Genomic DNA, 66,223 nt, shown 5'->3' on the forward strand with positions numbered 1-66,223 from the left:
TTCAGCTTCTTTCCTAAGATGTTGCACAATTTTCAAAGACAGAACCACTGTACAGAGAATGCAGAAGTTGGGGCATGGGGCTGGGTTTCCAACACATACAGAACAGAGACCTGTAGCCAAGCATCTGAGGTCTGCGCCTGGACCAAGACGAGCAGAGAACTTTCTATTTAAAGTAACAGGCCTACAATTTTAACAATGTTCTCTTAGCATGCCCCATTTTTTTTGTTGTAAAGCATGCACTGTAGTTCTGAAAATAGCTGGAAAACACACAAACCAGAAAACAGCGATCCAACCTTGAAGCGACATCCCCCTGTACACACATGCACACGCTACTTTTCCCACGATAGAGAACACATGATTTCCTTAATTAATCCACAACGGATTTTCTATGCTTAAAAAACAAAACAAAGAAAAACATTGTTAACAATGAAGACCTACGAGATAAACAAAAAATTATGTCACATACCATACACATTCCAACAAACACACACAGATGCAATTCTCAAAGCTGATCTGAAACCATTTGTGTTGGTGGTGATATAACAAAGCACCCAGGAGACATGAGGCGTATTATGAGGGTCCTCTACATAGCTGGCTTGAAAACCACCCTGTTAGGAGCCTTTGTGCTTATACAGGCCTGGCATTGAGACCTTTCAGCTTCTTTGACCTTTCAACTTCACAGGTGAAAAAGCACAACTAAGTAGCTAAACCAGATATCTTTGCGTCACAAGAGTATCAAGTGATTGTCATAATAGGGTTAAATTCAGTAACTTCAATACATTCTCTGTAGTTTGGAACCAAGTCATCTCTTGGGGAGGGGGGGGGGGGGGGGGTTGTAATGTGCATCACTACGAAGCAAAGAAAAAAGGAAAACAGACAAATGCCAGGCCATTTTTACCAGACAATATAAAAAATGAAAGCAGGTACAATCTTAAACCAGGTTTCATAACCTTTGGGAAATAAAGAAAAAATACAATGGATCATGGAACTTACATTTCAGTGGAACTATCATTTCCAATTTCAGTTCAAAAACATGTTGTATTTCAAAATACCATCACTCAATCGGTATTCTCAAATACAAAAAATCATTAATGCCACATCTAAAACATGGGATGTGCAAAATGTTTCACCATACAAAATGTTGTATTGATACAAGACAATGCATACTTAGACTTATGCACAAATAAATCAACAGGCGATCAATATTCAATACAATTTATCAAGAGAAATACTGATTAGAAAATGTAAATGCCATGATGGGATATTAACAGTAAAATAACTCTTATTAGAAGCTATATTTGCGTTGCCAACTACCATTTTCCTTCTTGTGTAATCAAACTACGCTCAAATCCCACAACAAACATCACAACCTACCCTATTAAATAAAAGTATACAAAAATCAACTTGACCTTAAAACTCACAATAGCTCAGGTTTCACATATTTTTGTTTTGTCGCAACATCAGGGTACAATGTTGCATGTCATAAAAAGACTGAACTGTGAAGTGGAGGTCTGTGTTTGGGATGGTTTCTGTGTCACTTATGTTTGTTAACTTTTCTTTCCCCTGCTCTATTGACAAACGTATTATTATTATTATTGCTGGTCTTGTGTGCACAGCACTCTCACCTGACCGACCCAGCTGTTGAGGAGTGTCACCCCCCCCGCGTACCTCATGACTTCTGCAAGGTCAACAAACCTTGTAGCAAAACCTCTTCAACCCAAGTTTTGTGAATAAACCCAGAAGACCTCTACAAAGCATTAGTGCGAGGAAAGGGAACTTTTCAAAAGGGGTACAGGAAAAATGCAGAGAGAAGATGCTCGTCCAAAAACGTTTGTCCTATAACGACGCAAAGCAAAATGTCACATAAGCTGGTGTGGATCCTTCTTCCCTCATCTCTATTTACCAGGCACAGACCTGAGGAAGTATTTACAGCTGGGAACCTTGTACATTAGGCTAAAACTCAAACAAGGAATCAAACTGAGTCCAATTTAAACTAGAACATGAAGCATAGCTTCACAACCTGGTATAGTGTTAAATGTTCTCTGTGCAGAAGCAATCCTCCCTGCCCCTCACTCCTCCTGGTTGTCTTCCAGTCCGTAGAGAACCAGTCTGCTCCACCCTGCAGGTTCAGACAACCAGTCTTCCAGGTCACCTGTAGCTGGTGAGTGTCAGGAAACACAACAAAGCCTCCTTCAGTCCAGCCGTAAAAAAGACAGAGAACCAGTTTGTCGAGAGCAGTAGACTGGTCCATCTCCAGCCGCAGTCAAAAGTCGAACCACCCCCTCCTAGTCCCTCGTCTACCCCCTCCTAGTCCCTCGTCCATCCCCTCCTAGTCCCTCGTCCACCCCTCCCCTAGATAAAAGGACTCTTCTGCCCTGCAGCTGCATGGCGGGCCGGTCTGTCACCTCTCCGTCTGTCCAGCCCCACCCTCCCCCGCTCCTATACCACAGTGCTGAGGGAGGAGAGGCTGCTGCAGTCTGCAGGCCTGCAGTCAGGGGCGTGTCCATCGGTGGGTGTGTCCGGACCCACCAGGAGGGTGCTGCTGTCGATGGAGTCCTCCCGCACCTGGGAGGACGGCGCCGGGGACGCCTCGGGGACGGAGGGGTCGGGGACGTTTGTTTGGAGGACTTCCCCCATGGTGTTCATCTGGCCGGGCACCATGGGAACCACGGTACGGCCTGGGGGACAGACAACAACACTGAGGAGGCGGAGCCAATGAGGAGGTTATGTTCTGTGGGTGGGGGGGTTAATGTAATGAGGGGGAGGATACTAGGAGATGTTTCAACGTGAGACGGAGAAACCTAGCTGTATTATACCCTGAGGAGGCGGAGTCTGGGAGGGGTTATGGCCTGAGAGGGAGGGGCCTAAGAGGGATTATGCCAGAAAGGGAGGAGCCTGAGAGGGTTTCCACAAAAAGTTTCATGTAAAATATTAGTTTTGTACATTTGTTTTGTAGGACTGTTGCTCATTCTTTGTCCAAGTAAACTTTATTTGTATAGCACTTTTGATAATTGTGTAACAAAGTGTTTTGCAATAATCAAATGAACTAAAAGCCAACTGGGTAAAGTGAAGAGTGGTCTTACCCAAGTCCACATAGAGGATACGATCTGGGTTGATGGACGCTTCGTAGGGGGGCGGGGGGTCGTCCGGGTGTTGGATGTCGGGGTATTTGTAGGCTGCGTAGGGTGGGGGAGGCTCCTGGAAGTGAAAGGCCCCTCCTTCCCCATCGTCTGAGAGGTGCAGAGGGGTCAGGCCTGTGCCGAAGGCATCAGGACCGTAGTCAAACCCTGGGACTCTCCTGCCCAGGTTGAAATGATGCACTGTGGAGGAAGAGGGAGGCAGAGATGAGAAACTACAGCTAGAAGAGATGAGAAACTACAGCTAGAAACTTCAGCTATTCGCATAGCAATATCAAGTAAGACATCGCCATAAGAGGTACCATCATAAGAGATCACCACATGACAAGATATCCTGATCTGACAGGCCGAGGCAGAGCAGAGTGGATTTCCCAATAGATCTTCTCAAGTAATCAAATGACAATGCAATTCTTTTAACTCTTGTTATAAAGAGGCCCAAGGGTCAACACTGACATCCAACAGAACACCTTCCGAGGTGACCCCAGCCCCCCCCCCCCCCCCCCCCCCCCCTTCTCAGTCTACAGCGTTCAGGAGGGAGGGTGCACTCACGGTTCCCTCCGATCAGCGTCTCAATGCGTTCCCGGCGGCGCTGCCGCAGCCTGTGTACCATGAAGAGCAGGAGGGAGAGGATGAGGAAGGACGAGATGCAGCTGACTATGAGACGCATCCCACTGGCCATGGAGTCAAACAGACTGCTCCCATCTGCAGGGGGGAGGGAGGAAGGGAGAGAGGGGGGAGAGGAGAGGGGAGAGAGGGGGAGAGCGAGAGATGGCAGAGGGAGGAAAGAGAGAAAGGGAGAGGGAGGATACAGTGAGAAGGGAGGGAAAGGGGAGACAGGGGAAGGAAAAACAAACAAACACTAAGTACAACCATGGCAACATCCCAAGAGTAAATTCACACGGCATCCACCGTCCTCCATGAACCCTCCCGAGCCAGCTCCCTGTATGTGAGCCGTCAGGCCATACCTGGGTCCAGGCAGGTGAACTTGCAGCACTCCTTGGGGTCCTTGCGGAAGTGCTGACAGCCCTGTGGCCTCTCGCACAGCGCGGCCACGCACATCTCCGGCTCACCGTCGTGACACGTGCAGCTGAGGCAGGGGTCGTCCCCCTTAGGGGTGAAATAGTAGCCCTCGTTCACCACGTTGTCCTTGATGTCCACGCACGTCTGCCCTGCGTGGGTGCACGTCGGAGACGAGCACACGTGAAAGGAAGAAGTAACTCAGTATCAAATGTCACACTGGTGGCTGGTTTTTAATTTGCATTCAGACAAGACTGATTTCCCTAGTCCGTGAGTCTAGACTGGGGCTACATTTGTCACAGCTAGCTAGCTATGAGGATGCATTAGTCAGTGTTAGATAGCTAAGGGCCTGTATTTGTCAGAGACAGCTAGCTATGGCTCTACATTTGTTAAAGCTAGCAATCTATGGGGATGCATTTGACAGGGCTTGCCAGCTAGCTTGCTCTGGGGATGAATGTGTCTGAGAGGTGTGAGAGGGTGAGCACGTACTCCTTTTGCAGAGGAAGGGGAACTTCTTGTAGCAGTTCTCAGCGTGCCAGCTATGCAAGCCCCGCTCGTTCATGTTCTTGATCTGGAAGCGCTGAAGCTGGGCACAGAACACGTTGTCCTGAGTGGGGGACGCGTCCTCGAAGTTGGCCAGGCCCTCCGGAGGCAAGAACACTTGCATGGAGCCTGAGCAGGGGGCCAAAAGGAAACACAGCCATGAGCTTCACAACTAATGCAGATGCAGACACTGATAACAGGGGGCTAACAGGGGGTGAAGAGTTTCAACTCTTCAACACATACGATCACTATATAGATATTATCTATATAGATATATATATATATACACATTGAGTGGCCCCAGCAGCATACAATGACATATGTGATTAGAACCGGAGTCAGGTGGCTGAGCGGTGAGGGAGTCGGGCTAGTAATCTGAAGGTTGCCAGTTCGATTCCCGGCCGTGCAAAATGACGTTGTGTCCTTGGGCAAGGCACTTTACCCTACTTGCCGCGGGGGGGGGGGGGGGGGGGGGGGGGGGGGGGGATGTCCCTGTACTTACTGTAAGTCGCTCTGGATAAGAGCGTCTGCTAAATGACTAAATGTAAATGTAACCTAACGAATAGATGAAGACAAATCAAGTTCGCACCCACCTTTATATGCCACCTCCCATTTGCCCTCCAGAGAATGGTTCCGATTGGTGATTACGTACTGATAGCCCACCCAGAACCTGAACCACAAAGATAAAAAGTAAATAAGATTAAAACAGAACACACAAACATCTGGTGAGTCCAAACAGAGCTGCAGATGTAACCGAGTTGAATGGGTTTGAGTTTGAACCCCGGTATGGGCAAGAGAGGGAGGAAAAGATGCTCATGAGCAAAGCCATAAAACCTGTGACTCAGACAAAGCGGACGGGGCACTCACTTGCACTGGTCCCTTCGTTCGCACACGTTCTCGTCAAAGTCCACCTCGATCTTGAGGATGAACTGAAGTTCCTCGTTGGTGACGAAGGTAGCCAGCGAGCCGTTGACTTTATGGCAGGTGTCCACTGCCTGCCAGTAGTTCTCATTCTTCAGGTAGACCTTGTAGCAGCTTGCGGTCTTCTCATAGTGGTGCCAGCCACTCGGGCATTTCTCTGTGGAGCAAAAACAAGAGTTAAGTCTAGCTCAGATGTAGAGAACTTGACTGTAGATCAAGATGTTGCAGGTTCAAATACTCCCCTTTGTGTATCTTTGGATTATAGCGTCCGCTTTATGAAGATAGATTTCGAATGAAAGAACTAACAAAAAAGCACTCAAGAATACATTTTATCTTGTTTATCCACATGTGTAAGTGCTTGAAAAAAAACACCAGCTGCCGTTCTGATTGGACGGCATGTCTTATTATAGGTAAATGTGGTTTTACAGCTGGATGTCTCATAAAAGGAAGGGGCGTCTTACTGTTGAAGCGTACAGGCTGGGCCACACCAATGACATCTTCCACTTGGTCGAAGCCGTTTCCAAAACGGAATCTCTCCTCCTTTATGGCTGTCAGGGGAGACAGGGAAGGAAAGGGAGAGAGAAAGGAAAAAAGAAAAGTGAGTGTGGGGGGATGGGGGTGATGGTGGAGAGAAAAATAATAAGTCTGGAGGGGTTGTGTGAATAAGAGCCAGACAGAGTACTCCATTTGCTGAATAGAGCTTCAAAAAGAACTTAAGTTAACAGCATGCGATGAGAAATGAAAGCCAATCATGTCCCGCCCTGTGTTTGGGTGGCCGGCTTAGGGGCGAGGGCTGAGGCCACGCACGAAAGGTCAGGTAATTTGTGTTACTCACGGGGACAGTCCACCTCGTCACTCTTGTCCTCGCAGGCCGTCCAGCCGTCACACTGCCAAGCCATGGGGATACACTGCATCTTCCCACTCCGGCAGGCAAACTGGCCAGGGCTGCAGCGGAGCTCTGGAACACACACACACACACACACAGAGAGGCAGGTGAGACGTCTCGCACGCCCAACAGCCTGTCAAACAGACACACAGCAGTACGAATCTGTCCGTCGGTCTATCGATCCATCTATTTGTCCCTGTCCTTCCATCTATCCGTATGTCTATTTGTCCGTTCATTCATCTGTTTATCAGTCTGTCTACGTTTCCTGTCTATCTAGCTATACTGTTATCTAGCATTTCTGCTCCCCGATAGAAAAAGCCTTAGTTTACAGTTTACTTTACCAGCAAGTTACATGACAGAGATGCAGTGATTGTGTATCTAAATAATATATGATGATAACTGGCTAATAGGCTTGTAAAACAGTGCAGTAATAATGCTGTAATAAGTCAAGTCATTTTGATATTGTATTTTAAAATCTTTATCACACACAGAAAAAAAGAACATCCAGAATAGTAAGTTCTCTGATCCATGCAGGAGCTTTAAAAAGACCCGGACTCCAGAACAGTAAAACCCAAAATTTTACTCCAGCACAAGGCCAAGACCAGAACCTTCAGCCTGGCATTCTCATGTCGTCCTTGACGACATACAGTAACACAAGAGCAGTGCTAAGTGGGTCAGAGTCTCTATGCCATGTGTGATTAACATGAGCCCGGCCACAGGGATGGGATCACGCTCAGGGCTTTCACCTGCAGAGTGAGCGGGGCGGAGCTAGCAGAGGCGACCCTTCACATTCTCGCCTAAAAAAGTGGTCAAGGCCCAGAGGCATCAGAAGTGCCTGATTGAGGCTACCCTAAATATCACTGGAGAGGTTGTTCTCACACGAAGACTAACCCACGAGCAGACTTCTAACATCAAAGGCTCGTTGTACGGCTTACCTGACGATAATCTTGTTGCCAGAGCTAACCATGGACCTGAAACAAAATCGAAATAAATTTGAAAAGAAAAAGCAAGATGAAGTCATCTCAGCATGGCCCATTCCCTCTGTGAATGCCATGCTTGGGGTAACCCTAACCCTAATGGAAACATATGGTATGATGTTGACGTCTGTGATTTACACTCTGACAGTACCGTATACTTTAAAACAGGAAGGGATTTTGACTCCCAAGTGTTACAGAAGGGGGACCCTCCTCCTTGTGTAGAAGCTTCCCTCTGTTCACCAGTGGATAATGGTGCCTGGAGAATGAGTCTAGCTTGGGGGAGAGCCATCTGTCCAAGCAATGCAGCTGGTTGACTTAAACCAAATGGGGCTAGGACCACCCACTATTGTAGGTGCTTCTAAATGTAAAATCTATTCTATTTGGGTCTCCTATTTATGTTTGTCAACAGATGGCCTCTGGGAATGTTGACAGTAATTTATCAATACCGATAGACTTGTGAGCTTGTTGACATAATTGAAGGGTATGTCAACATTCCCGTTAATATACACACCATATTGTATATCAGCTGAATTTGCTTTTGTTGATAAGACCTGAGAAGATAGAACCTGATCTTTAACCTGTTGGTTTAGGACGAACATCCAATAGCAAAATGGCAGGTCTGCATCTAAGAATTTTTACCTTAGACGCCAGTGAAATGCCATCAAGTCTGACCCCTAATAGCTTGGGACTACTTGTCTAACTAAAGACGTTAAATCCCGCTTGGACATTAGAGCACCTGTTCAAACAAACAGCATTAATCTCTCGTACACGAACAGTGAAACAAGCACTTAGGTAAATTGTCTGGGTCCAAGAAATCTCTCCCACAACAAGTTAAAATTAGAATTGCCTTCTTGGCCTGATTGTTATTGTTGACTGACAGGCTAACTGGAGATTTCTAGTATTAGGATTCCACACAGGGTTGACGGGGATAGCAATTATGCAAAAGCTCAAATCCGTTCACTGCACTGTTATAGGTACCTAGTGCAGCCGTATAGCAAAATGATGAATACACTGACTGTCACTCATAATATGATGCCATAAAAAAAACTGGCAATGCATGCATACTTCCTTGTGCTAAATACACAAAGCTAAGTGTAATAGCCCGCGCATAGACAAGAATTACCAGCGGACGAAAAAAATGTGTACCGTGGATGCAGATGCCGAGAAGAGACAACAGAGCTAAGAAGCAGGCCTTGCAAACGCAGCTAGCATAGCTAATGGCTATGTAACTATTTAAACATATTTACATGCAATTGCATAATGACAATATTACCTGTCCGTGGTGGATCTGTTACAGTGAGGACGAAGAGGAGAGAGAGAATGACGAAACTACTGCTGTCCGCCTTTGGCAACATTTATCCTCCATTCATAATAACTCTCTACTCAGAAATAATTATACCCAAGGTTTGAACCAGAGTTGGCTTTCAACCCTAGCGGCGCTAAAAATAGTATCTAACCACTCACATTCATTACTGTAAGAGCGTTGGAAACACTCAACCAAATGACGTAATTAATGTAATCATCAGACACCAAACTCCATTCTTAATATTGACTCTATCCCCAGTCTTGTGGTTCGGCCTGTCCCCTAGTTCCACAGCGGATCTGAAACAAGATGGCTTCGTCCTCCCAGCTAAACCACAACAATCCCAAACACGCAACATAGCCTATGAACGGAGGGTTCGGGGGCGGGGTTTGTGCAAGGATACATTTTGGCAAGATTCGCTCTCATACAGTTAATATCATGCAGTCACAAACATGGGCCCGAATAAAAGTTATAGGACATTCGTAGAAGAAGATCGCCCGCATTTATTCATTATTTTCCTTTTTTTGTTTTGAAAAACTATGAACAGCAATAATAATAGGCTAATATTGATCTGAAAATAATAACCTGTGAATTAACTTGTAACTTGTAAAAAACTTGCATTTTTACATTGCATTGAGTAAGCTAATTCTAAAAGCATTGTAAGCAGGCCAAGTCTAATGGGATATATACATGTATATTATGCGCAGAACTTAATAAATAAAGACATGGGATGTCTGGTCAAAATATGGTAATCAAAATAACTAACTTTTAGAAACAAATAGGCTATGACACTATAGCCTACTACAATTGGATGACACTATTTCGCTTAAGGTAAACGTGTGTAATGGTGTGGTATCCATTCACTATGAGCATGATAATGCAATGGTAAAATAAAACGCCTTAGGTCAAAATTGATACATGCCTGCTATTTAATATGTGTTTCACTGTGACGCAATAAATATGTAAGAGAAAGCTCACGTCGTAATATGTCATAAATTACCATTAAGTGTAGAATGAACATTTGCTTGATCAACTTGCAACCTGCCAAGTTTGACATGGGGTCAAGCACAATGGTGAAGTAGAATCAATTGTCAACACAATTATTAATTCACAATGGACGATTCCTGGGTCCTGAGGAAAAGAGGATATACATTGGGCATCAGTCTGGGTGAGGGGTCATATGCAAAAGTCAAATCGGCTTATTCTGAGCGTTTGAAGACGAATGTTGCCATCAAAATTATCAACAAAAAGAAGGCTCCGTCTGATTTCTTGGCGAAATTCTTACCTCGGGAACTAGAGATCCTTGCGTCTCTGGACCACTGCAACATTGTCAAAACCTTCGAGATCTTTGATACTTGCCATGGGAAAGTGTACATGATTATGGAGCTTGGTGTGCAGGGGGACCTGTTGGAGTTAATCAAATTTAGAGGCAGTCTACCTGAAGATTTCTGCAAGAAACTATTCCGACAGCTGTCACAGGCGATCAAGTTCCTGCACGACCTAGATGTTGTCCACAGAGACCTGAAATGTGAAAACCTACTGTTGGACAAGAACTTCAACCTCAAAGTTTCTGACTTTGGTTTCAGCAGGAGGCTCGGTTACGACGGGGATGGACGAATGGTTCTGAGCGAAACTTTTTGCGGCTCTGCAGCATACGCTGCCCCGGAGGTACTAGAGGGAACCCCATACAACCCCAAGGTCTGTGACGTCTGGAGTATGGGAGTCGTTCTGTTCGTCATGGTCTGTGGGTCTATGCCCTTCGACGACTCTAACATGAAGAAGATGTTGAGGATTCAGAAGGAGCACCGCGTTGTAGTACCACGCAGCCAAACCGTCCCGGCAGAGTGCATAGACCTAATATCTCGGTTGCTTAACCCGGACGTGGCCAGGCGAATAGAGATCAATGACATCATTGAGCACCAATGGTTGCAGGACAAATGCAAAGCACAAGGAAGTAAGAAACCATCGGATTTACCCTCTACATCTAAAGGAGCCGTTTAGGCAGGTACGATACCTCAGCGGCTTCATGATGCAAAAATGACGACTAGGTCTAAACGTAAAATAAAGAAATTACATCTTTGTGAACATCGAGGACCAACATCTTGACAATGTTCTGTTCAAACTGGAAACTGGTTCAGGTGTTTGGATAGAGGGGTATAACTTGGCAACATTTAAAGACCATTTTAATGGAAAATGCATAGAACAATGAGAAAACCAATTTGATTAAGGGCTGTATTTACAAAACTAAATATTGTGCGAAATCCTCATCATAGTCGAAGGTTCTTACCAAATCAGTATATATACAGTTAAGGGATATTTCAAATCTTTACACTGAGAACTTACACATGATTTAAAATGTGAATAATTGAACAATGACCTTTAAACATATTCCTAATATGGGATCTTGGGACATTGCTTCAAATAAGTCCTTTTAGTGACAGTTTAACCCTAGAAGAAGTCTGAGGCTTTCCTTCTCTTTGGGAGCTGCAGCAGGTCGTCTGTGATGGAGGCGGGGTCCTGAGAGGCAGGGGTCCTTGCCTTGCCCGGTGTTGGAGTTCCAGAGGGGGTGGAGGGGTCACCCAGGGGGGTCTTGCAGCCTGTGCTGCTGTGGGAGGGTGATGGGGTGTAGCTTGCCCGGAGAGCTTTATCTGTGTATTTGCTTGAGGTCCGGTTTACCAGCCGCTGCAGGGCAGGGGTCAGAGCTGGGCTCAGACCTTTAGGTGTGAGACTGGGAGACAAAGTTGTGGTTGTTAGGTAACACTACAGCATATAACTACATATTTTCTCGAACAAAAGCTTAATTTTACAATGGCTAAAGGCCTTGTTGTGATGGTCATTTGAAAACATATCCAGATATATTTCCTACCTGGCCAGGTTCTCTGTGACCTTTCGTAACGCTTCCTGCTTCTTCGCTCTGTTTTTGGCCGCTGCCTCGTTCGCCATTTTCAAACCCAATCTCTCTCTTCTTCCTGGTTCAGGAATCTGTGTGCCCCCCAAAAAAGTTGCATCATGTTAAATCGTAGTTCCATTACATGTGAGCAACAGCAATAAAGAAAAGAAAGCGTAGGCAAGTAGGCCCACCTTGAAGCATGGCCCGTGGTTTCTCTCTGTAAACGGAGTGTCAGACCCGTCCAGGCGGAAGGGGGTGCTCTCGATCTCACCCCAGGTCATCAGAGGGGAGTCTGCTACACCTGAGTGCACCACACCAGATCATATTATTTTTTATTATATATTAGACACAGAGTGATAGATACACACAAATTACACTCATATTGGGTTATTATCAAGATGCAGATGAACACAAGTCAAGGCCAGCAGCCTGACATTCTTCGCTAGGAAATTAGGTGCTATACTGAGCTAAACAGGGAGTCAGGTGGCTGAGCGGTGAGGGAATCGGGCTAGTAATCCGAAGATTGCCAGTTCGATTCCCGGTCATGCCAACTGACGTTGTGTCCTTGGGCAAGGCACTTCAGCCTACTTGCCTCGGGGGAATGTCCCTGTACTTACTGTAAGTCGCTCTGGATAAGAGCGTCTGCTAAATGACTAAATGTAAACAACATGGATCCTCACCTGGTCCAGGGGAGGGAGAGCCTTCGTAGCCATACCCGTTCACCGTAGGGCCCTCGTGGGGGATGAGTTCTTTGCCATCCGGACCGACTTTACCCTGTTTGAACTGGAGAAGACATTTTTGGAAATGAGATACGTTTGACTTTAACCAGTTCAGCTGGCTTCTTTGAAAAACAGTAGTATAAATAATTACAATTAAACCATTAAAAACTAATCTTACCTGTGCATTGAGAGCGGCAGCCTGCTGAATCTGACACTTGTTGAGAGCTTTGCTGAAGGGGTCTCCAATGAAGCGCGTGTTCTTGTGCATTACTTCCCTCGGCTTCTTAAAGAGGTTGTCATCTTTAACACCTGATTAAGTAGATCATACACGTCAAAACTCACGAGTAGATTTCTGAAACCATCTTAATGCAACTTCTGTTTAATCCCATGTCTTTATTAATCTCTTATGTGTATATTTCAGTTGTGAGTTTGGCCTCGCCACACTTCTATCCAGCGATATATGACATTGAATAAATACTTATACACACACAGATATATATATATATATTTATCCGACGGGGAGAATCTCTTTGCTGTAAAATAAATCCTACTAACTCAGAAGTACTCACCCTCTGGGTAGTACATGAGAGCATTCTTGGCTTTGTATTCCCAGGTTTCCAGTCCAGCTTTAACACACTCCAAGGCCTGCTTCTCCGACGAGGGCAACGCCAGGTTCTCTTCACGCCTCTACATGCAGGAAGAATCAAGACATGGAGTCAGGTGGCTGAGCGGTTAGGGAAGCGGGCTAGTAATTTGAAGGTTGCCAGTTCGATTCCCGGCTGTGCAAAAATGACGTTGTGTCCTTGGGCAAGGCACTTTACCCTACTTGCCTTGGGGAGAATCTCCCTGTACTTACTGTAAGTCGCTCTGGATAAGAGCTTCTGCTAAATGACTAAATGTAAGACATGTCTACAAGATTAATCCACATACCGGAGGTGAATTATTTAAACCCAATCCTCAATATGAATACAGCCCGCTTGTACCACCTTTGGTAGCTAAAATTGAGTTTATGAGGGCTGTTGGGTTGTGTTTGAGATTCAGAGGACGTTACAAACCCTAGTCAAGCATGGGTGGAACCAGTGAGGTAAGTATACTGACACTTGTTACACTTGCAACAAGCTTTTCCAAGTGTTCTCTCACTGAAATTGAGATTATCCCAAGCAAGACACAGACAAAAAAACTGTAAAATAACCTACCTGTTTGTATTCAGCTTCAGCCTCATACAACCACGAGTGTCTCGCTTTCTCCTTGTCATCCGCAAGCTCCATGATCTGCTCGAACGATGCATTATCCTCGCTGGTGTTCTTGGCCAGGAAACGATCTAGGCAGGGAAGCTCCTTCTCCTCGCCTTCCTCCTTGTTCACTTCCATTCAAGAAAGCATACAAAGAAACGTTTCTTAAATCAAATCATACTACATATTAAGTTTACAATCGAAGGTTATATAATTCCACTGTAATTTGAGGGTAGACTCTTACCCCCATCTCCTCCTTTCGTTCCAGTCCTGTGTTTTGCAGATGGAGTTGCTGGTCGAATTTCTGGTGTCTCAAAGCTTGAGGGAGTAACGTCTGAAAAAGCAAGTTGTCTATCAGTTTTCTGGGACGGGGGGAAATGTAATGTTTAGCAAGCTAGTTTGGTTAACAGTCACTTGTAATAAGTAAACGTACAAGGCGCAGTGGAACGGGGTGTAGATTTGGCCATAGATGAACCATATCGGATGGATATTTCTCTCATCTTCTCGAGATCCCCGCATTCCTCCGCTTCAAGGTAGTCCTTTTGGGCTTGCAGTTTTGTCACGTCGGGGAAAAAGTCTCTCTGAATGATCTTTTCAAGGCTCTGTGCAATGATATAAACACAATTAGCAAGGGAGTAGTTAGCTCGATACTCGTAGCTACGTAGGTCGGTGACACCATATTGACTATCAACAACAATTGAACATGGATACGTTGCGGTCTGGTGGCGTTAAGTTACCTCTATGTAGCCTTCTTCATCGAGAACTTTTCGGTTTGACTTATTCTCTTGTTCGTCTTCGGCTTGCTGTCGAACAGCAACTGTTGTGACTGTATTTGATATAACAAGTGGTCCCGACATTAACGTCTTTCTCACACTCCCGTCCATTGTCGCAGTTGGCTAGGTTAGCTAGGTAGCTAGCTTACTAGCTAAGACTGAGAAAGGCTAGTCTTGATCTAGAGGCCTGGCTGCTATTAATCGTATTTTTAAATCCAAACTGAATTCGGAGTTCTCGTTTGTAAATTATATATCCCGTAAACGCGTGTAAGTGTAGCTAAATGACTTGGATCAAGTTACCGATCTACAATGGTGAGATGTCGATGTTTTTCTGGAACTCCTGCGAACAACGTAGACAAGACGACGACCTGACGTCACCGGACCTTGCAGTACGTGACAAAAAAAAAAAGGATACAGACCGACTTCACGTGCTCACTTCAAACATCATCGAGGATTGGTTGGATAAAAAACTGGAGATTGACATTTAAATAGCCTACCTTATGCTTTAAACGCAGTAATCGTTGATTTTCTCCGAACAAAATCGACTAACGTGTTGACTATATATGTCAATTAACACACCATCTTTTCGAATTCTCCATTTGTGTTGATATTTGGAAATCAAGAAGACTAATTTTCTATGTATTTCACATCAAATGTAAGTCTTTTTTGACGTCTCCACTTGGCTCTTCGGTTTTTAAACCACACCTAAAAGTGAGATAAATATCGTCAGTATTGTTTAGAATGATTGTGAGAGAAAGCTACAGGGACGTTCTTTACAAACATCATTACTTTTCATAAAAATACGCATTTGTCCTAGTTTGCTTATTTTCCTAGACATCAAGGGCTGGTTGCACAAAACACATTAAAATGTTTCTTAAATAAATTAAGCTTTAAGAGTAATATTTAAGGAACGTGTGTTGTGCAACCGGCCCCTGCGTCCTCTCTCGTGGGAAAACATCTACTAACGTGCCTGTTGCAAAATCCTCACCTCCACTCTCTCCTCGCGTAAATGAGTGCCCAAAGCTAGTTTTTCTCTTGCGTTGACATCTGGGTATTGGTTCTGAAGAAACAGCTCCTCCAGCGCATCCAATTGGTCCTCGGTGAATATGGTGCGGTGACGACGGGTCCGTCTCTGAATCTGACCGAAAGAATGCTCATCTCTGGAATTGTCTTCCATTCTGCCCGCGTCCGAAAACATTCTTCTGGACAACGCATACTGGCATGCTAAATTGAAGAAAAAATACCAAAGGTAGCCTATATGTCAAACTAAGAAAACTGGGTCAAACTAATATGCCAATCACACATTCAGTCTTACATGCAATCATTGTAAACAATAATTGTTTGAGTTTTAGGCTATAACTACATTTTCTGATCTTACTTTCAGGTAGAAAGTCAGGTTGAAACACCTCTCCACAGTGAGAACAGTAGCAGCAGTAGAGGCAACTATGACGACCAGCTTCCTGGCTTCCGGACGCAGCGCTATCACATTTGTCCGCCTCTCCACCTGGTCCTGTGTTGGAGAGGGTCACACCTGAATGTTCGTCGCCACTGTTTGGAAACGTGTTTAGAATGTTCTCAATGGTGAATGGAACCTTGTGTCTTTCCATCTTTGCCGATCAACCTTCAACTTTAAAAGTAAGCTATCTGATAAAAAAACATTCCAACGGTTTTCAGGATGGATGGACTTTTCTGTCCCTTTTCCTCTGTGCACATCACTATACTGAGTCTCTGGCTCCTATTTTATAAGTGAAATTAGCAGGAAAAAAGATCCACATCGTAATCCCCCATATATGGACCAGACACATAAAATGGCAGAAACTTAATTCTCAGCTAATCTGGGCAGTTTTGTGAGAGGGTTAGGAAGGATGGAGGGATTCGGCTAATCTTTCGTTGTTGCTTTCTCAAAAAGAAATCAGATTTCACTGCATTAAATGAGGGGTAGAGAGCTTCTAAGATCCTCATTGTTGTGGTTTTAGAGGAAAGGGGATTGCTTGGCATTAGAAACCTGGGCTTAAAGATGAACCCTTTGGTGTGACCAAGGACCTATTCGGTTTTCTTGAGGATTAGCCCCTAAAGGCGTTTCTTCACAGGACATAACTGTTCAAGTCAGGTTATATGCCAACAGAATAAGTTTCTTACTATTTGACAAAATCTGAAACCATGAAGGACCTCACAATACAAATAGGCTGAAGGCTACTGCACATACCGTCTGACATACATCATTTATACAGTACGGAATGACAGCTGCAATGTATTTGAATCTAAACATCAGAATGTAGAAGTGATAGCATGGTGCTCGTCCTAAGGTGCAGTTGCTTTTATTCATCAAGTGCAGTCATTCAGACAGATGTTACTGACATTGTATAATGTCGAGGTGAAGCTATTATGTATTTATTCCTGGTCAAATCCTTGGATTTCATACAAGGCACTACACTTTTTTTATCAAAGAATTAATGGATTTTCAAAATCTGTCTTAAGCTTTCGAGATAAGAGCTTTCCAAAAAAAGAATAAACAGCCCTCATCCCTTTCAGTGGGATTTAATAGCTTACAGATTGTTGACGTATCTTCTTTTTTTTTTGCTGTTAAGATAGCTATCTTTGGTCTTTGTGCTTCTCAGTAAAAGGTAGGCCTATTGTATACCATTCAGACTGGTCCCATGTGCAAGATTCATTACTGGGGATTAGTATGGAAGAGAGTAGGATTGTTGCAATGAAGTAACCTACTGCAATTTAATGGTTTAGAACTTTCATTTAATTTGGATGATTTGAAAAGCATATAATTTAACTTTCACTAAATCACCAAATATTATTACATACTATATGCTACTATGTTGTAGTATCTCCCATTATTTAAATAAAAATGCTTAACCTATACAAAACCTGAGCATTCATATCTGCTCAACTAGGCCTTATTAATGGCACAGCTAAAAGTATTACATTGTCTACAACTGACATAGGCCTATTGAATTATTGAATATAAGGACAACACTCTTCCTTAAGTACAGAAGGCGTCGAAATTCCAATATAGCCAACTAACTTTCCACATTACAATGTAAAAAGCGCTCCAGGACCACAACCCACATTCCCTATCCACTCCCAGATTGTATGCACAGCCCATGGTCCTCCCAATTGGTTACCAGTTTACAGGACTCAATCAGCATCAATAAAAGCTGTAAAACTATACAATATCTATGTTGTTTAAGCAGGGACATTAAGTCATTTTGAACATTTTAGACTTAAGCCATGTAAATGTTTACAATGATACATGTGAAAAATTAAAATGGAATCCGCGGTTCTACTGAACGTTTGTGAAGACTGCACAACGTCATACAAAAGCGAGATAGAGTGCTGCACGAGACAGCGGAGGAATAGCTCTCACAGTAGAAATGCTCAGGTCAACTTTCTCCTGTAAAGTCAACTACTGTGCTCCCATACGTGGAATGTCTTTTTGGACAGCATTTATGTTGCTATTTACCGCACTCTCTGGGGCATCAAGTTTTCAAGGTAAAAAAGAAAAGAAAAAATATGACATATTAAACAACTTTGTGTATTGTGTTAACGTGAGATGACAACGCTGGTTTTGTTGTTTTTAAACATCAGTACGTAAATTAGGCCTGATAAGTGCGTCTATCATTAGAATGTCCCCCTTTAAACGGGGTACAAAATAGAGGCGAGCAGCAGTTATCCGTTACCGGCCAGAGGTGCATCAACTGGCTGCACGCGTCCAGCAGACTAAATTCATCGATATATCCAGACACTGAATCAGGTAAATATTTAGTGTATCACATGTGCAAGAAAGATATATATCTATATATACAGGCTAATATATTTTATTTTTATGATTTGCTGAATTTAGTGCCTAATGTGTTGCCTGCATTCAGCTGTTTATTATTTTAATGCTCACCACATGCAAGCAGGGTTGCCAATTTGTCGCTTTTTTCTGTATAAATCTGTGGTGAATCACTGGAATGTACAGGGGAGGTGTGAACTCTAGAGATGAGTTCTGTTTCTCTGTACACTGCTTAATGTCAACAAAGGGCCTTGTGAGCCAATCCCGCTTTGGAATATATATACTGTATATATTTATTTTTTACAAATAAAGAAGAATGTAATGTATTGAAAATATTAAAGTTACGTAAAAACACTTAAATATTATATTATTCATCTATATTTCGATTTTCGTTTGATTTTCCTTAACTCCAGGAGTTTGGAATCACAGTTATTGCCGCAACCCAGATGATTCAGAGATCCTGTGGTGCTATGTCCTGACCCAAGATGGAAGTGTACAGAAGCAACATTGTCACAGAGACAAATGCACAGGTTGGTTACGCCCATACTAATCTGAGGGGCTGGATTATGGTGAAGTTTTCAACCTGTGGCTGTCTTGTTTACATCCCTCAGTATACATTTTACAAATTACAAAACAGTAGTAATGACCTCATTGAGAACACACAGATACGGTCCAGAGTCCAGCCAATCCAGACACAGGGATCAGCAGGCCGGTTCGCCAGGGACCAAAGAAGAAGAGGGACTTGGGAGTGCTGGGTAGGCTATCATAGACATGTATATATGTCTATGTAGGCTATATCCTGTTTTTATTTACGTTATTCCAAATATTCCACAGTTCCAGTGTTCTAATGTTCCAGTGTTTCAATGGTTCCTTGTTTGTGAGGTATCAGGATAAAGTACACATTGAAGTCCACTCACCTTACAAAGCGGAGCTTTCATAAAGACAACATTGCTGTCAACATTGTTGTAACTGGTCTATTTTGTCTTCCAGGTTATGTCATGGGATCCTTGCTAATGGCCATCTCACTACTGCTGGCATCTGGCATAGTAATCGGCTACTTTTATAAAAAGTCAGTGGCAGAACAAATGCTTTAGGCCTAATGTTAATCTAAGCATTCCACTTAAACAGCAAACACGGTTCCTTGACTCTGACCACATTACTGTTAGAACTAATGCACTTCTGATTGTTGACTTTTCAGCTGGACATTCTATTTGCACTACTTGTACATTGCTTTGGATCAAAGTGTCTACTAAATGAATAACATGTAAATGTGCAACCATGCATCAAGGTAAACACGCACATTTAGTCATGAAGCAGACGCTCTTATCCAGAGCGACTTCCAGTAAGTACAGGGACATTCTCCCCGAGGCAAGTAGGGTAAAGGGCCTTGCCCAAGGACACAACGTCATTTGGAACGGCTGGGAATCAAACCGGCAAGCTTCTGATTAATAGCCCGACTCCCTAACCGCTCAGCCATCTGAAACATACCTGTATCACATCCTCTACTAATAGCACTTTCTCATCAGAGCCCGGAGCCTAATAAGGGAGCAGGAGTGTGAGGCCCGTGAGAGGGAGACACAGAGAAGCAGCCTCCCTCTCTCCGCCTTCTCCAACCTTGCCTGCAACCTTCTGGACGAGAACACCGCATCTGCTCATGGCCAGGAGAGGACTGAGGCCGTGGGGGAGGAGAGGGAGGAAGACAAGGAGGGTTGTTCTGGTCACCCGACATCAGATCCATCTGAAATATAATGCTAAACAGAATAGAATAAAACGTTGTAGAAATAATTCTAATTTTATACTCTGACCTAGTCTGACTTTTTGACATGGTCTCTTCTTTGAGCCTTTTATGATAATGTGTAATCCTTCTTTGGGAAGGCTGGGAAAAACCTTTTCTCTTCCTGCATGGTTTGCCCTTCCTACTGCATCTATAATAAATGCAAGTGTATTTGCAATGGAAAATATGTCGTTTTTTTTGGTTAATTGATTACTCTGCTATTTTTTCATTTAATAAGTGCATTCTGCGGAAACCTCATAAACATCTCTGGACAGTAATAGTACATTGCATTTTTTCTTTTATAGACACTCACATTTACCCAAAATTTAACTTCTTAATGCAGTGTGACACTGTAAGTAATAGGCTACCCAAGTATGACCACTAATGTATCCACCAAATTTAGTTGTTACTGAATGTAAAAATTCCCTCAGGCTACTCAGTCATTAAACTAGATTAGTGTGCCCTCTTGTGGTAAACGTAGGAAACAAAGAGCAATAGTCATTCAATACAAGCGGCAAAGCGCGGTAAATAGCGTAGCAGCTCGCGCCTCGTGATCCTTGCATACGTAATCATACACCACACAAGCGGAAAGACTAGAGGTAGTCGCTTCCGCTGCCGCGCACCATTGAGGCAAGATGGACGAAAAGTTGATATTGACTGTGTTTAATTTTCCTGAGCTGTACAATGTAACGCTACCAAATTATCGGAGCGGAGATAGTAGGTCTCATGCTTGGACAAGAATCAGCGCCTTGACAGGTCTTCAACGTAAGTGTTGTTTTATTTGGCTGGCTAGTTTTATATCCACGTTGATAACGGGGACGCGCGCACAATCACAGCGGTAGCTTCATCGAATTCGTTGATGCGCAGCATAACGGCGGGTAGCGCGCAGTGAGCTAAAATCCCACCAACCCAACAAGCTCACGCTGACCGTGATTTTGGCGTCAACCAGGCATTATACTCTGTGATGCTAAATAAGAACTACTTTGGAAGCTAATTTTGCCACTTGCGAGCCATTTGTGAGGTTGAAAACCCAAAAGAGTCCATTTGTACCTGTAGAGCTGACTAACTTGCTCGAACATGGGCGCAAGGACATGTGCCTTTGCACCTGTCTTTAACTTCTAAACTGTAACTTGATCTATCCCAATATTTCTATTCATTGAGGTATAGCCCTTTCAAAATCATTCCAGTACAATATAGATTTTGCCTCTGTGGTAAAATGCTCTTTAAACGTGTGTTTAAATGGCGTTCGCTTTTCACTTAAGTTAATTCATGTCCTGTCCTCCTTGGTGATAACTTTTCTTTCGTTTCTCTAGTTGATGAGTGCAAAAGGAAATGGAAGAACCTAAGGGACAGATACCTGAAGGAAGTACGACAAGAGAACAGAACTAAGGAGCAGGGAGAGCTTGTCCCGAGTCGCTGGAAATTCCGCCAACTCCTGAACTTTCTAGCACCTTTCTCAAAATCAAGAAACGGCACTGTGTCACGTGATGACGACGACCCTGACAGCCCTGGCGACGTCTCTGAGACCACAGAGGGGGACGTCAAACCTGTTGAAATGCTCAAGGTATCTCAGTCGGCCATAACACCGACCACACAGGCCAGCACCATGTCCCAGCTAGCCTTTGTGACCCAGCTGTCCCCAGTTTCCCAGGGCCCACAGATGGCACAGCTGGCTTTCCTGGCAAAGTTACCGCCAGGCGCTCAGATATCTCCAGTACCCCAGCAGTCTTCCGGACGGAAACGAAGTCAGCCGAGAGAGATAGAGTCCCCTGCATCACCGTGCTCATCTAGCACTTCAGCCAAGTTACCAATCAAGACTAAGAGACTGGTCAAGGATGTTGATGCCACACACACCAGAGCACGGGATGGGGATGAGGACGAGTTGTTTCTCTTGAGCTTTGTGCCAGCTTTGAAGAGGCTCGCTCCACAGAAGAGGTGCGAGACCAAGATGAAAATCCAACAGATTTTGTACGAGGCTGAGTTTAGTGTGGCATCTCCGTCCGACACCCAAGACCACCCTGATGCAGAGGCCTAGTTTCATGTTTCATACAAAGCCATTTATTTTCGGTTGAAAGTTTAAGATCCGAATATATATGTTTTATAATTTCCCCTCCACAATTGTTTGCTCAAAGTGCAATTCTAGTTTTTTAAAAGATGCATTTGGTTACCTAAGGATGGTATTTTCTATTTTTGACAATGATTAACCCAGAACATTAAAACATGTTGGATGTAAATTGTGAAGTAGTGTTTTTAGTTTTCCATTTGAAAGTCTGTACAATACAAATGTGAAATCTACTAACATGGCATTCAAAGTTTAATGTTTACTATGAATTATTTTCTAAAATCCTTTCTGTTTCATTATGAAGAGTCCAGGCAGTAGGCAGTCTATACAGAATTGTATTTGTAAGTTAGAGTGAAATCCCAAAATGTTGATATTTAAACAGTTTAATTATAGCCATCTAAAATATTTTACAGTATTTACTTACAATAAAGTACAGAAAGAGGTTAATTATTTCAGTTAACCGGACAAATATCATTTGAATTGAACTTTAAACAAGAGAAAACGGTATAATACATTTCAGCTAATGGTATCCTGATTCACCCCCCAAAGAATTGTTATTTTATCTACATTAATGTCAAGACAACATAGGAAGTGTCACTAAGCAATATAACCTCACATTCACTGCAGTCAGAATTTTGTATGTTTCTTGATGTTCATTGATAACTGTAAGAGGGACTAGTAATATCAGACGTCAGACCAGTGGTATAAGGAAGCAATGGAATCCCTAAAAGACAGTTTATCAAATTTATCAAATCAAATGTTTAACATATATTGCAACACTGTTTTTTTCATTCAGTACATTTACAATGTACATGTTATCTCAGTCAGAAACTAGTGCAACATGTAAATATATTTTTCAATTAAAAACATACTGACCTAGACAATATGATTACACAATTTGGTGATTCAAGACACCAAATTCTCAAGCATAAGACTTCTGTTGATGTCACAGAGCATGTCTACACTTTAAATCCCTGAAGTTAGATCAAGGACTTTGCCGGGTCAATACTTAACATTCTGTAGATGGACAGACACTTAGGATGACATCACAACGCCACAGTGTCTCATTTCGGTTTGAACTATCCAGCATGAGCCTCTTTCCTTCCTCTAAAGTCATTTAGGCGATGAGGAGCCAGAACATGATGACCAGGGCCACAAACAGGAAGAGGCGGGACAGGAACTGTTCGTCGGTGTGCTGGGGGGTCCCAGGTGCAGCTGTGAGGACCAATGTTATTGTACAATGAGACTGATGCGTACACAATGAGCAACAGTTGAATGGTTTCAGATCATAGTTTATATTAGTTGATAAGAGGCTAGGCAGTATTTCCTTTTGTACAGATACATATGCTGAGGTGAAAGAAGAACACTTGCAACCTTAAGGACATGGGACAAACAATAAAGCACTATTGACATAATTGTATTTGTAGTACACAGGGTTAAGATATATTCACAGTTAGTTAATAGTAAATGCTACCTGGTGGGGGCCTTCCATCATTGATGTTAAAAGCAGTTGCAAAAATGCCAAATGGAAAGGCACCGATGCCAAAGGACATCTGAAATCCACCATCTCCGAATCCGAACCCTTGGAACCCCTGTAAACAAGAAATCAATCAATAAATATAGGTAAGAAGTGTGTCCTAAAATATATATTTCAGATGTCAGGTGTGATGCAATGGCGAATGCAGCGTGTTGTCATTCTCCAGGGGCTACAAAAAACTAAGAGACTCAGGTTTAACCCCTTAGAGATAGTGTTTAATAGGACCCGGTGGGAGAAGAAATTTAGCAAATGAATTACATGCAGCCTAGCCCTCACGGAAACCACACAATCCCATGTAACAGTTTCATCATATGTGAATTCTGTAGAAAAGCAGTGGAAATTTCAAACCAAAATGTGTAAACAAGTTGAATTAGTTGATTTTAAGCTATTGGAAAGATATGTTTTGAAAGTCGATATGTGTTTTAAGCACTGTAGACTTGTGAAATGCAAAGATCATGTGTATGTTGTTGATTCTGTACTGTTTCTCCTCATTAAGTATTTTATTCTACATGGACCTTTAGGTCAGAAATAAAGTTAAATTGTCAGATGGAGAAAGTTTACATGAAGTTACTGACAACGGGGTGTAAGGGCAGTTGTTACGCTGTACTTACACCTCGATTCTCCGGTTCTGGTCTCTGTCCTTGAGGTCGAGGGGGAGTTCGTTCTCTGTAACAAAATAAACAATATTGTACGCAGCAAATGTGAAATGTCTTCCGATGCTCCTTATTTCCTCTTTTTAGTAAGTTAACCTACCTCGGGTCCTGCTGGCCAGTGCTCCCTCTGCCATACAAGGGGATGACTTTGTCACGGCTGATGCCAGCCTTGCATACTGGACACACCTGTCTGTTGGGTCTGGTCTCCAGCCACTGTTTAAAAGGGAGGGAAAACACCCTTCTGAGATTGCATCCATGATAAACCCAAGAACACATTTTGGCACCTCAAGGGCAAAATCAAAGTATGGAGAAAAAAAAAGTTGGGGTAGACTTACCTGATGCAAGCAGGGCCAACTGTATCAGCGAGGCGAGTAATTCGAGCGTTTGGGGGAGGAAAAAAGTAATGTCAGCAAATATTTGTATTTGTATGTATTCTATATGTTTAGTGTTTGCACCTCCCTGCCACAGTAAATTCCGTGTTTGTATAACATACATGGCGAATAAACAGAATTCTGATGTACACACTGACCAGCGCCATCAGATAGCTAAAACTTCTAAAAACATTATTCTAATTCCATGTTATTACATTATCATCCTCTTCTTATACAGATAGAAGGTTTCTTGAGTGGACACGATTATTACAGCCTAATCTCCTGCACTAGGTAAGGACACGCCACTACAACCCGATGATAAGGTATTTAAGAGAGCTCTTACCAGAAAAGGTGTCCACACAGACTGATCACAGCGTCCTTAGACGTGTCCAGGCAGATGTTACATTCGAAGGTGCTGTCTTGGTTACCACCTTCTCCTGCTGTCGAACTGCTAGCGCCGGGGTTGAGATTTTCTGTGGCTGCAGAGCCAGCGGTTGGAGGTGCGGCGCTGGCCATTGCGTCTCCAGATTCAGAGCCGTGGAAGATGAGTGTCGTGACGAAGAAAGCGAGTTGGCTTAGCAGCTTGCCTAACACCTGGGCATGCCCATCAGATAATATCCATCGGTAAAACTAAAATAATGTTAAGAGTGAGCGTCCAAACGTTGATAAAAGTGTCCTACAAAACTAAAATACAAAATAACCTGTTACTATATGAGATAAGCTACTCTGACGTTATCTACAATTAAATGTAAACGATCAACATACGTGGACATCTATACAGCAACTATCTACTGTATCGTTAGCTAGTAGTTTGGCTAGCTAAGAAGCGAACTTGTTTTGTTTGTTGACGAAAGTGCTAGTCGAAGCTATCTAGTCAGACTATGCTAACAGCTAACGTTGAAGCTGCAATCTTAAATGAGCAAAACTGACAAACGTCGTTCAGTAAAGTAACACATCAAACAGCTACCTAGCTCGTTATTTCGTATGTAAAATGATTTGATCGGCGATATCTCAGTAAACATTTACCTTATTCATAAAAGCTTCCAAGTTATATAGCCTATCTTAAGTTTTAGTTGATTCAATGATTGCATCATAGCTACTGCGTCCGGTAGTCATACGGGGATTCCGAGTGTAAGGATTGGTTGTCCAAGCCGGTACAGGATTGGTCCAAGGCAGGGGCATGGAAGTGAAATTCCCATTTTCGACACAAGAGGTTCCCCTATCAGCAAGGTTTGGGGATTTAGGATGCGTTTTAATATCCATACTATCGTACAATTTAGTTTGTCAGAAAAAAGTTTAGTTTGTCAAATGCAGTGTGCCAAAATTACCAGGATGTCCTGTTGCATCCGGTCGCATTTGTCTGTATGCAAGGCAGTATGTTTTTCTGAGTATTTGCTATTTGGTGTTGTTTGAATGTACAAAGATATGCATTTTCCCGAGGCTTCTTTGTATTTTCACTCAAGCAAAAAAAAAAAAAACATCTGACCCACAATCCTCTACACAGCGGAAGATGTTTCATCAATTAAACTCTCGTGACTGACAACTTTCAGTTCTTCAAACGTTAGCCAAAGAAGAAGTTTGTCATTTGCTCTTCCTCTTGTGTGTGTGTAGGCTACTTCTGAGAATTTGTGTCTGCTGCAGAGCTCTCAAGTGTCACGTATTCGCCGTGAGACTCACGCATTTCAACCATTTCTCATGCAATACCTTGTATTTCTCAGGCTGAGAAGTAAGGGATAACTTGCCCCGTATACAATTAATGGACGAAGCGTTGGCATATGGAGGTTTCCTAGTTGATAGTTGCCACCTACCAGCCAATTAGAGAGTCAGATGGCTGAGCGGTGAGGGAGTCGGGCTAGTAATCTGAAGGTTGCCAGTTTGATTCCCGGCCGTGTCAAATGACGTTGTGTCCTTGGGCAAGGCACTTCACCCTACTTGCTTCGGGGGGAATGTCCCTGTACTTACTGTAAGTCGCTCTGGATAAGAGCGTCTGCTAAAATGACTACATGTAAATGTAATGTAATCTAGAAACATCACCAGCACCGCCCCCCGTCTCCCGGAATGTTTGTACACAAACGTTGACAGGTATGGTAATCTGATGCAAAACTTTGGATACAACTTGAGAGCCCTGTGTATGGCAAGCCGTTTAAATAGTTGAAAAGTAGAAACGTTTTTAAATGACATTTTGTCTGTGTTCAATGAGAGCACCGGAATGATCGTTTGCCAAACAGGCACAATTAAAGTGCTACGAAAGAAAGAATAGTCACAATACCAGCATTTTTTATTGTATGAAATAATTCACAGGCTTAGATAGTATCATACCTCTTCCTTAGATCTGAAATAAGTAAAATGATCAAATTAATTCAAATATGGAAAATAAGTGTTTGGAAAGTTGCAGATAATCCAAAAATGAGGAATGTACATTCCACTGGCACTGAGCTGTTTGTGTTCCTAGTAACAACAGATTTAGGATGACATATGTGTGATTCTCAGATGAATGTGCTTAGATTTTCCCTAGATTTTGAAGGGTTACGAGCATCTGTGCGAGCATCTTCTGCCATTGCATTTTCAATCCTCCACAAAACAGACCTCTTCAGGGTGCGCCTAAAGTCATTGCCTATGAACACGTACAGTATGGGGTTCAGAAAGCTGTTTGCTGAGGCTAAAGTGCCCCCCAATTTCAGCCCAGTCTGGATGGCCTCCACAGTTAACATCTCCAGGTGTAACTCCAGCAGGACAAAGGTGTGAAAGGGCACCCAACACACAAAGAAGGCCAAGACCAGGCCCGCGATGACCTTGAAAGGTTTCTTCGATTTCAGAGTCAGACTTCTCAGCTTCACAAAGAGAATGGCGCAGCAGCAGAAAATGACCAGAAAAGGAATCAAGAAACCACACACAAATCGTGTCACAGCCACCGTGCTGTGACTCAACCCGTAGTCTGTGTGGCACTCCGTGCCCGTGCCGACAGCCTTGATTTGTCGGTGGACCAGCGAGGGGGCGGTCAGGGCAGCTGAGAGGACCCACATCAGGACCACCGCCACCACGGCCTTCCCAACACTCCGGTGGTTCTGTGACCAGACTGGGAATACGATGATCACGCAGCGATCGGCGCTTATCAGAACCAGAAGGAAGACACTACTGAACATGTTAAGGAACAGGGCAGAGGAGGCTAGTTTGCACATGGCCAGTCCAAAGGGCCAGTGCAAGGTGGCTGTGTAAAATATGTTGAAGGGCAGACAAGCACAGAACAGGAAGTCAGAGATGGCAAGGCTGAGGTACCAGGTGGTGTTGACAGTTTTTTTCATCTTGCAACCAGAGATCCAGATGACAATACCATTTCCGATTAGTCCCACCAGGCATATAATGCTGTCTATTGTCACTAGAGTTTCCATTAGAAAAGACTTGGGGTGACTAAATGTCGCTGGAGCAGCAGTCAATGTATCATTAGTCCCATTGTATGCAGTATAATCCCCGTAAGGTTCGTACTCAAAATCCATTATGTTAAAACGTCCTGTTTAATTGGGGAGGAAAACATTTTCATTTTGTCAAAACAGATCATGCCTATCATAGCACACAAAAAATTTAGGCACTGAAGCCTATTTTGTCTAAATAGTATTGATCTATGACGATAAATCCTTAGAACAAGGTAATATTTAAGATGTTGAAAAAAGAGACTCACCATGAAATGTAGAACACAATATTATCAGAACTGTTCCCTTGGCTTGCCTTTGTTTCTGTAAACGTTACTTCCTTAAAATGTTCTCAACAGTGGAATTGTATGATGACATTCTTTTTTTGTTGTGTGTGTCAATTTATCAGGTGCTGCAATAGGGGTGGTGTTAAACAGCAATAATGAAGATGTGCCGGTTGCTACTGACACATTTGATCAGAATCAGAATTGTGTTTAATCGCCAAGTAAGTGGTCACAAACAAGGAATTTACTTTGGTGGGCAGATGACTAAAGTGAACATTTAAACATAATGAACAAAAAGAAAATGTAGAAAATGTAAAAAAAAAAAAAAAAGAAACTACTGGCAGAGATATACAATATAATATATATATATTATATATATAAAATACGATAAATAAAATAATAAAGAATACAAATAATACTGAATATGTTAAAGTGACAGAGTGTCAGTGTCAGTTTGGAGCCTTGTTAAAAAGGCTAGCAGTGGAAGGAAAGAAACTGCGTGGGGTTTTGGTCCTGATGGACCGCAGCCTTCTGCCGGAGGGGAGTGTGTCCAGGGTGGGAGGAATCGGCCAAAATCTTCCTCGCTCGCCTCAGGGTCCTCGAGGTGTGCAGGTCCTCAAGGGCAGGCAGATTGCAGCCAATCACCTTCTCAGCAGTGTGGATGATACACTGCAGTCTGCTCTTGTCCTTGGCAGTGGCAGCAGCGTACCAGATGGTGATGGAGGAGGTGAGGATGGACTCAATGATGACTGTGTAGAAGTGCACCATCATTGACCTTGGCAGGTTGAATTTCTTCAGCTGCCGCAGGAAGTACATCCTCTGTTGTGCTTTCTTGGTGAGGGAGCTAATGTTCAGTTCCCACTTGAGGTCCTGGGAGAGGATGGTGCCCAGGAAGCGGAATGACTCAACAGTGTTCACTGGGGAGTCGCACAGGGTGATGGGGGTGAGTGGGGCTGTATTCTTTCTAAAGTCCACAACCATCTCCACTGTCTTAAGATCATTGAGCTCTAGGTTGTTCTGGCTACACCAGGTCACCAGGTTGTCAGCTTCCCACCTGTAGTCCGACTCATCTCTACCAGGGATGAGCCCAATGAGGGCGGTGTCGTCCGCAAACTTCAGGAGTTTGACGGATGACTGGAGGTGCAGCTGTTGGTGTACAGGGAGAAGAGCAGAGGAGAAAGGACTCAGCACTGAGGAGATCCGGTGCTGATATCTCCCAACAATTAAACCCCTGGTGTCGCCCTTAAATGTAGGACTGTAAACCTGTGAAGATTGTGTGTCAATTTATGAAAAAACTCTAGCTAAGCGCCTCCCCCTACACTGTCATGCGCATTAAGGCAGTATTGCCTTTCTGGTCTGTTTTCTAGCAAGTGCGTCATTCACTATGAACATGGCGGGTACAATGGCAAAGAAGTGCATCGCTCCTCTCGTTTTAGTCAACAGAAGACTTTCTGCTCCAGAATTTATTATTCAGTCTTCATATCACAAGAAGGTAATGTCTAGCTATCTGGCTAAGTGCAAACTAAATTGACTTATGTAAGCGTTATGTTGCCATGTCACAATGTTTTGACATTGCAAGCCAGTGTGGGACTGTTAGGAAACAAGTACGAGGGCTAACTAGCTAGCTATTTCATAACTGTTGTCACTGATTCAATCGTGTTTATAAATTTGTAAATCTATTATTTGTATGTTTTTACCAGCACACTCAATATCCCTACAAGGCGTTACACTGGGAATTTGTGTTAGGCACCATGAAAATGAAGTAAAACGGAGACTGTATCCAGCCAACTGAACGCAGTAAAAATGGCAAACAAGAAATAACTAGGCTTGCTGCTATACCTGTTAGCCTCCCTATGTACCCGAAGATTAATCTCTAAGCAGCTCATTTGGTTATATCATCTGCGCAGTTATCTATATTATGTAGCAAGGGTTAAATACTAAGACAGCTAGAGGTCACTGGCTAGGAATGTATCGTTACTGAAAAGGTTCGCGTCAGTGCGCGTTGTCAAGCATGTAAAGCTATTGCTTCCTGCGTTGCATTTAAGACAACACGCTCCAAATGTAAAAATCCATGGAAAAAAACGGCGTAGAGGTAAATTAGTGCTTGGTCAGTTGCTAAGGCCCTTACCACGATTTCATTGACTGATGAAGGCAATCAGCTGCGTCATTAATCTTGTTAACTATTTAAATTAATTCCTCAAAGGTAACTAGAGAATGACTCAGCATGGGAAATAAACGAAGGGGGGAGGAGGAAGCCTCTTTGTGGACAGTGCAGTCCTGCCCTAATCTGTTTATTTTGATTGTCCTGATATAACGTTGCAACTCCCCCTTGCATAACAGCAATTCAAGGGGCCGTGGAGTGACCATGAATCCTGTTTTTCAGAATGCCCTTCAAAACGGGTAGGAGAGACGGGAATACATTGCGTTGATCATTAATGTGCTTTGCCTAGGTGGTAGATCACTATGAGAACCCAAGAAATGTTGGGTCCTTGGACAAGAACTCCAGGAAAGTGGGGACAGGTTTGGTGGGTGCCCCTGCCTGTGGTGATGTGATGAAGCTCCAGGTATGTATGACCTCACTCTCGACTAGCCTGGTGTCTGGTTTGTGGTCAGTCTTTCTTTGACTTTGGCTGAAATTGCTGACTCATTCTGAGATGGCAAATCCACTGCGTATGCTTGGGTTCACCCAGACGGATGAAGACATTTATCACCCATACACACACAGGTCTTCTATAAAATAGCTCTCCTCTAATCGTCAGATTGAGGTGGACGACCAGGGGAAGATTGTGGATGCTAGGTTCAAGACGTTCGGCTGTGGCTCTGCCATTGCCTCCAGCTCCTTGGCGACGGAGTGGGTGAAGGGTAAATCTGTGAGTAAACACATTTCCCTTCCTTCTTCACTTCCGGTTTGGGTGTTCTGGTCCAGAGTTTGTTGAATGTTTTGGATCCAAAATCACTTCCACTGCCTTGTTTCCCCCCGCCCTCTTCTCTCTTCTTACTTCTGTGCTATGATGCTAGAATGGACCCCAAGCAATGGAATAAAAGTGTTTTGTTCTCCTTATGTTAGGTTGATGAAGCCCTGACGATTAAGAACACGGATATCGCTAAGGAGCTCAGTCTTCCTCCAGTCAAGCTCCACTGTTCTAGTGAGTCCACGTGTCAGCCTGACATCTGGTGCATTCTATTGAGCCCAGGGCATTCTATTGAGCCCAGGGCATTCTATTTAGCATTGGCCATTTTATTTTGCCTAGTATAATCTATTTAGTCCTGTGCATTCTATTTACCCTAGTGCATTCTACTAGATTCTTCAAGAATACTTTGTGGCACCTTCACCATTCTGTTGCTGACCTCTCCCTTTGACCTTTCCCCTCCCCCTTCCCACCCAGTGCTGGCTGAAGATGCCATCAAGGCTGCCCTGGCAGACTACCGTCTCAAACAGAAGGACGACCAGAAGGAGGCCATCAAAGCCAGCAACTAGAGCCTTTCCTCCTCCTGTCCTGGACATCTCCTCAACTTCCTGTATTATATATCTACTTCCTGTATGCTACTACGGGGGACATGGATTCCCCCTACATCACCTCCAGTATAGCCAATGCCGGGGCATTCCCCAGAGTCCAGGACACCCTCAGTCCTACTTAGACAAGGCTTCACCAGGCCCTGTTACAGAGACCCTTTCTCTAGCCTGTCACTTAACGCACAACGTAAACACGGATGGGTGTGATTGGTACAAGTTCAGCCTTATTTGCAGTGAGAAATGTAAATCCGAGCATAGGTGAGTTAGACATGGTGTTTTGTTCTTTTTACAGTATTGGATATTTGTCATGAAGTGGTGACGCTTGAAACAGAGTTCGAGTTATTGATCATGACCTTTTTAAGGTTGTCTGTCCAATCAACGTCCATGAAGCTTATTGTTTTGAAGATAATTATGGAATGCTATGCAGTGTATGTCAGATGCTTGCAAACTATCCAAAGGTTTATTGATTTGTTTGTGGTAGTATTTCAGACATGCTTCCTGATCATATCTCAATAAAATATATTCAGTAACACGATGTTGTTGCTTCTTTTTTTTATGCAGTGTACTGCATGTATATACTATAATGTGAGAAATTATAGTGGGATTTTAGGGCAAAAATTGTTTTGCGATTAGCCCAAGAACTGGGTACTGTGCAAAGTTGTACTTTTTCAAGTGTCTGTTTCAGAACCCAAGGACGTGCGGTGCCGCGTAAGACGTTTGGATAAGCACTTAGAGCGTTTCAAATGTATGTTTCTGTTCAGGCTCAGTTATGTTATGAAAGCGCTGTTCTATAATTGGCCACTAGGTGGCATTGTTACCATGGTATGCCAAGCCTACCAAGACATCGCTTATCGAGCCAAAGCAAAGTTTTCATCTTGTTTTCCACTTACACAATATTTGTGTGTGCATTTTTCATTTATTTAGGTGCAGCCCTATATCCACCAAACGCACTTGGCAGCCACTGAACATGAAATACAAAAATATACTTTAAACCGGTGAGGTATAATTGTATTTAAAATACAAGCAATTGAGTTGTTGAATGTTGAGCTTCATTAAATAGCATTTAGTGGCAAAATCTTCTGAGCAAAACCTTTTGTTAGCCATCTCCACACAGCCAGTATTAATTTTGTCCATTTGAAAGTAAATGCTTTTATACAAACAAGTCTTAAAATGTGTTCATCAGGGAATGATAAAACATCCTATTTCGTTCTTTATGTTCTCGAGTATTTGTGCTTCAAAATAAACTAGCTCTTTAAGAAAAGTGTTGCAGTTCACGAAGCTGAATGCTGAAGATTGTCACAAGGGGTTCAAAAGGTAGCAAACGGCAAAAGATCTTTCATGCTCAGTCCTACTAAAAGGCTGTTTTTTCTCCAGTGATCATCTGGACGCTAGCTGATGAGTCATTCTCTGTGTCTGGAGAGGAAGGCCTCTCCTCCTGCCTGGCTGGTGAATTTGGCCTTCCAGAAGGAGGCTTCGCTGAGTCGTGGTGTTCCTGGAGGTCCGGCTGCTCAGCCGGGATCACAACCGGCATCACAGCCGGGATCACAACCGGCATCACAGCCGGCATCACAGCCGGCTCTGGGCTGCTGCTCAGTTGGCCCTCGCCCTCCGATGGCTCCTCTGGATCCTCTGGGTCACACGGCTCTGACTCCTCGCTGTCTGGGATGCTTTCCTCCTCTGCCCGAGGAGGAAGACTGACCTCCAGACTCCTGCCAACCGCCGCCTGGTTGAGAGGAGTCTTCGTGGGTGTGCGGAGGTTCTTCACGGCCTTCATGATGTCAGCCTGGAGCTGCTTGCCGGAATCCACCGGCTCACCGTGCGGCGTGTCGGAGGGCTTCTCGGGCACTTCGTTGAAGGGCCTGGTACCCCCAGCCTTGTCCTTCTGGTCCACGTACATCTTGGGAGGGAAGGAGGAAGGGTAGTAGGCGTTGCCCTTCCTCCTGCGGCTCATCACGGCCGCGCAGCAGACGACGAGGACGACGATGGCAAGGAGGGAGGAGCTGACGAGGATGAGGAGAAGGTTCTCCTGCAGGAACTGGACCATGTGACTGAGGAAGGCGGAGCCATCCAGGGTGGGTGGGAACTCGGTGCCGGGGCCATCTGTTCCAGGTATGGAAAAGGTGGGGACCAGAGCCCCTGGCTCCTCCACCTCTGCACTGCCCTCCAGTGACAAGTTGAACGGGAGGGGTGTGGCCAGACAGCTGCTCCACCACGTCAACCCAGACGTGGCCATAAGGAGCATCATCTCTGGCAGAGCCTGTGGGCGACATCACAAATGGGCACGGGGAGGGTATAGCTCAGTGGTAGAGTGTTTAACTGCAGATCAAGATGGCAAGAGGTTTAAATTCGTTGCACAAAAGCGGTTGCTAAATTTAGACATGATTATCATTACATTATTTTAATCACAAAAGTCAGGACTGCCAGAGATGAATAGAAATAAAATTTTATGTTATATCGGTATGATATTTTACGCCAAGACTGTTGGAAACTTGACCAATGGCGGTTTGAAATGCTATTTTCGTGGATCGTGAATTGGGTTTTAATATTTTATGCCATCTGTTGCACGTATCTAGGTAATTTCTGAGTTGAACATTGTATAAATATAACAGTCGGGCCCAGCTGGTTCTGTGTTTGGCATGTTGAGATTGAGACAACAGCTGAGAGCTGAGGGTTAGGGTTAGAAAGACTGGATTCCAATCATATCCTTTCCACCAAAAACACACACACACACACAAACTAACTGACTTAATTTGTAAATTACTCAAACTAAACACAGTTCATTTTCAGTGACATGAGCAGAAATACATGACTGCAAGTATTAAACCCATCTTAAAATCGATTGCTGCATTGACTGTCTTCCTAAATAGGATTGAGGGCAATGAGGTTGTTTTAAAAACCACAATGTCTCCTTGTCATGCATTTGACCTAAATCAAGAGCATGCCTGTTCTCCTCAGATTTAATTTGAGGCATCCAACATCCCAGACAGTAGCAGCGACTAGAAGGACCCCTGCTCCTTCAGGTCAGAGGCAGAGCTGGAACCCTCCTGTTGTGGAAGTGGATACTTTATTAAAAACAGGACAGATGTGTGGGCTGCAAACAAGGTTTGCTCTCTCCTGATGGATCCTCTGGGTTAGGGTAAGGGTGGACGTTGGAGTAGACTGCTGCCTTGGTCTGGCAAAACCGCCACAGCTCCCTTCCCTCCCTCCCTCCCTCCCTCCCTCCCTCCCTCCCTCCCTCCCTCCCTCCCTCCCTCCCTCCCTCCCTCCCTCCCTCCCTCCCTCCCTCCCTCCCTCCCTCTCTCTCTCTCTCTCTCTCTCTCTCTCTCTCTCTCTCTCTCTCTCTCTCTCTCTCTCTCTCTCTCTCTCTCTCTCTCTCTCTCTCTCTCTCTCTCTCTCTCTCTCTCTCTCTCTCTCTCTCTCTCTCTCTCTCTCTCTCTCTCTCTCCCCTCCCCTTCTCCCTCTCTCTTTTCCACTCCATCTGTGTGCAAGCTGGGCCACATGAGGTACTGAACTCATCAGGACATGGGGGGATGGGCACGTTCATGTTTAATGTATCAGTCATTCACCCCCTAGCACACCTATAGTTGCGCGTGCACACACACACATATACACACACACACACACACACACACACACACACTCATCACACATATGGTACATGCAAAGCTGTGACATAGAACATTTATGATTGTGATTTGGGGGCCTCTTACTCTTAGCTAGGGTGTAAGTATTCCCCTAAACAGGAAGTTATCCTGAGGGAGTCATGATGCTGTCACAACTGTTTACAACACTCATGTGAGCGCTGGTGTTCAGCAAAACTGTGTAAAAGGGATTGCTCTCTGCATGGCCTAGAGGAATATTTTCTTCAGGAAACATACTCTGAACTGATAAGTAAAAAGGGAGAAATTAGGTTTAAATAGAAGAGAAAAATACTCACCGTCATAGAAGTGGTCACACTGAAAAGACTCCCTTTGGAACCACGGGGGACAGAGCAGGAGTGAAATTGAGTCCAGAAGCGAAAAGGCGACTCGAAGAGAGAGAGAGAGAGAGAGAGAGAGACGCGTCTGTGCTCCTCACCTAAGACTTTCAACTTCTACAGTTTCAGATTTCAGCCCGGAGAGTTCTCTGACCGGCACAGAAAAAAAAACCCTGAAACTTCTTGGCCATCAGGACAAATCCCTCCCTCCATCCCTCCCTCCATCCCTCCCTCCATCCCTCCCTCCATCCCTCCCTCCATCCCTCCCTCCATCCCCCCTCCATCCCCCCTCCCCCCCTGTGCCTGGCTTCCCAGTGAGGGACTGGGCTCAGACCTCTACACAGATTGTTCTTGTTAAGCAGTAGTTTATAAATCGCTGTGGGGGCAGGGGTCTGTCCTCTCCTGTCCCAGGTCTAGTATTAGATGTCCTGGACAGTTAGCACTGCAGCAACACAAGCAATCGGAGGGACTCAGACAACACGTAGAAATAGAACCGCCAGACAAAGAACAGACAAAAATACATTGTATATCTATGTATCTTATGTTGCTGTGTCTCCGTTATTCACTACCTCTGTATTTATTCATACTTCCTGCTTGGTCCCTAGGATCAGTTTATAACATACTGTAATGTCAGATATATTGTACTCAGCCCTTGCGGTAATTCTCCTTGGCTCCCAACATGCATGTTGACTGCTTCTCTCAGGGGATAGGAGTGGGACTTTAGCCTCAGCTAAACAGCGCTGGCCCACACAGCAGCCGGACCATGGTAAAAGACTTTGCTCTTTAAGAGGGCGATCATGTCTCCACAGGAAGGGGTTAATGTTTCCTGAGTGGTGAGCGCAGTTCTAACAGCCAGTGAAGGAGGGAGGGGGGGGGGGGGCAAATGCTGGGGACCTGAGAAACAATGAACATGGTGTTGGTGGAGAAAGACCTGTACAGAAAGAGAGAGCGAGTCAGAGAGAGAGAGTATGTATTTGTCTAAGTTTGTGCCGTGTGTGTTTGTTTGTCTATGTGTTTGTGAGTGGGTTTATGTTTGTTTGTATGTGTGAGTCTACTTATGTGTGTGTGTGTGTGTGTGTGTGTGTCAGCAGACACACAGGCATGCAGATGTACCACAACCAGCCTGGAGTCAGAGCACATCAGTTCAGAATGCGAATGTTTGGCCAGCTGATGATGTGCAAGATTCATCTGCACCAGACCAACACCAGACAATCTTTATATGGTCATACACAGCCATGCGTTCAAAACCTCATGCTCTAAGCTCTGTCTCACAGATATTGGTGTCAGACTCCCCCTCCCATGGGTATTGTGTATGTGTGTGTGTTTATTTAGTAGAACTCTTTCATCCAAAGCGACATGCAGAATTGGACTTGCGAACTTCATCTGGGGTCTGTCAACGAGGTATGCGGCTGTACAACAATGTCAGCTCTGCTTTCAGCCTCTGCTTTCAGTCTCACAAACTGAAGGCCTGTTGCATGAATGTGAAAGCAACTGGCCTTGAGATTTTAACGGCGTGTCTGCATTCATGAGCTTCTGCTGCTCTCACAGTAAACCAGGGGACAGTAAAAGTTGGGACGGACAATAACAGTGTTATGAAGTCAAGTACGAATGCTAGGATCCACCTGGCTTTAATAACCTTGACATTTATTCACGTGATTGTTTTGATCTGTTACCCCATCCAACACTTTAAACCCTGGCCGTGTAGACTTGGGTGGAGCTGTACTGTGTCTTGATTGCACTGATGGATGGAACTTGGCTCGGTCACAAACAGAGATGTAGCCTCTGGCTGAGAAACCCTGAGACCAGAGCTCTCTTTTCCTCTCGTGTCGAGGGAACGGAATATGAAAAAGAGACGAGGGAGAGAATAGAACTCAGTCCGACATCTGCTCAGGTTTGAAGGGGGAGGGGGCTTCTGCCATCTCTGTGTTATGACTTCTCATAGACAAACAACGACACGGAAATAAGCAAAACGTCAGCCTCGCCCTCTACAACTTCTAGAACTCCAAAGAAAACCATACCAAAGATTACTGCCTTGAGACTTACATGTCGCTAACATTGATTCATTCCCCCCTGGTGCACACTGCTGCACGATCATGTCTTAGATCTTGCAGAATTGAAACCCAGAAAAATCATAACCAGAAAATTTCCAAAGGAATTAAAAATATAAGGCTTTTTGGAAGCTTTTCTGAAATGGGGTTATAGTGTAATTTTGTGGGATAGGATGACATTCTGATACCAAACTTTGACAATGCAGACCACAAGAACCCTGAATTAAATGTTTATTGCTGCAGCCTAGGATTATCCACAACTCGGTCAACAGATGCATGTTCAGAAATGGCTCTACATTCTTACTTTGCCATCTCTGTCAGATTGAGGTCTTCGACTTTAACTGAAAGCAATTCTCAAATGAAACTCAAACTTCAGTTTCAGATCCATAAATCACTTGTAGGTTTTAAATCTCCCCTGTAAACTGTGTTGCGCTGGGAGCCCTTGTTAAAACAGGCCTGTTGGTAAGTGAAACACCAGCAAGGTTTCTGACATTTTCACATCGCTGTTCTCATCCCAACCCCACTGTTCATACCTTTTTTCAAGAATTTATGTTGAGAGGGTTCAGAAAAAATACTGGACAAATCTATAAATTACTGCATGAACTCTGTAGAGACCCCCATTAGTTTGGAATTGGTATACAAGAGTGCTTTATGAAACCAGTTTTCACCACCTGACTTCCTCAAACAAGGGAAGTCCGTTTCACGGTAATGTGTAATGAAATAGTTCTCTGGTTCTGCATTTGAGTCTTCATTGTCTCCTCCTCTGACTGAAAGGCGGATGCAGTGATGCCAAACCGTTGACTTCAAAGAGGAAGCTGTAATCTGTAGACCTTAAAGCAACAGTTGGTTCCACATTCACAGCAGTCAACCAGACATCAAGTCTTCATCCAACTGAGGACATCTTCAAACACATTTTGAAAATAGAATATATTTTTGTACTCCTCACATCCTGCTGCTGTATACACACATAGGTCCTTTTTTATGACCAGGAAAAGGCATAAGCCAAACACAAACAAAGCAAGTTTATTTCAAGCCTGGTGATGTGCTGAATGCTAACATGGCCACCGTCAAAGGTTTTCAGATTTTCAGGCAAACTTAAGGTCGAAATTGAACTACATTTAGTCATTTATCAGACGCTCACATTCCCCCAGAGGCAAGCAAGGGTGAAGTGCCTTGGCCAAAGACACAACGGCATTTTTTGCACGGCCAGGAATAGAACCGGAAACCAGAGTAATAGCCCGATTCCTTAACCGCACAGCCATCTGGCTCCCAACTAGTCAACCAGGCTGGTTTTCCCCTGTCACAACAACGAGTGACAACAAACATTCCTCTTCTAGTCGCAGGTCTACACGACACGGTCGTTGTCGGGGAGGAAACTGTGGAGGGTCAGATCGTCGCCTCCGTCATTGTCACTGTCCAGCTCGCCGCCGTTGAGAAGCCCTCGGTTGCCGTTGTGAATGCGAGACCTTCCTAGAACCTCCCTGTTGATTTCAGGCAGCAGCGTAGAGATACACATCATCTCTGTGCCCCGCTGTCCGTCTCTCATCTTGTACATGCGCTTCCTGGACGAGAGCTTGGTGCAGAGGATGATGGTGCTGACCATGAAGATGGTAGCTAATCCTGCCAGCGAGGCGATGGCGATCAGACACATGCTTACTAGGCCTCCTCTTCGGTTCGTGGGGCAGGATAGGACCCCGCCTCCTTTTGCGGGGCCCTTGTCCTGGTCAGGCGTCTTGGTGGACTTGGTTGTCGATGGGGGAAACACGTTGTTCCTCTTGGGAACATTTGGAATCAGGACCCCTGAAGAGTTGGTAGAGTTGGCTGAGGTGACAATGGCTACTGTGGTGGAGACATTGTTATTGGTAGAGATAGGTCCTATGGCTGTGGTGGATTCAGTCGATGTATGGTTAGAGCTGGCAGAGGTGGACTCATTGGTAGAGATAGGGCCTGTAGTGGAGGTGAACTTAATGGTAGAAATAGGGCCCATGGTAGAGATGGACTCATTGGTAGAGATAGGGCCTATGGTGGAGGAAAAGCGTCCAGTGGTGGCAGTGAGCTCCAGAATGGGGGAATGAGTTGTCGCAGAGCTGAGAGTGGTGGTAGCTAGTTCCCGAGACGATGGGCCCAGGGCCGGGGTAGGTGTTTCAGTTGGTTGTTCTGTTTCTGAGGTGATACTCACAGGGGAGAGAGGAGGTGGAGGAACACTTAGCAAAGTTGTCAGCACAGAGGGAGTAAAGCTCTGGCCAGATGATGGACCTGGGCTGGTCACCCAAGGCTGTGAGCGGATCTCACCCTTGTCACTGGTGCTGGTGTTGGGATCCGGGCCTTGGGTGGTTCTAACGTCTGTCTTTTCATCTTCACTTCCTGTCACTGATGAAGTACTGTTTGGAGTTGCCTCTGTACGCGGTCTCACATCCATCGGCTGGCCCAGGGTCACCGCTGTTAGGTGGCCGATGGTGTCCGTGGGTTGTGAGGACCCAGGTGTTGAGACGCGGTCTGACTCCTGTTGAGCTGGGGAGGAAACAGAGCTGTCTGGCTCAGTGGAGGCCTGGGAGGGGATGAGAGTGGACTCACTGCTGTTGCTACTGTGCACTGGGGTAAACACATCCTGAGTTTCCACAGAGGACAGCAGGAAGATACTCCAGAATAGAAGATACCGTGTATGCTTCCCGAAGGCCATGATGCCAATTCTGAAATGGCAAATGCAAGGCTTGATCAATGTTCATGTGAAGACATGCTCTTTGCAATAACAGGAAATATGTCAACACAGTAAATAGAGAGATATGCAGATGGATGGACTGATAGATGGTGTGAGTGTCTGTGGAAAATGGTTGTGTGTCACAAAACATCCTGTGACTGAGGAGGCTTGTGGCAAGGTATGGAACAGCTAGTCAACACCCATTTGACTGCAGAATCAGGAACTTAAACATTGATTCTAAACTTTTGTCTGTGACGTGTGTTCTGCCAAAACTATCAACAAACATCAATCAAAGTATTTCTTTAGAAGGGAATGATTTTTTTTGATTATTATAACTTTTAAACCAACAAAAACCTGAGGGTTGGGTCTTTCCGGAACTATGAACTTCAAACTGTTCCATGTCAAAACTTAAGTAGGTATTGAGTCACGGCAATCCTCTGAACTCAACATGAAATCACTTGGACAGCAACACAGTATCCAGACTGTACCATCCCCAAATGTGGGACAGACACCTCATCGCTTTTCTTACCTGACCCGAGGAGATGGAGAAGGAAGGGAAGGCAGATGGAGCTCAAGTCGAAGATGCTGGAGCTGAGAGCATGTCTGCGTGCCTATGATGAACCAACTGAAGAGACGAAAAGGGCAGAGTCTCTACCTGCTATGGGGAAACAGGAAGTGAGCAATGCAACCGACGTTAAAGCAACACTGACGCAAGTGTGAGGAAAGATGGCAGAGTTTAGAGTTTGCAAGTGAAGACAAAGCGGATTTTGCCAGAACATGCCTCAAAACATGTATCTGAATGAGTTCAGCAAGAAGGGAGTTGCTCAGATGGGTGGGTGACTCCAACCACACTCACCACACAACACTAACACTGCACTACTATGGTTTGATGTGTTTTTCTTTAATATTAGACAAATTCTGTAAATTGTTTACAATGCCATAGGTTAAATGGTTTTGTATGTTATATCTTGCAGTCTTTAAGTCTAACTTCATCCGCACTGTTGGGGAAGCCTGACAATTAAATATTTAATTGGCGATAAGAACATTGATCATGTGCACATGACAACATACTTGAACTAAGAATAGTATGTAATCAGTCTAAAGAGAGGTAAGACATGGACCTGAGCAGCACTCAGAGTGCTTTCTGTGATGTGTAACAGCAGATGTTTTAATCCAAAGTAACAAAGAAGGGATATGAATCTGGGATCTGCTTATCCAGGAAAATGCTCTACCACTGAGCTCCATCCTCTCAGTGATAGGGGATTGGATTACAGCCTCCAGGAGAGCTGTTTTTATATATATATATATATATATATATATATATATATATATACTTATTATGTTATGCCAGGCTAATTTCTTTACAGTGAGGGAATGGAAATGTGTCAAGTATCGAAACCCCTACCCATGGAAACAACAGTTTCCAGTTCTGGTGAGTCATCATGGGTGAGATGGTTGGCGAGCGGTAGCTGTAGTGCAAGAAGTTACAGGACGTTAGCTTGTCACCTCTCACCCATCCACCCATTGACAACACAGAAAGCGCTTACAAAGTGAGCCACTGTCTGATTGCAATGATACGATTTAGAATGTGAAAGAGGAGACAGAACATGGATGTCTGATTGAAACATGCTTATTAGTTCAGGGTGCATCGTGCACCTCTACTTCAGGACTGGTTTCCAGCCTTTCTTTTATGCCAATCTTTCACAGCTTCATAATCCTGTGCAGGACTATTCTCCAAACAAAACAGCACCCTTTTTTCTTCCAACAACAAATAAAAAATAGAAACAATAGAAACTTGTTGTGTGAAAAAAGTGTTTCTTTCGAAAGGTTTAAAAAAACTCAAATAGTTATTAATAAATTTTTATTTTATTTTATAATAATAAAAAAAAAAATTTACCTTTGAAAGGTTTAGAAAACTAAAATCTTTTTTTTTTTTAATGTATTTTTCCAAAGGTTTAAAAAAAACCTGTGGCACAGCACAGAGGGAATACATGACCCTGTGTGACAGTCACCAAGTGACAAACCTTCTCCTCTGAACATTAATGCACATTTCTGCACAACACCGTCTTATCTATTCGGATATCCTCTGATATTACCCACTGAGTGCCAAACACGCCTGGAAATGTTTTGGCAGGAAATTCTGACACGGACATGGTACCAGATAGAAGCAGACAGGCCTCAGACAAAATAGACAAAAGAGGTGATTTATCCCAAACAGTGACCTTCAAACTGACGTTTTTCAAGGGTAAGGGGTTTAATATGTGGGTGGTCTGGACAGGGAGGAAGAAAGAGGCAGAAGGCGTTGCCAAACTAGAATGAGGAAGAGACGGGCTAAAGTCTTTTTTAGAAAACTCTCATGTAAGTAAACAAATGACCAGCTAAGAACTTATCTGCTTGTTTAAGGACTCCATCCTGACTAGCTAGTAAATGCTTCAGTGTATATCTGCTGTCATCGTCCTCTGTCATCACCCCCATCTAGCTAGTTCACTGGTGTCTGAAGTCTGGCAGCTACAGGGCCAGCCTATCACACACCCTCTGGCTCCAGAGCCAGCTTATCAGAGGCCTGCATACTTTAACACCAGCCTGTCAGAGGCCTATAGCCTCTAGAGACAGCCTATCAGAGACCCTGAGCATGGCTAGTACATGAGTCTAGCCTCTAGAGGCCCTCAGCCTCTGTCAGTCTGGACAGGAAGTCAGGAGCAGAGGCCCGTTTTATAGGCTCACCATGGCAACGACAACCGTGGCTACGTGCTTTTGTTTGTTTTGACAGCACATCTGGATGTGACTCTGTTGGGAGCTAGGAACATCTCTCCTTACGGAGTATCCTGTTACACGCCATAGTAATGGGTCTCTTGATAACATGTACAAATTTGTCCTTAGAAATAGGCCTGTATGAAAACAATCTTTTGAGTCACCCTGCTGATTAAAGCAATTCTTTTAAAACAACAGTCTGCTAGTTAAACTGGTGGGATTTTGGTTCGCTAGACGACACACTGGTCACTGGTCCTTTTTAAACCACACACAAAACAGTCATTCAAAGAGAGAAGTCAGAACAAAGGGATTTATTGTGGAGAAGACATCTGCATGAGTAAAATCTTTATTGCATGCACAGGACTATTTGTCAGAGGGTTCAGTGAAACAGGTGCTGAGAGAGTGGTCCCTCCACAGACCGCAGGGAGGCCTACCTCAGTTTGACCCTTAATACCAGTCACAGAGTGACATAGGCACCACTACATTTACACAACATTTACACCAGAGCGCTACGGTTCTCCTAACCGCCTCCGAAACGCCCTCCCCCCCCACCCCCCACCCTCCCCCCCCACCCCCCACCCTCCCCCCACAGTTAAAATCTAAAGCCCGTAAAGAGCAGGTGCTAAAAGTAGCCGAAGGAGCCCCTTCACATTCACCCACCTGATGCTTATGAACACGAGCAGTGGGCAGAAAATCGTGTTTCTCACTCGTCAGCAACAGTGTAACAGCTATAGTTTGGAGAGAGAGAACAAAAAACCTATTCTTCTCGTTGACTAATTCATTTCTATGAGAGCCTGTGGAATGTACAACAGGAGAGAAGACACAAAAAGAAATGAAGGATGTAAGAGTGCATGGACACGCGCGCGCGCACACACACACACACACACACACACACGTTTAAATTTGGCAGCACGAAAATCAAGGGAATATGGCAATACTGATGGTTACATAAAATCATTGATATTATCGCAGTAAGTACAAACTTCACAATCAGAATGTCCTTGACCACAATTTCAAACAATAACAAAACCCAAAAAAATAATTAAGACTTCAACATAACCATCAACAAAAATGGCAGTTATATGTTTTATCCCCGGTAAAAAGGTGGACGATGGATCGCAAGAGTTTTTTTTTTCTTTGTCAGTGTTTTAAGAGGAAGGACTGAGAGGGTTGGCATGATGAGGAAAAAAAAAAAAAGTTTGTCTTGGAATGTGTGCTTGGGATCGTCACTGGGAAAACACCAAGCGGAATGATGAAGCCGAATTTTCAATTTGGCAGTGACTGGCCCCGCCCACGTAACTCTCTCCAAACCGAGGATTGGTCCTGAGAAGGGGGGGTGGGGTGGGGGTGGGGGGGCGTTTCCTACATGGCAACCTTGGCGACCTGGTCCTCCAGTTTGGCGATTCTGCGATCCTGTAGGGTCACAAGGTCGCGCAGAGACTTGACCTCTCGGAGCAGCTCCTCCAACTTACCCTCGTTTTTCTGTAGAGAGGTAAGAGGACACCATCACCACCATCATCATCACCACCATCATCATCACCCTCACAACACATCATCACCATCACAACACATCATCACCATCATCATCATCACACTCACAACACACCATCACCACCATCATCATCACCATCATCATCATCACACTCACAACACACCATCACCACCATCATCATCACCATCATCATCATCACACTCACAACACACCATCACCACCATCATCATCACCACCATCATCATCACACTCACAACACATCATCATCACCACCATCATCATCACACTCTCAACACATCGTCATCACCATCAGACAAGGATCTCGTCTCCACTTACAAATACTAAATAAATCTGAAAACATTTAGCATCGCTCCTTTCTACGGTCATCCACATCTACTGTAGTAGTGTGTTATTTCTCTGAAGCTAGCCTTCCCTGTAAATGCGGTTGGCCTATCAACAGTCTAGTCCCACTCCTACTTACTATTGAGGGCTGTGGAGAGGCCTGTTTCTGGGCCGGTGAGGTGTGCTCTGCTTTTGTAGCCGGCTTGCTCTCCAGAACGTTCTTCTTCACCACCTTCAAGTCCCGGTTCTTGCCGGGCACATAGCCGTTCTTCAGGGAGATGAGGATGGGATCTCCGTTCTTCCCCTCGAACCAATCCTCCGCCTCCAGGGCGCAGTCCGGCCCCGCCGTGTCCGGGTAAAGGTCGTCCTGGAACAGGTCCGACTGCGTGCGTGTGAAGGAGAGAGGATGGAGGTGGAGGGAGATAGAGGATGGAGGTGGAGGAGAGAGAGGATGGAGGTGGAGGGAGATAGAGGATGGAGGTGGAGGGAGAGAGAGGATGGAGGTGGAGGGAGAGAGAGGATGGAGGTGGAGGGAGAGAGAGGATGGAGGTGGAGGGAGAGAGAGGATGGAGGTGGAGGGAGATAGAGGATGGAGGTGGAGGAGAGAGAGGATGGAGGTGGAGGGAGAGAGAGGATGGAGGTGGAGGGAGAGAGAGGATGGAGGTGGAGGGAGATAGAGGATGGAGGTGGAGGGAGAGAGAGGATGGAGGTGGAGGGAGAGAGAGGATGGAGGTGGAGGAGAGAGAGGATGGAGGTGGAGGGAGATAGAGGATGGAGGTGGAGGGAGAGAGAGGATGGAGGTGGAGGAGAGAGAGGATGGAGGTGGAGGGAGAGAGAGGATGGAGGTGGAGGGAGAGAGAGGATGGAGGTGGAGGGAGATAGAGGATGGAGGTGGAGGGAGAGAGAGGATGGAGGTGGAGGACAGAGAGGATGGAGGTGGAGGAGAGAGAGGGGATGGAGGTGGAGGACAGAGAGGATGGAGGTGAAGGAGAGAGAGGGGATGGAGGTGGAGGACAGAGAGGATGGAGGTGAAGGAGAGAGGTGGAGGTGGAGGAGAGAGAGGATGGAGGTGGAGGAGAGAGAGGATGGAGGTGGAGGACAGAGAGGATGGAGGTGGAGGACAGAGAGAGCAAGAGGCGGAGGGAGACGGTGAGCGAGGGAGAGGATAGAGGAAGCGAGAAAGAGAGCACAAGGAGTCAGACGGTACAGGTCTATTTTTTGCATGTCATACTGTGTCTTTAAAGTCCAGCTACATTTGAATCAGGTTGGATGTTGCAGTTAACATCTGGTAACAAGAGCAGGAGAATGACCAACCTTCCGGGGAACAGTCATGATGATCGGCTCACACTTTCTCTCATGCAGTTTATAAAACCTAGAGGAAACACATGAAAGTATGCATCTTCATTGAAGGCAGAGGCATGGGTTTGATTCCACCCCGGGTCATTTCCTGTTTGTCCCCCCCCCCCTCTCTCTTTTCCCCAAAATTCCCTGTCACTCTACACTATATATCTATATCATGAAAGCACAAATGCATTAATCTTTAGAAAAAAAGATTCAAGTATTCCTTTAGCAGATCCTTTTATCCAAAGTGCATATAGAACAGGAAGGATTTGACCTCTTGTTCTTCAGTCAAACGCTCTTAAACACCAACACATTCGATCCCCACCGCCCTCTAGTGGACTAAAAGAGTATAAACATCCGATTCTCTCTAGCCTGGACTGGCTGGCGGCCGCTTCGAGTACCTGGCGATCTCGCATTTGTTGACGTCCAGGCCTCTCTTGGGCATGTACCCCATGCCCCTCTGGGGCTCCTTGCTGCTGAAGGTGTTGAGGTAGTGCACGAACGGAGCCTCGTCCGTGATCTCAAAGTAGCGGATGCTGCTGTCGCCCTGCAGGGGGAGAGGACCAACGATGGATAGGGAGAGAAAGGAATAGGGAAACGGGAGAGAGAGACAAGGAGATGGAGGGAGAAATATGGAGCGGTAGAGGAGAAGGAAAAGAGAGAGAAAAAGAGACAGAGAGAGACAAAGAGAGAGAGAGACAGAGAGAAACAGAGAGACAAAGAGAGAGAGAGACGGAGACAAAGAGAGAGAGACAGAGAGAGACAGAGAGAAACAGAGAGACAAAGAGAGAGACAGACAAAGAGAGAGAGAGACAAAGAGAGAGAGAGACATGGAGAGGGAGAAGGTTGGAGAGGAAGAAAGAAGAGAACGTCAGCTCTGGTGAGTGTCCTGATCCGACACTTGAGATCCTAGTTTTTCTTAATCTTTTGTTATTAAACCACCAGACGAAAGCCAAATCTGCCAAAGGGGACGTCCCTGCTGAGGGGGCGGAGCCAGCAGCAGACATACCTTGCCACACAGGTAGACCACGTTGGTGTCGGGGTCGTAGAAGGGCAGGAGGACTCCGTTGCTGGTGTCCATCTCGTGGACTGATATCGGCTCATCCATGCTTTTCTGTTAGCAGAGGAGGAAGATTGTGGTCTGGTAAGATCTGGCTGTTTTTGTGTGTGTGTGTGTATGGTGAGGTAGCGAGGGTTAGTGTGTGTTGTGTATGCATGGTGAGGGGACCAACAGGTTTAAGGATAGTGTGTGTGTGGCGAGGGTTAGACCTACAGGGTTAAGGATAGTGTGTGTGTGTGTCTGTGTGTGAGAGACCTACAGGGTTAAGGATAGTGTGTGTGTGAGGCGAGGGTTAGACCTACAGGGTTAAGGATAGTGTGTGTGTGAGGCGAGGGTTAGACCTACAGGGTTAAGGATAGTGTGTGTGTGTGTGTGATTGTGAGGCGAGGGTTAGACCTACAGGGTTAAGGATAGTGTGTGTGTGTGTGAGAGACCTACAGGGTTAAGGATAGTGTGTGTGTGTGAGACCTACAGGGTTCCACAGGGCTAGCTGCCGCTCGCTCATGCGGCTGAAGCCGGTGGTGAAGATGTTGCCGTCGGCGAGGAAGATGGCTCTCATTGGTCGAGCTCCCTCGTGGGCCTTGTCCTTCTCCTGGAAGAGAGACAGCACGGCCTTGAGACAGCGGGTGACAGTGTGTGTGTGTGTCTAGGTGGACTGTGTGTCTGTCTGTGTGTGTGTGAGTATCTGCATGTGAGTCATGTGAGTCAGGTGGCTGAGCGGTTAGGGAATCGGGCTTGTAATCAGAAGGTTGCTGGTTAGATTCCTGGCCGTGCCAAATGACGTTGTGCCCTTGGGAAAGGCACTTCACCCTACTTGCCTCGGGGGAATGTCCCTGTACTCACTGTAAGTCGCTCTGGATAAGAGCGTCTGCTAAATGACTAAATGTAAATGTAATGTGTGCTCCTCCGTGTGGTGTAAAAAGAAAAGCCCCTCGCGGGTGCTGGTCTTCTCCGCTCACCGCCACCACCTTCTCCTTGCGCGGGTCGATGACGCGGACCTTCTTGTCCTTGCAGGCCGTGCAGATGAGGCTGCCGTTGCGGCTCCAGCAGGCGCTGAAGATCACGTCAGGGTGCATGTCCTCCAGCGTGATCATGGCCTCGCCCGTGCCCACGTTCCACACGATGATCTGGTTGTCGCAGCCTGAGGGGAGGGTGGGGGGTTAGCATCAACGGGGTTAGCATCAACGGGGTTAGCATCAACAAAGTTAGCATCAACGGGGTTAGCATCAACGGGGTTAGCATCAACAAAGTTAGCATCAACGGAGTTAGCATCAACGGAGTTAGCATCAACGGGGTTAGCATCAACAACCAAGGATCAGGACCAGGGGTATGGGAGTCTGGTGGGGCCCCTACCTGCACTGAGGAGTACGTTGCGGGCAGTGGGGTGCCAGGTTACGATGCCAACCCTCTTGGAGTGTCCCTCCAGCACGACCACGGGCTCCGACAGGGCAACCGTCAGGCCGTTTTCAGGGATCTGCCACACCTGGACACACAAAGTATCTTGAGAATTCGTTACAAAACAAAAATACACCAGAACTGCAGTACAACAAAACACCAGAGGCAAACCTTTCTGGAATGTCATCGAGTGAAACCTTTAGACGTACAACCCACAATATCACTCATCATCAGCCCTATACAGGAGGGGAGGGCCTATGGGTAGAGCTCCGTGGTAGAGATTTTGACTGCATATCAAGGTTCAAATCTCCCTCTGCTAATTGCTTTGGATGAAAGCGTCTGATAAATGAATGCATTAGCCTACATTACACATGGCACTGTGTGAACAAGGTGTGTTGGCTAGGAGCAGCCTGCAGAGGGCAGCAGGGTGATTCTCAGGGGGAAAGGCCCCATCAGAACAGTAAGAGAAGAATCAAGTTGGCATGACAACATGCCTGTGCTTTCACCAGATTTGGGATTGAAATGAAAGACTTGACATACACAGCATTTGATATTATCACTGGTTATCCACTCCTGAGAAAGGCCTTCATGTAAATAATGACTTAAGAGTTTGAGTTAAATAAGATTTTATCCATTATCGGCAACAGTCACATATGCAGATTACAATATCTGCTTATGCAGTCAAAAAAAATTATACTTAGCCAAGATTTTTTGAATGAACTTGTTTAGTTGCCTTCTTCTCCAGCTCAGGCCCATGTGCTGCTGATCAGGCCTGTGCTGTATGCATTTATCCATGTGCATTTCAGAAGACCAAATATGTCTAAATAGCACAACCTTTCATGGGGTTGGTCGGATGAGGTCATTCTATCCAAGTATCTGATTTCTGTGTTGAAGACACACAGGGGCTGTGGAGCTCACCAGCGGAGGCGGTAGAATTACAACTCTCACTCAGTGTTCTCACACTGAACCACTTAGGACCAGTTAACCCCATACTAAACGGCTCCTAAGGTTTAAAATAAAATGTTTAAAAAAATTATGTATTTTTGGGGGGGGATTATTTCCCCTTGGTGATGATCTGTGGGCATATGAAGCCTTCTGTGACAGTGCTTGTGGGGAAAAAAGCTATACAAACTCAAATAACTCAAACCGGCCCTCATGGTCAAACCGGCCCTCAGGTCCATACCATGACGGTGCAGTCCTCCGAACCACTGGCGATGACGTGGTCGTTGTGAGGGCACCAGTCAATGTCCAGCACAGGCCCCGTGTGACCACACACGGTCGGGTAGGTCTTGTCTATGCGACCAGTCTGGGGAGAGAGAAACAGGTTAGTGTGGTAGGATTTGTCTTTGAGACCAGTTTGTGGACAGACAGACAGAAGGTGAGTGGGAGGACTAGAGAGAGAGATAATGGAGGGGGGGGGCTGGTGAGAGACTGGAGAGAGAGAGAGAGAGAGCGAGAGAGCGAGACAGGAGAGAGGGGGGACTTGAGGACGGCTTGGTAGAACCAGCTGGTGGAGAAGGTGAAGTCCATAGAGATGCTCATTCATTTCACTTTAGCTGTCATGTCCGTCTGAACATATGGTGCTGGTCCTGAGTTCATGGAGATAACGCTCATCTCCACAATCACTTTTCTTCAACGTCTTTCTTCTTTCAGGACTAAGCGTCACCCCTGATACCGGATTTAAAAAAATTAAGCGTGGACGGGCTGAAATTCCCAACAAAAGGTAATTCAGCCAATCAGTGCTCCTCCAGATGACATCATGCACCTAAAGGTCAAGCGGTGACCTCTGGTTGTCCCCCGGATCAATGACGGATGAGGACAGGCCAGGAACACTCCTTTATTCTCTCTGGGTAATCCTGTCTGACAGACCGGCAGAGGCAGACAGGCAGGCAGAGAGGGCAAAGAGGAACACAGACAGACAGGCAAAGCAGGTCTCAGCCTTCTGCCTGAAGTCACTCCAGGCCTTTGTGTTAGCCCCCCCCCTATCTCTTTCTGTTCTTCTGTCCACCCCCCTCTCCCTCTCCCTCTCTCTCTGTTCCTCTCCCCCCTCCCCCCCCCCCCTCTTCCTCTGTTCACAAGTTGTTGGGCTTGTGGTGATGTCAGTGACCTCAGCATCTCTACATTTCACACTGATAAAGAGGTCTGCTTTTAACTCTCAGAGTCAGAGCTGTGGCATGTGAGCCAGGCCACCCGATAGCAGCCCGACGTCTTCCGGAGAGAACCGAGCATTTTCGGCTGCGTCGTTTGGTCTGCAGCAAATAGTTGCTGAGCTTGGCGTTCTCCCCCAAAAACTTGTACTTGTCTCTAAACCCCTCTCTCTCCCCATCACACCATTGTAATCAATACACATAGCAGGAAGCACCAGGATTGTTTATGAAATGCAGCGGGGAGGGGCAGTGAGGGGAGAAGGGAGGGGGAGAGAGGGGGTATCTGATCACATGCCCCATGGGGCTACACTCCCTGCCATTACCTCAGTTGTCACGGTAACAACTAGCCAGGAGGGAGGGCAAGAACAGTCATTTTGATTTCTGCTCCCAAAGTGAAGAGGACATGGGCAGGGGGGAGGAAGGGGCTGGAGGGGAGGGAGGGAGGGAGTAGAGGGGAGAGATTGTGGGGGGGAGGGCTCTGTTTGTCCAAGGCTTTCACCAGACATGTAGTATTTAGGATGAATGCTAACACACAGCGGCTGCTCTGTTCAGTATCTCTTCTTCCCCAGAGTTATAATGAAGGGTGTAGATCAGGGGCAGACCCACTGACTGCACGTCGTTTGGATAAAGCATATGCAAGATAGGACACACTAACCTGACTGGCTGGATAACTGAAGCCTACCTGGCTGTTATGGGACATGATTATAGAACTAATTTTACAACAGCCTCGTTTAAACATTTACATTTAGTCATTTAGCAGACACTCTTATCCAGAGCGACTTACAGTAAGTAGAGGGACATTCCCCCCGAGGCAAGTAGGTGAAATGCCTTGCCCAAGGACACAACGTAATTTTTCACTGCCGGGAATCGAACCGGCAACCTTCTGATTACTAGCCCGATTCCCTAACCGCCCAGCCACCTGACTCTAAACCTGTTTTTTCAGAAGCGACCCCTCATATTGAGCTCCCATCGACCTCACCGTTATCCTAGGGAAGATACTGACGAGCAGCCTGCACATAGTTTACAGTGCGCCGTCAACAGCATCAAGATAAATCCAAAATAAATGAACAAATGTTAGCCTGTAAATATTATCTCAGGAAGAGAGGGAGTGTAAGAGAGAGAGAGAGAGAGAGAGAGAGAGAGAGAGAGAGAGAGAGAGAGCGAGAGAGAGAGCAAGAGAGAGAGGGAGTGTAAGAGAGTACGAGAGAGAGGGAGTGTAAGAGAGAGAGCGAAAGAGAGCGAGAGAGCAAGACAGAGAGGGAGTGTAAGAGAGAGAGAGAGACTGTAAGAGAGAGTGAGAGAGAGAGAGAGGGAGTGTAAGAGAGAGAGAGAGACTGTAAGAGAGAGTGAGAGAGAGAGAGGGAGTGTAAGAGAGAGTACGAGAGAGCAAGAGAGAGAGCGTGAAAGTGTGACACCAAGAGGGGGTTGGAAAGTGATTAAAACAAAGAAAAAGACAGATACAAATACACATAGAGAAAGAGAGAGAGAACAGGAGACAGAGGGATGAAACGAGATAGAAAAGTTTGAGAGAGGATGGGAGACTGAGCGAAACAAAGACAGATATATAGCTAGATAGAGAGGAATGGAGGGAGAGAGTTAGGGGTTGAAGACAGGTCACTAACTAGGCTAATCATACAGTCCAGAGGCCTCCAGGCACAAAGCTATATGCTATTGACAGATACACTACATTCAAACTCACACCTCTACAGGCGTTGCCTGGCTTATACCCCAGCCTTATACCCCAGCCTTGCAGGTTCAAATCCCCCAGAACTGTATGGGGCTTTGGATAAAAACCTTAATTAATACATTATTATTATTATTATTATCATCCAGCTTCAGGTCTGCAAGCCGTGTAGTTCATCTTCTGTTGTTGCCACACTAGCTGGAAAATCGTGCTATACAGTAGCTTATATTTACTGATCAACCATGTGGCCTATTTGTGTCTGCCACCCCTCCCCCAGTCCGTGTCCCCGGGTCAGCCAGGCAAGCCTAATAGTGGGCGGGGGTGCGTGAAATAGCTGTAATATCACACTGATTAAACTCCATGCATTGTCTGTGGTTCACACCGGCACCAGGCTGTAACAAGGGGCAGTGTCATGGAGAGAGGAATCCAACTGGGCAATCCAAATTCATTCATTCTGTTTGTGTCACTATTGAAATTTCCTCTGTATTTCATAGGACAAAAAAAACCCGTCATAAAAACACTGAATGAAGTATTTTGGATTACGTCCTCATTTACTGGGAGAAGACACATGAAAAGAAAGGTTTCACGAGGAAAGATTCCCTCTCAAAAATTCAACCCTCTGTCCCAGAATCCACTAGGCAACACATGAATTCAGCCAATGGGGAGAGAGGAAATGGTCCTCTCGGCTGACATGCAAAGAACTGGACTTCCATATATGGTCATGTCTGCTGACAGTGGGCGGGCTCTCATTGAAGGGGGCATCGGAGGAGGAGGAGAAACTCAGGCTGTTGCAGCACGCACGCTTCTCCCTGCAGACGAGCTGCTTGCTCTCTAAAGCCATAACGATGAGAGCATTGCTGTATTTCGCTCTCTCTTTTTGCTACTACATTTTCTTCCGTAATCTCTCACAGATAACGTTACTGAACGTGGAGTGTTAGCATGGACGAACAAACCAAATTTAGGATCGGCCTCTCGTTTGATGGAGAGGAGGAACACAGGAAGGAGAGGAGAAGAGGGAGGGGAGGAAGAGGAGAGGAGGGAGGAAGAGGAGAGGAGGGAAAGGAGGAAGAGGAGGGGAGGAAGAGGAGAGGAGGGAAAGGAGGAAGAGGAGAGGAGAGAAAGGAGGAAGAGGAGGGAGGGAAAGGAGGAAGAGGAGGGAGGGAAAGGAGGAAGAGGAGGGGAGGAAGAGGAGAGGAGGGAAAGGAGGAAGAGGAGGGAAAGGAGGAAGAGGAGGGAGGGAAAGGAGGAAGAGGAGGAGGGAGGGGAGGAAGAGGAGAGGAGGGAAAGGAGGAAGAGGAGAGGAGAGAAAGGAGGAAGAGAGGACACAAACACAGAGACACCTGACAGTGGCGGTCACCTTCTGTAGAGGGAGGACGAGGAAGGCCCCGCCCCCGCTGGCCTCGATGATGAGGGCGACGAACTTGGGGTTGACGGCGCAAAACGAGCTGTCCCATGTGACCCGGGAGACACGGATGTCGTCATAGCACTGGTCGTTCTTCACCGCCTGGCCGAAGACGTGGCGGAACTTACTCTGTCGCACGACTCGCCTGAACATGTCTGCCATCAGAGAGAGAGAAGAAAGAAAAAGAAAAGAAAGAGGGATGGAATCGGGAGGAGGAGAGAGAAGAGAGAAAGGTGTCATAATTACAACTAAGTTCAGCGTTATTCAGGGCTGGCGTTTCCCACTGACGAAACCACAGTGGTTCTGCCTGCCTGACCACTACATCATTCAGATGACCACAGCACACACTGAGACACTTACGCAGGACTAAGTGAATGTCCCTGTGAAGTCTCACAAAACCAGATTTACTCCCCAGTCCAGCTGGCCCTGACCAGGGGATAAAGTTGCCTCACCATCACCCCCCCCCGCCCCCCCCCCCCCCCCTTCCACCACCACAAGCCTACACCCCCCCCCCCCCCCTCCCCCTCCATTCTTTGCAGGCTGGTATCTGATTACCCAGCGCGTTCACGGCACATCTCTCCTCCTTGCTAGACTGGTTTACGAGGCCGGCGTTTGCATCTGCAAGCCCCGAGTCCAAGCCAACCCGAACTGGGGTGGGGCTGGACCAGGAGCGGCTGGGCTGAGATGGGGGGGGGGCTTGGCTCGTGTTCATGGTCTTCGTCCACTCAGACTCTCGACCCAAAGGACACCGATACCACTTAACAGGCTCACGTCACAATAGCAGCTAACCACTTCACAGTCCAACATAGCGTGGTCATCTTTTGCTGACTCTGTTTCCTGTCGAAGCAGAAGAGGACCATCTGCAGGAAGTGGAGACGAAACTCCGATCTGCCCGTCACATGGCAACAAGCACCCACTCCCCAGCCCGGTGGTAGACTGTTGACTGCAGACCACGAGTTTGCAGGTTCAAAACACCCCTTCCCAACCCCCCCCCCCCCATACATCGATTTAGATAAAACATCTGCTAAATAAATTACATGAATTATTACAAATTGCCGTCATTCAGCCTTGTTCAGCAAAGAATGCTAGGATGGCCTGTCTACAGTAGGCTGATAGACGGGTTTCAATCAGGGGCGTTTTCAGGGAGCTGGGACATATCACCGGGCTGTTCCGTCGTTCCATCGAAGGTGTGTGAACGAGAAGTGGAGGTTCTGTGTGACATTCTAGCGGCCGTGCCGAAGCACGCCCACTACCCACCTCCTGCCATGACTGCAGACCTCCAGACTGATTACTGGAGCTCAGATATGTTCAGAGAGCCTTTAGTGCTTATTGCTGCTTTCCTCTCCTACTCCCTTCTCATTCTCCTCTCCTCCCTTCTCATTCTCCTCTCCTCCCTTCTCATTCTCCTCTCCCTTCCTCTCCTCCCTTCTCATTCTCCTCTCCCTTCCTCTCCTCCCTTCTCCTCTCCTCCCTTCTCATTCTCCTCCCTTCTCCTCTCCTCCCTTCTCATTCTCCTCTCCCTTCTCCTCTCCTCCCTTCTCCTCTCCTCTCCTCCCTTCTCCTCTCCTTTCCACTCCTCACCTCAGTAGAGGCCAGGGTGTTGTTTCTGTACCAGGCCCTTCTCACCACTCAGATATCCCCCTGGGTGAAATCTTTCAGCAGAGGGCACAGGCAATTCTGATCCATCAGAAACACTCACTGAGTCAAGGCTGCATTAGCAGCTCAGGATGTAGCTGGAGGTTTGTCTGACTGGGGTCAGCATGCTTAAATAGTTTTAATAATAATGCAGCAGACGCTTTTATCCAAAGCAACACAGGGTGGGAGGATTCAAATGATCTGCAGTCAAATGCTCTACCCCTGAGCTATTCCCGGTGACAACGAGTGTTTAAGTGTAGAAGATCTGGTCCGAGGATCAGATTGCACCATCCACAGTGATGGACAATAGAGGATGTAGCTTGATGGTACTGTTGACCGCAAAAAAAAGATTCAGGTTCAAATTCCGCCCTGTACGTCGCTTTGGGTGAAAACGTCTGCTAAATGAACACACTGCATTAGTTGTACATGATCCAGAGGGCTGAACAGGTCCCTGGTCTGGTCTCCTGCACTGACAGACTGTGAATTCTGGGCCGGAACAGTTTGTTCTTTTGATGGTTTTGTGGCCCGGTGGCTGCTTTCGCACTGAGCCCTCCTGGTCTGCGATGTTCTCCTGATCTGTGCAGCGCATGGGTTATTACTTTCCACATGCTGACCTACTTTCCCCCTCAACATGGCATATGACATGACAGGGGCTCTCCAGCCAGGCTGTCTTGACATCAACCACGAACGTTAAGGAGAACATGCCAAACAGTCTCTGGTTTGAGTCAGTTTCATGTTGTCTAAAAAATTTGCTTCAGTGGACACTTGTCGAGGTTGACACAGATTTGTTGTGTCCACCTGAACATTTGCCATTGATTAGGTCACAGAGATATCTATGTGTAGGAACACAGCTGGGATTCCAGATTTGGGTATTATTGTGTCAGTTCCGCAGCATCTTACAAACTCATTAATTACAGAATGACGGTACAATGGGCAAATCTAACAGATCTAATGCACGATCTATCTAATCTCTGAACAGCTGGTTAATATTACTAGCCTCTAGCACCAGTGAGCTCTGCTCCTCCAGAAGCCGGAAATTAATCATTTCATGACCTTTGTGAGACAGCATCATTGAGTGCACATCATTGGAAGCATCATTGATAGCCAAAGAGCAATTACAAAAGCAGTTAGATGAATGGCCATTGAAAGTGACGTGTATGCATAGATTCCTCGAATTCTAACATTGATACACATGAAGTTATGAATGGCGATAGATTGGGACGCAATAATGTGGCATGTGCAGACAAACAATCAATGGGCTCGGTCACACAAGCAATTGTGTAGTGTTTCTTGCTAGTTAGCCTCCCTTGCTAGCTAGCGCTGTGCTAATGATAGCTAGATAGCCATTTCCTTAGCTATCTTTGTGCTTTCCCATTTTTGGGAAAATACTTCACCAGCCAATGAGCATACATGAACCTAGGCTAGAAGTCAAAATCCAGATTTCTGCACGAAGATGTCCATTTAAACACACAGCTAGGTTGATGGATAGTATGCAAGCCAGCTAACACGCTAGCTGCGCTCATTTGGAGAATAGACCACCGCCAGCGAGCTATTATGACGCAAGTGCAGATTGTATCCATGGTTCTTCTGGTTTCTCCCATTCATATCAGCTAGCTAAATGGTGCGCAGCCCTACACGCAAGATGTTCACGCAAGATGTTCAATGCAAAATCGAAACCGGTGAATTTTACTTACCTCCTAAATCTATGCAAGGTTTTCACTCGAACGCGAGGTAATCAATCTGAAAACATGAATATAGGTGATCCCTTATCCGTTTGGATGTCCCTTCTCTCAACAATCGTTTGTCCGTTCTTTCCCTCCTGACTGCAAGTCTATGAACCGGAAGCAACGCCCAGTTCCATCCCCACCTATTTCATTTAAGGCATGAGGATCTTAGCATCCCCAGGATCCTAAAATCATATAATGAGTACTTTCATAAAATGCTGATAATACAAATTATACCAACACTAATAATAATAATCAACTTCACAACAATTACCTAATTTCAAATGAAACCATATGGAAATATCCATGCATATCATGATCATAACTCTTAATCATAATCATTATTCTAACAACCGCAACCCAGGGTTTTATATGTGCTTTTCGTGTTAAGGTTTCTGCACCTGCAATGGGAAAATTACTGTATTTATTCAGTGTTATAGGAGAAAATTATTTTGAAAAAAATAGTGTGGAAATTGAAGTAACCTCCTTGATTTAAAAGAAATATCTACACGCTACAATAATAAACCGAATAAAAACAACAGTGCATCAAGCCATCCACTACTCCAGACTGCTTGCCATCGTTCCAGGATTCTTTTTTTTTACCGTTTTTTTGCTGAGCTTAAGCGACCTCAAGTGGCGATTATTAAGTATCTCATCTTTACCGTTTGAGCTTGTATGACGGACAGACACTTTGCTTACTGTCATCTACATAACGTTCCGATCATATTAACCGCACAGAGGAGCACATTAGTAAACGTAGCTAAAACGTACAATTATGATGATTCCCCCAATGTGCGTAAAGGTCTATTTTCAAATTTATTCCATGTACGTTTTCAGTTCCGAGCCATTGACCAGTTGTGCTTAAATGCAAAATGTGACAAAAATAGCTCCTTTACAACACAGGGTTCTCAGGTGTCAGTGGGTATCTTTAAGGCAGTGACAGATACAGTGAATGATATACCTACATCTATGTGTATATTTAGAGAGAGACAGACAGAGTGAGAGCAAATGAGAGAGAAAGACAAAGAGAAAAACAGAGATAGAAAGGAGGGAGAGAGAATGAGAGAGATAGAGAGAGAGTTTGAGAGAGATAGAGAGATAGATAGATAAATAGATATAGAGAGATAGAGAGTGAGGGAGAGAGATAGATAGATAGATAGAGAGAGATAGAGATAGAGATAGAGTGAGGGAGAGAGAGAGAGAGTGAGAGAGAGAGAGCGAGAGAGAGAGAGTGGAGAAAGAGGACAGCACGTCAATAAAGCCTCTACCTTTCTTGGGCGGAGGCTTGGCCTCTGGTGGCCTCTCCGTGGGCTTCTTCGTGGCGTCGAAAGTCTTCTTCATCTGGGACACCTTGAGGCTGGATCCCTGCTCGCTTGGCCCGCTGTCGTTCCTCATGTCTGGGCCTCTAAACGAGTCCCTGTGACGTCTGACCTTCTGGTGCATCTGGTTGGTCTCCTTAATGAGCTCAGACACAGGCTTGTAGCGAGACACCTCGCTCTCCTCCACAGCCTCGCCATCGCTACCCTCATCTTCATCGCTTGCTTCTCGGTGGTTGCCGTAGTCACAGGAGTCCCTCCAGCTGACCTGGTCAGGACGGAGGTTGTCCTCCGCCCTGGTCCTCCACGCGACGGGTTCGACTTCCTGGTGGTCATCGTCTGTAGGGCCAGCTGTGACCTCTGACCCTGGAAATGCACCTGCAGACGCAAATGGGTTTTTGGGTTTCTTAGGTACGGGAGGAGGTGGGCCCTTAGTTTTGACCTGCGTTTCAACGGAAGGTCTCACTTGCAACATGTCTAGGTTTTTCAGTTCCTCATCCCTGGAGCGTTTCACCATACGCGCCCAGGCGTCGAAATCGATAATATTTCTGTACTGATCTTCTCTGTGAACTTCTCTTCTTCTCTGGGAGAAATCATCCACAGGATCTACATCTGGGGACACGTTGCCCTCGGATGACACGGGGCCCGTCCCTCTCTCGTCGCAGAACAGAGAAGTGTCCTGGCAGGGGAGGAGGAGGTCCCTCGTGTTCTCTCTGTTCAGCTGACCGTGCCTCCTCCTCTCCTTCTCCCGGTGAGGGTGAACTCCTCCTCTGCTCTTCTTCTCTTCCGAAAGCTTCGCCCACATCTTACTGAAGGCGTTTTTGGGTTTCTTCGGTACAGGCGGCGGAGGCCCCTTCTTCCTGGTCCTCCCCTCCGGGTTAGACTCCGTCTCTTCCTCCACGTCAGCCGCGTCGCCGCTGGGCTCGGCCTCTCTCTCGGGCAACAGGTGACTGACGGGCGGCAAGGTGGTGACGGCACTGAAACAAACAAACTCTCTCTCTCTCTGCACGGCGGCAACCTGTCGCTCTCTGTCAAGGTCCTCCGGGACAGCCAGGGGGAGTGGAGGGGAGGGAGCCAAGTTGCATTGCTCCATGGAGCAGAAGGCCGTTTGGAGGTGTGGCAGCTTGGAGGCCGGTGAGAGAGCAGACGTGTCGCGTTCCGAGGTTCCCCTCTTCTTGTCTGGAACGCTGCGACTCTGAACCTTTGGTGGGGAAGAGGCGGGCGCCATCTTGAACCCGGGCTCCTCCTCCTCCTCTACCTTCGCACACAGGCCAACGTCACCCCCGACTCCCTCGGTTCTCTCAGTGACACACTCAGCAGCGTTTATGGGATGTGCGCTGTCCGTGGTTGCGTTGTCGCCAGGGAGTCTGTCAGTTTCACCGTCCATGTTCAGTTGGACCAAATGATCATTCACGCTGCCATGATTAGTGTTTCCTTCGCTGACTTGATGATTATCCAGTGAACGCCCATCCCTTGTCTTCATCAATGAGTCACCTGTCAGATGTGAGGACGAGGATCTTTTATCTAGATGATCCCGAACCCCCATTCCATCACAAGTGTCTCCAACCTCATCAGCGTGTGTCCAATGTTCATCCTGCCGAGTCGGAATTCCGTTCTGACTTTGCCTCAGATTTCTTCCAACACGCCCGAGGTTCTTCTCCATGGAGGGTTCCCCGGGGGAAACGGAACGATGCTGACCAGACATCTCCTGAGGCGCTCTCTTCCCAGGGTGCCCTCTCTTCTCACACCCCCTCTCCCTGCCGCCTGCATCCTGGCCAACCCCCTCAGACGCCACCCAGGGCGTGGCCTTCTCAGCCGGCACAAACCCGTCCTCGGAGGGATTGACGTCTCCGTGACCCGTCTGTGGTTCCCTCGCCCCTCGTCCCTCCGTGGCAGATCCGCTCCGACTCTCTGCCATGGTCTCACTCTCTGCGTCTTCCTCTTCCTGTGTGGTGGGCTCCGAGCGCTGTCTCCTCTCCTCTGGGCTCGGGGTTGTTTCTGGCTCAGCGTTACATGTGACAGCTTTGCCCTCTCCGTCCCCTCCCTCGCTCCCTCCCTCCTCCCCCGCCGGCCCCCCCTCCGAGCCCAGCGCTGGGCTCATTGGCTCCCCCCGAGGGGTGTCTTCCAGGGGGGCTGGGAGATCATCTAACTGCTCTGTTTGGCTGCAGACGCTAAGCCAGTCTGTGCTCCCGTTGCCCCCTGTGCTCCCAGTGCTGTCAATGCTACTGGCCTGGTCTTCAGGCTCAGACGAGGGTTCGGATGCTGCCTCCCTCTGCCCCCGCCCGCCACAGCCTGGGTCTCCCTCCTTCTCCGACGGCTTGTCTTGCTTCTGGCCCATGGTTTATCTCTCCCACTGTGACGAGAGAGGAACACAGAAAGACACAAGTAGTGGGTCAGCGCACAAACCCACCGAGCCTTATAAATGTGAGGCGTCATGGTGGCACAGGTCTGAGTCGACACAGGGCCTCGCGCCAAACCTATCCCACTGTCTCCACCAGGTCTCTATCTCTTCCACCAAACTCTCTCTATTTCCATCCCTCTTTTTCCCTCCCACCCTCTCTCTGACCTCCCTGTCTCACCTCATTCTGTCTGTGTGGAATGCTAAGCTATAATTAAAGCGGGTCTCACTGCAGCCAGTGAGTCAGAGGACTGGGGAGGAAATGAGACAACAAGGAAAATGGATCAGTCACCAGTTGCCAAGGTCAAAACCAACCCATTCGGAGGTCGATCTGAACGAAACGAAATGTGACAATAACGTGTTATCATTCTTGCATGTCAGTACCTGATTGGAGTGGGTTAGCAAGTCCCAAACACACCAAGGACGTGTTGACTCGCGGTTGGAAGTCGAACGATTCATTCTGCACATATCTACACGAGCAGCCGGAGCAGTCCTGTCAGCATCCCAGAACGAGCGGTCATTAACCACGTCTGTCCTGCGTCCTTCCCTCCTAAAGCCACCCCTTGTTTACCTTTGCTTTGACAACAGGGACCACATAAAGGCCGTTTGGAAACATGGATCAGAGTCACAAGGGCTGTGGCCTTTGAACTGGATTGTCGGAGAGTGTGTGCGAGACGTAGCTTCAACATGTGACATGATAGCTTGGAGAGATTATGCAAGAGGCCACAAGATCAACAGGCTTTGAATTGGCAGGAATTGGCACGGGTGTTCTATGTAGTTGTGGGAGCTATGTGTGAGGGTGTAGCTCAGTGGTTAGAGCACTTGACTGCAGATCAAGAGGTCACACGTTCAAATCCCCCCTGTACTGGATGCCCTTCAGATAAAAGTGTCTGATAAAAGAACAGTGTCATTATTATTGTCTACCAAACAAACGACGATGTCCATTACGACCTCACAGATCCCACTCACACATCAAACACCATGAAAGATTTGTTGATGGATGTTGGAAAATGTTTGTGAACTTGTTAAGAGGAGGGTTAAGGGATGAGTAAAGCTCGGAGAGCAGAGCATTTGACTGACAAACAAACGGTTACAAGCTCAAATCCTTCCCTTTGCGTCGCTTTGGATGAAAGAGTCTGCTAAACGAATCCATCACATGATTGTGTTAGTGGATGTTAGCATGTGGATACAGTTTAAACATGTTGACAGGAATACTGAATGTTGAATGGAATATCTGATGTGTGCCCAGGGTGCCATGTGATTGAGGACAGACAGGTGATGGAACCTCTTGACCCTGCTACTCTAATCCCGCTCCGAGCCGTCTCTGCTATTTCAGGCTTAAGTGGTATTGAGAGGCGTTCACTAGTCAAGGGTTTTTTTCTCTCTCCCCCAAACTCATCTATTTGGTTGTCCTAAGAAGCTTATACATGAACCGATATCTATACAAACCTAGATTAAATCAATCCAGTCTCATGGAGGATAATAAGCACAATCTCTTGGCTGACTTGAAAGGCCTATAAACATGTAATAAATATTTAGAAACAAGACTTCAGTCTCAGTAAATCAAAAACTTTACAACGGAACAAGCCCAATTGAGAACCATCGACACAGACATTGTTGCTGAGCGAACCTCTATTTCCCCAATGGGGTGACGTTGGAGCTGTAAGATAGTGTTGCGGTGGTATGCCACTGCATGGCTCCACAGTGCTGTATCTGAGGGGTTATTCTGGGATGGATGTGTGCAGGGTCTTATAATGGCAGCAGCTGGCACTGCAGCTGTGTAGAGCCTCACCCAAATATCAACCTCCCTTACTCCCTCTCCTTCTGTCTGTCTCTCTCTGTCCCTCCCTCCTCGTGTCTCTCTCTCCCTCCCTCTTTCTCTGTTCCCCTCTCTCTCTACCTCCCTCTCTTTTTGTGCTAACTACCCAAATCCCTTCCCTCCCTCTCACTGTCTCTCTCCCTCTCTCTCTCTCTCCATCTATTTTCCTCCCTTTCTCACTCTCCAAATAACATTGACCATTAATGGGAGGCTTGTGACTCACAGAACAGCAAACTATTAGCAGCTCGCAAGGACCTCACACAGGATGCTGTTAAGACGAAAACATCACCAGGATTACCAAGGTCTCAACTTCCAGGACTCATAACTTCCAGAGTTAGAGAAAGGCTCAAGACCGGCCATGGATAGAAAAGGCTCTGGATCAACCTTATACAGTTTGTTCTAGAGAACATGGCACAGGTTGACCTAAGGTCATTAAAAAAGATAACTAAACAAATGCCTGTGCTGACTGTTGCAGATGACATCACCGTAGACCAGAGGTACAGACAGAGAGGGTTTAATATAGCTCTGAACCCTCACTGTCATGGCAGGAATGGAATGCTTCAGTGTCTATTTCTTGTCCCTAAAGCTCACATACACAATGGAGGCACATGCAGTTCTCCGACAAACACGTGAGCGCACCTATTGCTTAAATAGACAATCAAATGACAAGCTCCTGTAATTGATTTCCCGAGATACACTGTATGGCTTCGAATTTAGATTTCGAATCGAAGCAAAGTAAGATCAGGCGGGCTTCCTTGACGGAACCCACTACAAATAAAACAAAAAAAGTTTACTAACTTTGTCGTTGTCAAACCTCGCAATGTACCCTTCTCAAAATCCTCCTGACCAAAGACAAAGGTGAGAGGATCTGCTAGTTGAATCTCTCTAATTCTGTGAGTCATTGGAGGACAGGAAATCCACAGAGGTAGAAAGAGAGACTACCTACCCCAGGCCGAGTTTGTCGACACCCCTGGCTGGCCGGCCTGCTTGTTGACCTGCAGTACCACAGAGTCTGTGTGCTGCTACAAGTTTCTGCCACTGTCCCCAGTGCTTTTCCCCCGTGATGTCAGAGTGACTTCATTTGACTAATTCAATAAGACTTCTCACTGCCTTGTGCGTCTGGCCAATAGAGCCTTGGTGAGGAGGCCCACAGACTGATACTGCTGCTCTATGGGAGGACTGAGAGGCTTGTATCTGCTGTCCAGCCCCGTGAAACAAAACAGACGACTAAAAGAGTTTCTGTATTTCACACGCAGATCTCTCCTGTCATTCATAATGTGCTTGTGTGTTCCTCCACCCTCTGTGTGTTTGTGCATGTTACTAGAACACACTGACGTCATCCATCGATTGGGAACAATACGGTGTGAGTCTGTGAGACAACAGTGAACTCTGTTGTGTTATGCTATCCTACATTTAGTCATTTAGCAGACGCTCTTATCCAGAGCGACTTACAGTAAGTACAGGGACATTCCCCCAAGGCAAGTAGGGTGAAGTGCCTTGCCCAAGGACACAACGTCATGTAGTAGAATCGAACCAGCGACCTTCTGGTTACTAGCCCGATTCTCTAACCGCTCAGCCACCTGACTCCCTTTTAGATTAACGGAATAAGGAAACATCTCACGCCACGTAAATACATTATGCAGACAAGTAATGCTTTACTTACATGATACACATCGACTCAACATCATTTTGACAAAATGCAATAAAAAAAGAAAAGAAAAGTGCTTTCCACATTAACATTGTAAATGTACAGTACAGTGCAAACAATACTTAACCCCCTGCACCCCTGAAATAAAAGAATGTTATCAAAAACAACCAATGTAACAAAACATTTCCTCCTTATGTGATTGTGTTGGGAGGATCAGCACTCATACACGCCATGTTTGCAAAACATCTCACAAAGCTCCTCACCGTTGGAGACACTTAACAATGGCAATTGGGACTCCTGAAACGACTGTCTATCCTCTTTCTTTGTCTTAATGTCTGTAATTTTCTCTATTCCTTTCTCTCTCTATAAGGAACAATGTCCTGTAGGATTGTCGGTTTGATGTTTGAGAGTTCATAAACTGGTAGTCCACATGCATCTCTGTTCAATCGAAATAAACATACACTATTCTAGAAACTAATGCCTGTCAATTATGTGTGCGGGTGAGAGCTTATGGTGTTTGAGAGTCTTGTCTATTTATGCATATGTCTACGTGGATGTACTGGGCTTAAGGGCTTCATGGCCATGCTCTTCAGGGACAGATGTGTTGATGTGTGGCATAAGAGGGGAAGTCCTTGGCTTTACTCGTTTTCCAGTGTGTCTGTAAAGGACCAGACCCAAAGCCAGGGGAGTTAAGGCACTTATGCAGAAACACAACACAAATCCAAAACATGTTATGCAAAAAACTGAAACGTATTGCGTCGTATCGGAGGGTCGGACGACGACGTTGCCGATGGCGATGGGAGATGGGTCTTTTTGTCTTCCACCGTCGCGAGCACGACGCGTCGGATTCGGCCGACGAGAGACCCAGCCTGCGTTGTCACGGCAACGCTGAAGGTCGGAGTCCCGGGTCTGGAGTCGGCCCAGTGATGCTTCGGGGATGGAGGCTGTTGTGCTGTAAACCTGTGCGTCCGTGGTTACATCCTGCCCCTCACAGCCCCGTGAGGGTCACGTGACAGCGAGGGGCAAATGAAGTGCTAACACTAAATAAAGCCAATATGGTGACTGATCTAAGAGTCTGGGTTTGGAGGAGAGGGGGGGTTATATACCAGTCAAGAAAAAAAACAACCAGCTTTAGAAGCAGTTTTCCACAACCAATACAAAGCCAAAATATGAATTATTACTTAATCAGTCCAGTCTCACCTACTGTATTATAGAATATGCATCGGTGACATGTTGAGTTTTCTGAATGGCTAAAGATATATCTCAGTTCTTTGCATCCGTACCAGTGTCCACATCATCCCACGTCGCTCACAACGGTTCTAGCTCTGACACGCGTGTGCCCGCACACGCACCAGTCAGCTCAACTTCATCCTTGCACAGTGAACGTGCACAGTGCAGCAAATTAGAACAAAACAAAAAGTTTCGAAACAAAAACACCCTGGGATCAATCAACGTTTAATCTGGCACTGAGTGATTCGACCGCCTGATGTGCATCAGGTGCCGTATTGTAGAATAAGAACACGTAAAAATATAAATAACGCAACTGATAAATAAAAT

The 66,223-nt window shown here is 45.9% G+C and overlaps 12 protein-coding genes across 14 annotated transcripts; 4 read left to right on the plus strand and 8 right to left on the minus strand.

Annotated features, from left to right (window-relative positions):
• Positions 1–2,353: 2,353 nt before the first annotated feature.
• On the minus strand, positions 2,354–9,061 carry dgcr2 (DiGeorge syndrome critical region gene 2). Of its 2 annotated transcripts, XM_067250539.1 has the most exons (11): positions 8,755–9,061; positions 7,440–7,475; positions 6,454–6,576; positions 6,080–6,166; positions 5,565–5,775; positions 5,291–5,367; positions 4,644–4,826; positions 4,103–4,306; positions 3,687–3,839; positions 3,084–3,320; positions 2,354–2,678 (listed from the first exon to the last, which is right to left on the minus strand). In XM_067250539.1, exons 1-11 carry the CDS (start codon positions 8,834–8,836, stop codon positions 2,440–2,442), a joined length of 1,632 nt encoding a protein of 543 aa, XP_067106640.1. In that variant the 5' UTR covers positions 8,837–9,061; the 3' UTR covers positions 2,354–2,439. The 2 variants fall into 2 exon arrangements, with proteins under 2 accessions (XP_067106640.1, XP_067106641.1); XM_067250540.1 differs by lacking the exon at positions 7,440–7,475.
• An 836-nt stretch (positions 9,062–9,897) lies between these two features.
• LOC136956572 (testis-specific serine/threonine-protein kinase 1-like) lies at positions 9,898–10,785 on the plus strand. Its single transcript, XM_067250491.1, has one exon. It carries the CDS (start codon positions 9,898–9,900, stop codon positions 10,783–10,785), a length of 888 nt encoding a protein of 295 aa, XP_067106592.1.
• Positions 10,786–10,950: 165 nt separating this feature from the next.
• ess2 (ess-2 splicing factor homolog) lies at positions 10,951–14,750 on the minus strand. The gene is made up of 10 exons (XM_067250484.1): positions 14,363–14,750; positions 14,059–14,227; positions 13,870–13,959; positions 13,590–13,756; positions 12,963–13,080; positions 12,572–12,702; positions 12,355–12,457; positions 11,866–11,975; positions 11,651–11,766; positions 10,951–11,512 (listed from the first exon to the last, which is right to left on the minus strand). Exons 1-10 carry the CDS (start codon positions 14,507–14,509, stop codon positions 11,233–11,235), a joined length of 1,431 nt encoding a protein of 476 aa, XP_067106585.1. The 5' UTR covers positions 14,510–14,750; the 3' UTR covers positions 10,951–11,232.
• Positions 14,751–15,025: 275 nt separating this feature from the next.
• On the minus strand, positions 15,026–16,005 carry LOC136956460 (homeobox protein goosecoid-2). Its single transcript, XM_067250353.1, has 3 exons — positions 15,777–16,005; positions 15,387–15,622; positions 15,026–15,103 (listed from the first exon to the last, which is right to left on the minus strand). The coding sequence occupies exons 1-3, from the start codon at positions 16,003–16,005 to the stop codon at positions 15,026–15,028; spliced, it is 543 nt and encodes a 180-aa protein (XP_067106454.1).
• A 1,079-nt stretch (positions 16,006–17,084) lies between these two features.
• Positions 17,085–19,937, plus strand: LOC136956462 (phosphoinositide-3-kinase-interacting protein 1-like). The gene is made up of 5 exons (XM_067250354.1): positions 17,085–17,094; positions 18,036–18,164; positions 18,854–18,943; positions 19,179–19,257; positions 19,715–19,937. The coding sequence occupies exons 1-5, from the start codon at positions 17,085–17,087 to the stop codon at positions 19,935–19,937; spliced, it is 531 nt and encodes a 176-aa protein (XP_067106455.1).
• A 655-nt stretch (positions 19,938–20,592) lies between these two features.
• Positions 20,593–22,196, plus strand: LOC136956573 (uncharacterized). Its single transcript, XM_067250492.1, has 2 exons — positions 20,593–20,727; positions 21,276–22,196. Exons 1-2 carry the CDS (start codon positions 20,598–20,600, stop codon positions 21,995–21,997), a joined length of 852 nt encoding a protein of 283 aa, XP_067106593.1. The 5' UTR covers positions 20,593–20,597; the 3' UTR covers positions 21,998–22,196.
• On the minus strand, positions 22,197–25,707 carry rnf185 (ring finger protein 185). 2 transcript variants are annotated; one of them, XM_067250497.1, is made up of 7 exons: positions 25,612–25,707; positions 24,929–25,215; positions 24,550–24,568; positions 24,315–24,427; positions 24,173–24,227; positions 23,499–23,616; positions 22,197–23,239 (listed from the first exon to the last, which is right to left on the minus strand). In XM_067250497.1, exons 1-7 carry the CDS (start codon positions 25,618–25,620, stop codon positions 23,142–23,144), a joined length of 699 nt encoding a protein of 232 aa, XP_067106598.1. In that variant the 5' UTR covers positions 25,621–25,707; the 3' UTR covers positions 22,197–23,141. The 2 variants fall into 2 exon arrangements, with proteins under 2 accessions (XP_067106598.1, XP_067106599.1); XM_067250498.1 differs by having other exon boundaries at positions 24,929–25,179; positions 25,612–25,673.
• A 1,139-nt stretch (positions 25,708–26,846) lies between these two features.
• Positions 26,847–28,293, minus strand: LOC136956569 (chemerin-like receptor 1). Its single transcript, XM_067250489.1, has 2 exons — positions 28,262–28,293; positions 26,847–28,093 (listed from the first exon to the last, which is right to left on the minus strand). Exon 2 carries the CDS (start codon positions 28,077–28,079, stop codon positions 27,072–27,074), a length of 1,008 nt encoding a protein of 335 aa, XP_067106590.1. The 5' UTR covers positions 28,080–28,093; positions 28,262–28,293; the 3' UTR covers positions 26,847–27,071.
• A 1,350-nt stretch (positions 28,294–29,643) lies between these two features.
• On the plus strand, positions 29,644–32,325 carry LOC136956581 (iron-sulfur cluster assembly scaffold protein IscU-like). Its single transcript, XM_067250500.1, has 5 exons — positions 29,644–29,768; positions 30,727–30,840; positions 31,036–31,146; positions 31,344–31,422; positions 31,663–32,325. Exons 1-5 carry the CDS (start codon positions 29,661–29,663, stop codon positions 31,752–31,754), a joined length of 504 nt encoding a protein of 167 aa, XP_067106601.1. The 5' UTR covers positions 29,644–29,660; the 3' UTR covers positions 31,755–32,325.
• A 361-nt stretch (positions 32,326–32,686) lies between these two features.
• tmem119b (transmembrane protein 119b) lies at positions 32,687–35,835 on the minus strand. Its single transcript, XM_067250490.1, has 2 exons — positions 35,728–35,835; positions 32,687–34,047 (listed from the first exon to the last, which is right to left on the minus strand). The coding sequence occupies exons 1-2, from the start codon at positions 35,731–35,733 to the stop codon at positions 33,142–33,144; spliced, it is 912 nt and encodes a 303-aa protein (XP_067106591.1). The 5' UTR covers positions 35,734–35,835; the 3' UTR covers positions 32,687–33,141.
• Positions 35,836–38,036: 2,201 nt separating this feature from the next.
• LOC136956566 (P-selectin glycoprotein ligand 1-like) lies at positions 38,037–41,122 on the minus strand. Its single transcript, XM_067250486.1, has 2 exons — positions 41,042–41,122; positions 38,037–40,504 (listed from the first exon to the last, which is right to left on the minus strand). The coding sequence occupies exon 2, from the start codon at positions 40,492–40,494 to the stop codon at positions 39,160–39,162; it is 1,335 nt and encodes a 444-aa protein (XP_067106587.1). The 5' UTR covers positions 40,495–40,504; positions 41,042–41,122; the 3' UTR covers positions 38,037–39,159.
• A 2,729-nt stretch (positions 41,123–43,851) lies between these two features.
• On the minus strand, positions 43,852–57,586 carry coro1cb (coronin, actin binding protein, 1Cb). The gene is made up of 11 exons (XM_067250485.1): positions 57,456–57,586; positions 54,082–54,281; positions 50,077–50,199; positions 48,852–48,981; positions 48,458–48,639; positions 47,971–48,090; positions 47,448–47,552; positions 46,840–46,985; positions 46,412–46,469; positions 45,237–45,479; positions 43,852–44,745 (listed from the first exon to the last, which is right to left on the minus strand). Exons 2-11 carry the CDS (start codon positions 54,277–54,279, stop codon positions 44,626–44,628), a joined length of 1,425 nt encoding a protein of 474 aa, XP_067106586.1. The 5' UTR covers positions 54,280–54,281; positions 57,456–57,586; the 3' UTR covers positions 43,852–44,625.
• Between the last annotated feature and the right edge of the window lie 8,637 nt (positions 57,587–66,223).

The sequence above is a fragment of the Osmerus mordax genome, chromosome 14 (assembly GCF_038355195.1).
Source record: "Osmerus mordax isolate fOsmMor3 chromosome 14, fOsmMor3.pri, whole genome shotgun sequence".
NCBI lineage: Eukaryota > Metazoa > Chordata > Actinopteri > Osmeriformes > Osmeridae > Osmerus > Osmerus mordax.

Bases quoted from the DNA above. Each gene is read 5' to 3' on its own strand.
- LOC136956569 (XM_067250489.1), bottom strand. From the start codon at position 28,079: ATGGATTTTGAGTACGAACCTTACGGGGATTATACTGCATACAATGGG.
- LOC136956566 (XM_067250486.1), bottom strand. From the start codon at position 40,494: ATGGCCTTCGGGAAGCATACACGGTATCTTCTATTCTGGAGTATCTTC.
- LOC136956572 (XM_067250491.1), top strand. From the start codon at position 9,898: ATGGACGATTCCTGGGTCCTGAGGAAAAGAGGATATACATTGGGCATC.
- LOC136956573 (XM_067250492.1), top strand. From the start codon at position 20,598: ATGGACGAAAAGTTGATATTGACTGTGTTTAATTTTCCTGAGCTGTAC. The intron at 20,728-21,275 runs GTAAGTGTTGTT...TCGTTTCTCTAG, and splicing joins CGCCTTGACAGGTCTTCAAC to TTGATGAGTGCAAAAGGAAA.
- LOC136956581 (XM_067250500.1), top strand. From the start codon at position 29,661: ATGAACATGGCGGGTACAATGGCAAAGAAGTGCATCGCTCCTCTCGTT. The intron at 30,841-31,035 runs GTATGTATGACC...TCTAATCGTCAG, and splicing joins GTGATGTGATGAAGCTCCAG to ATTGAGGTGGACGACCAGGG. The intron at 31,423-31,662 runs GTGAGTCCACGT...CTTCCCACCCAG, and splicing joins AGTCAAGCTCCACTGTTCTA to TGCTGGCTGAAGATGCCATC.
- coro1cb (XM_067250485.1), bottom strand. From the start codon at position 54,279: ATGTTCAGGCGAGTCGTGCGACAGAGTAAGTTCCGCCACGTCTTCGGC. The intron at 46,986-47,447 runs GTATGTCTGCTG...CTCCCCCTGCAG, and splicing joins TGGTCTACCTGTGTGGCAAG to GGCGACAGCAGCATCCGCTA. The intron at 44,746-45,236 runs GTAAGTAGGAGT...ACCTCTCTACAG, and splicing joins CCTCTCCACAGCCCTCAATA to AAAAACGAGGGTAAGTTGGA.
- ess2 (XM_067250484.1), bottom strand. From the start codon at position 14,509: ATGGACGGGAGTGTGAGAAAGACGTTAATGTCGGGACCACTTGTTATA. The intron at 13,757-13,869 runs GTAAGAGTCTAC...CTTGAATGGAAG, and splicing joins AACGAAAGGAGGAGATGGGG to TGAACAAGGAGGAAGGCGAG. The intron at 12,458-12,571 runs GTAAGATTAGTT...TGTCTTCTCCAG, and splicing joins CTGCCGCTCTCAATGCACAG to TTCAAACAGGGTAAAGTCGG.
- rnf185 (XM_067250497.1), bottom strand. The intron at 24,228-24,314 runs GTAGGTTAACTT...ATTTTGTTACAG, and splicing joins ACTGGCCAGCAGGACCCGAG to AGAACGAACTCCCCCTCGAC. The intron at 23,617-24,172 runs GTAAGTACAGCG...TCTTGTTTACAG, and splicing joins CAGAACCGGAGAATCGAGGT to GGGTTCCAAGGGTTCGGATT.
- LOC136956462 (XM_067250354.1), top strand. The intron at 18,165-18,853 runs GTAAATATTTAG...GAGAACACACAG, and splicing joins ATATCCAGACACTGAATCAG to ATACGGTCCAGAGTCCAGCC. The intron at 18,944-19,178 runs GTAGGCTATCAT...TTTGTCTTCCAG, and splicing joins GAGGGACTTGGGAGTGCTGG to GTTATGTCATGGGATCCTTG.
- dgcr2 (XM_067250539.1), bottom strand. From the start codon at position 8,836: ATGTTGCCAAAGGCGGACAGCAGTAGTTTCGTCATTCTCTCTCTCCTC. The intron at 7,476-8,754 runs GTAATATTGTCA...ATTTTGTTTCAG, and splicing joins AACAGATCCACCACGGACAG to GTCCATGGTTAGCTCTGGCA. The intron at 6,167-6,453 runs GTGAGTAACACA...CTCCCCTGACAG, and splicing joins TGACGAGGTGGACTGTCCCC to CCATAAAGGAGGAGAGATTC.
- LOC136956460 (XM_067250353.1), bottom strand. From the start codon at position 16,005: ATGGAAAGACACAAGGTTCCATTCACCATTGAGAACATTCTAAACACG. The intron at 15,623-15,776 runs GTAAGATCAGAA...TCTTCAATTTAG, and splicing joins ACCTGACTTTCTACCTGAAA to CATGCCAGTATGCGTTGTCC. The intron at 15,104-15,386 runs GTGAGGATTTTG...TCTCACTTTTAG, and splicing joins TACGCGAGGAGAGAGTGGAG to GTGTGGTTTAAAAACCGAAG.